Genomic DNA, 70,057 nt, shown 5'->3' on the forward strand with positions numbered 1-70,057 from the left:
CAGCGAGGATGCGCGCAGAGTTTTGTGGGAGGACCTGCCGCAGGTCAGCCCGGAGGGCGCCGAAGGATTGGAGGCTCCGCTCACGTTGGCGGAGCTGACTGGCGCCCTCCACCAGCTCTCGAGGGGCAAATCCCCAGGGCTGGATGGGTTGACCGTGGAGTTCCTCAGGGCGTTCTGGGACGTCCTGGGGGACGATTACGCGCGGGTCCTGGGGGAAAGCCTGGCGACCGGGGAGATGCCCCTCTCGTGGCGCAGGGCGGTCATCGTCCTGCTGCCGAAGAGGGGCGATCTCCGCCTGCTTAAAAACTGGCGTCCGGTCTCCCTCCTCAGCACGGATTATAAGATCTTTGCCCGGGCTATGTCTACCCGCCTGGGCTCCGTGCTGGCCCACATGATCCACCCCGACCAGTCCTACACGGTCCCGGGCCGGTCCATCCAGGACAACATCCACCTGGTCCGAGACCTGATCCATCTTTCCCAGAGGACTGGTCAGTCGGTCGCCTTTCTCTCCCTCGATCAGGAGAAGGCGTTCGACAGGGTGGATCACGATTACCTTTTCGGGACTCTGCGCGCTTTCGGACTCGGGCCGCATTTCGTGGCCCGGGTCCGACTTTTATACGCCGCCGCAGAGTGTCTAGTCAAAGTTAACGGGTCCTTGACGGCGCCCCTTCGATTTGGGAGAGGAGTGCGTCAGGGGTGCCCCATGTCCGGCCAATTGTATACCATCTGCGTGGAGCCCTTCCTGTGCCTGCTTCGCAGGAGGTTGACGGGATTGGCTCTGCGCGAGCCGGCCATGCGGGTCGTCCTCTCGGCTTACGCCGACGACGTGCTCCTCGCAATCACAGATCCCGTTGACTTGCGGAGGATGCGCGACTGCCAGCAGACCTTTTCTGCCGCGTCCTCCGCGAGGATCAATTGGGAGAAATGTTCCGGACTACTGGTTGGTCAGTGGCGGGTGGACTCCCTGCCGGAGGAGATGACACCTTTTGCGTGGAGCACCACGCACCTCCTCTATCTGGGAGTCCACCTTAGCCCCGCTGAGGAAGCCTGGCCGGCAAACTGGCAGGAGTTGGAGGCGAAAGTCACCGCTCGGCTGGGGCGCTGGACAGGACTGCTCCGAGTGCTTTCCTACAGGGGCCGAGCGTTGGTCATAAACCAACTGGTGGCCTCCATGCTGTGGTACCGGTTGGTCACTTTGGCCCCGCCCCCTGTATTTGCCACCAAGATCCAGAAGAAACTCGTCGATTTCTTCTGGGGCAAGAGGAAACACTGGGTCTCTGCCGCGGTCCTGAGTCTCCCGATCGAGGAGGGCGGTCAGTCGCTGGTGTGCGTCCGCACCCAGGCTGCGACTCTCCGCCTTCGGACCCTGCAGAGATACCTGTACGTCGAGCGTCCTCCCAGATGGTGTGCGCTGGCGACGTATTTTTTCCGCCAGTGTCACTGCCTTCAAGACGACACGCAGCTCCCGGTGGAGTCCGTTAGCCGCGCCTCTCTGAGGGAGTTGCCTGTCTTTTACCGGGATCTTTTCCGAGTCTGGAACATGGTCGCCTCCAGTCAGGGCGCTCCCCCGCCGGCGGAGGAGAGCGCCTCGGCTGTCCGGGCGGCCGACTCCGGGGACGGTCCGGCGGGCGGAGGAGTAGCCGAAACCCCCGGGACGCCCCTCACTGCGGGTGGCGAGGGGGCTCGGGAGTGCGGAGCGATCCCGGCCGAGCTGACCCCCGCTGGGCCGGAACTGCTCATCGGACCCAGGCCCCGAAACCCTCCTCGGGAGCCGGTCCCGCACAACCCGAGCCGCCTCTCGGGAATGCCCTCCGTGCCATTCCAATCGGCGCGGAGGGGTTTCCTGTACGGGCTCCTCCTGCACACTCTCCACTTCCTCGCCCTCGTCAGCCGGCCGGACACGCCCTGGCGGTCCGCGTTGCCATCTGGCGGCGAGGGGAAACCCCGATGGAGGTCTCTCTACGCGGGAGTCTTCCCCCTTTACATCGGGGACCTGGGGTGGAGGGTGCTGCACAGAGCAGTCCCGTGCAATAGGCTTTTAAGTAGGTTCACGGACTCCCAGGCCAGCTGTACTTTCTGCGGCCTGGACGAGTCCGTGTTCCACATTTATACGGAGTGTGCGAGGTTGCAGCCCCTATTTGAGTATCTGAAGGGGCTGCTCCTCAAATTCTGGCTGCACTTCAGTCCCACGCTCCTGATCTTTGGGCACCCGGTGCGGAGGGGCTTGGGCCGGGAGGAGGATCTCCTCGTCGGTCTGCTCCTGGGCCTGGCCAAGGTGGCAATTCACAGGTCCAGGTTGCGGGCCGTCGGGGGTTCCGTCCTCCCCGATTGCCTGCCCCTCTTCCGCGGTTACGTTCGCGCCCGGGTGTCCCTGGAAAAGGAGCATGCGGTGTCAGCCGGTACGCTTGAGGCCTTCCGCGACCGGTGGGCACCGCAGGGACTGGAGTGCATCGTCGACGCCGAGAATGGCATTTTAATTTGAGTTTTTTGTTTATTTATCTGTTTTAATAAAGTTATTTTAAAACTGTAAATATGTACATAAAGGGGGCCTGAGGGATAAAGGCCCCCTCGATGTGAAAAATATAAAAGGGGCCTGGGGTATAAAGGCAAAAAAAAAAAAAAAAAAAAAAAAACGGGGATTAGATACAGAGTAAAGCTCCCTCGACACTGTCCCCCATCAAACACTCCCAGGACAGGTACAGCACAGGGGTTAAAAAAAAAAAAAACAAGGTTAGATATAGAGTAAAGCTCCTTAAAGTGGGGCCATTACACCCGTTTGTTGATGCACACTCGAAAAAGAAAATGGGATTAGATACATCATTGATGCCGAAAATTGAATTTAATTTAAGTTTTTTATTTATTCGTTTTTAATGAAGTTATTTTGAAAATGTATATAAAGGGGGCCTGAGGAATAAAGGTCCCCTTGACATAACATACATTAAAGGGACCTGGGGCATAAAGGCTACCTTTGTAAAAAGAAAAAAATGGGATTAGAAAACAAAAAGGGATTAGATACAGAGTAAAGCTTCCTTTATGAAAAATACGAACAAAATGGGGTTAGATACAGAGTAAAGCTCCCTCTACACTGTAAAAAAAAATGGGGTTTGCTTGATTGGAGGTGTTGACTGCTGACTGCAGCAACAAGCCTCAGCCGACAGTGCTGGTGGTAGTTGGAGGTTGCAGAGGTGGAGAGAGGAGCGACTTTGAGCAGAGGGTGAGCAGTTCCAAACAAGCAGCGGGAAAGCTTGAACAACAATCACCTTTATAGTGAAGAGACTTTTGTTGGAAAGAAGGCTTTGTTTAGAGGTGGGTGCTGAACAACAGACGTTTGCTTTGCTGTGGACTGTTGGGGGAGTAACAAGTGGCCGGAACAATAAGGGGTGGGGCTGCCAATTCAGTAGGAATCTGTGCTGCTTCTGGGCGGCCTACCGTGTCTTCTGGACCTCGGATGGGGCGCGGTGCCACGCCTGCAAGGGGATGGGGCATGTTCGGCGGCCCAGTGTGGCATCGCCGCACCTCCTCCCATACCTTGATCAGACACCGCTCAGGCAGTTCCAGAGGCTGTGGTCTTCATGGCCTCTGGTGGGGAGGTGGAGACCCGTCTGTGTAGAAGGAAGGCACGGCGCAAAACCAAACACCTGAAGGTGCGGACCCTGATCCAGGGGAGCCCACCTGCCCCGTGGATGAGCTCGGGCCCAAGAATCCTGGGCAAGTGGGCGCGGAAGGAGAAGCAGAGGCGTCTGCTGGGATGGAGGTCTCTGAGCCTCTGCGCCCCTCCCGCAATAAGAGGAGGAGATGACCATCCTCTGAAGAGGGCAGTGAGTTTCAGGGCCCATCTCCTGGCGTGGGTCCTCAGGCTCCCCCTGTCACCAGCACCTTGAGGGCCTCAAGACCTGGGTGGGTACCTGTTGTCCCTCAGAACGGAAGTTGTTGGGGGTGGGGGGGGGGTGGGAAGATGCCCCTGTGATCTCGGCAACTGCTCAGATGGGGGCCCACTTCATGGTGGGGGAGCCTGTGGACCCTCCAGGTGAAAATATTCCATCTGCCATTGGGTCGGGTGTCCTGGGTGGGGGCAAGCCCTGTGAGGGTCAACCCTCTCGGCAGCCTAAAGCTGCTGCCCAGGATTTGCCCGACCCAGAAGGCAGTTTGTGTAATTCCCCATCTGCGGGGTCTGTGGGCATTGGCGGGGCAGGAGACGGCCTCCTCTCTTTGCCTCCGGTCCCGGCTCCGACTGGATTTCTGGAGTTGGGAACTACCATCTCCTCTGGGCCTCTCATTGGCCTGGGGACAGAGGTGGAGGAGGGTCCTGAACTGCTGGCGCCCATAGGCTCCAGTTCCATTCAAGAACCCAGAGAGGACTCCTCAGCCATCGATCCTGGTAGTGGGATAGTGATGGAGGCGGGACCAGCTGCCACAGCCGGGACCCCTGCCCCACAGTGTGTGGTGGGTGTGTCGGCCGCTGGTGGTGACGACCCGGAGGAGGATGGGGACTCAATGTGAGGCACAGAGCATGATCTTGATTCCATTGCCAGTGAGGCGGTGGACTTCCTTGTGCCTCCCACTGAGTCTCCTCTCATCCCCACGGCGGAACTCTGGACTTCCTCGCAGCATGCAGGGGTTGCCGCAATAAAGTTCAGCTGACCCTCAGCCGATGTTCGTATCTGGCGCTAGTTATCCAGTCTGTCCGTGCTGCCCTCAAGAAGACGGGGAAGGGTGTGGGTATGAAACTGGTTGAGAGGCGCCGGTTTGAAGCGTTCCTCAATGGGTTGCTGGGGGAGTGGAAGGCCAGGTGCACCTCCACTCCCTCCTCATAGTGAGGTGTTGGCGATGGGTTTCTGAGTACTTTTGACATGAAGAGAATCATAGCCAGCCTCAACATCAACGGCAGCAGGGGGTCTCACCGCAGATTTCACAATCTCTCAGTCCTCAGTTAAGGGAGATACGCGGTGAGCTTTCTGCAGGAAACCCACACTGTTCCGGGAGACGAAGCCACCTTGCTCCTGGAGTGGCAGGGTAGGGTCTACATGAGTCACCTCACCCCTATTTCTCATTGGCTGGTTATCTTGTTGGCCCCAAATTTTGAGCCGCAGATCTTGGGGGTCAAGGAGCTTGTGCCAGGCTGCTTGCTCCACCTCGCCGTTTGCCTGGGTAGTGTGCTGCTTTGTCTTGTGAACGTGTATGTGCCCAGGAACGGAGCGTTGCAAACGTGCTTCTTTGAAAAACTGTCCGTTCTCTTGAGCTGTATTGATGGCAGCCAGTGCATCATCCTCCGGGGGGGGGGGGGTGGGGGATTTTAATTGTACCCTCGAGGTGGGGGATCACTCCGGTCCTCAGCACAGCCAGGCGTCGGTGGAGAAGTTGAGGGGACTGATCAGCTCCCTCAACTTGGTGGACGTCTGGCGGAATCTCCATCCTGACTCCAGCGCCTTCACGTGGAGGTCTGGAGGAGGAGGGTCCCAAATCGACCGCCTCTACTTTTCGCAGGCATACGTCTCCCACGTCTCGGTGGCCTCCATGTGGCTGGTGCTGTGCTCGGACCACCACCTGGTGCAGGCGGAGTTCATTCTGCTCTGCACGCGGGCAGGGTCCGCATACTGGCATTTTAACAACTGGCTGCTGGAGGACGAACGATTCTGGGACTCGTTCCGTCAATTCTGGGCCGACTGGGAAAGGAAGCAGGGGGCTTCCCCTCCTTGAGGCGATGGTGGGATGTGGGCAAGACTCACAACCATGTCTTTTGCCGGGAGTAAACGAAGGGTTCAACCAAGAGGCGGGAAGCCGAGATCGGGAGCCTAGAGAGGGAGGTGCTCAACTTGGAGTCCCGCCTCGGTCATGCCGTCGCGGACCCAGCCCTGTGGCAGGCGTACAAAGAGAAGAAGGGCGCGCTGAGGGACCTGCAGCTCATAGGGTCCCGAGGCGCATACGTGAGTTCGCGGATCCAGATCCTGGAAGATTAGGACCACGCCTCACCTTTCTTCTACTCGCTGGAAAAATGGCGGGGGTTCCGTAAGCAGCTCGTCGAGCTGCTGGCCGATGACGGATCCTCCATCACAGATCTGGAGGGAATGGGCCTCCTGGTCCGTACTTATTACAGTGCGTTGTTCTCTCCGGATCTGTCTAGCGAGGACATGCGCAGAGTTTTATGGAGGGACCTGCCGCAGGTCAGCACGAAGGGCACTGAAGGATTGAAGGTTCCGCTCACGTTGGCGGAGCTGACCGGCGCCCTCCACCAGCTCTCGAGGGGCAAATCCCCGGGGATGGATGGGCTGACCGTGGCATTCCTCAGGGCGTTCTGGGACGTCCTGGGGGACTATTATGCACGGGTCCTGGGGGAAAGCCTGGCGACTGGGGAGATGCCCCTCTCTTGGCACAGGGCGTTCATCATCCTGCTTCCGAAGAGGGGCGTTCTCCGCCTGCTTAAGAACTGGTGTCCAGTCTCTCTCCTCATCGTGCATTATAAGATCTTTGCCCGGGCTATGTCTATCCGCCTGGGCTCCATGCTGGCCCATATGATCCACCCCGACCAGTCCGACACGGTCCCGGGCCAGTCCATCCAGGACAACATCCACCTGGTCCGGGACCTGATCTATCTTTCCCAGAGGACTGGTCTGTCCATCACCTTTCTCTCCCTCAATCAGGAGATGGTGTTCGACAGGGTGGATCACTAATATCTTTTTGGGATTCTGTGCACATTCGGACTCGGGCTGGATTTCGTGGCCCAGGTCCAACTACTTTACACTGCCGCAGAGTGTCTGGTTAAAGTTAACGGGTCCTTGACGACGTCCCTTCGCTTTGGGAGAGGAGTGTGTCAGGGATGTCCCATGTCCGGCCAATTATATACCAGCTGCTTACGCCGATGACATGCTCCTTACCGTCACAGATCCCGTTTACTTGCGGAGGATACGCGACTGCTAGCAAACCTTTTCTGCTGCGTCCTCCGCAAGGATCAATTGGGAGAAATGTTCCGGTCTCCTGGTGGGTCAGTGGCGGGTGGACTCCATGCCGGAGGAGTTGACACCTTTCGCGTGGAACACCATGCACCTCCTCTATCTGGGAGTCCACCTTAGCCCCGCTGAGGAAGACTGGCCGGCAAACTGGCAGGAGTTGGAGGCGAAAGTCACCACTCGGCTGGGGCGCTGGACAGGACGGCTCCGAGTGCTTTCCTACAGGGGCCGAGCGCTGGTCATAAACCAACTGGTGGCCTCCATGCTGTGGTACCGGTTGGTCACTTTGGCCCCGCCCCCTGCATTCGCCACCAAGATCCAGAAGAAGCTTATTGATTTCTTCTGGGGCAAGAGGAAACACTGGGTCTCTGCCGCGGTCCTGAGTCTCCCGATTGAGGAGGGCGGCCAGTCGCTGGTGTGCGTCCGCACCCAGGCTGCGACTCTCCGCTTTCGGACCCTGCAGAGATACCTGTACGTCGAGCGTCCTCCCAGATGGTGTGCACTGGCGGCGTATTTTTTCCACCAGGGGCACGGCCTGCAAGACGACACGTAGTTCTTGGCAGAGAAGATTAGCTGCGTCTCTCTGAGGGAGTTGCCTGATTTTACCAGGATCTTTTTAGAGTCTGGATTGTGGTTGACACCAATCAGGTCGCTCCCCCACCGGCGGAGGAGAGCGCCTCAGCTGCATGGGTCGCTGGCTCTGGGGTTCAACCAATGGGTGGAGGAGTAGCCGAAGCCCCGGGAACGCCCCTCACTGCTGGTGATGAGGGAGCACGGGAGTGCGGAGCATTCCCGGCCGAGCTGACCCCCGCTTGGCTGGAACTGCTCATTGGACCCAGGCCCCGAAACCCTCCTCGGGAGCCGGTCCTGCACAACCGGAGCTGCCTCTCGGAAATGCCCTCCATACCCTTCCACATGGCACGGAGGGGTTTCCTGTATGGGCTGCTCCTGCACACTCTCTACTTCCTCGCCTTCAGCTGCTGCCCGGACACGCTGTAGCGGTCCGTGTTGATATCTGGTGGCGAGGGGAATCCCTGGTGGAGGTCTCTCTATGTGGGAGTCCTCCCCCTTTCCATCGGGGACCTGGGGTGGAGGGTGCTGCACAGGGCAGTCCCGTGCAATCAACATTTAAGTAGGTTCCCGGCTCCCAGGCCGCCTGTACTTTCTGCGGCCTGAACGAGTCTGTGCTCCATGTATATTTGGAGTGTGCGAGGTTGCAGCCCCTCTTTGAGTATTTGAAGGGGCTGCTCCTCAAGCTTTGACTGCACTTTAGCCCCATGCTCCTGACCTTTGGGCACCCAGTGCGGAGGGGCGTGGGCCAGGAGGAGGATCTCCTCGATGGTCTGCTCCTTGGATGGCCAAGGTGGCAATTTTGAGGTCCAGGCTGCGGGCCGTCGGGGGGGGGTCCGTCCTCCCTGATTGCCTGGGCCCTGTATACAACATTTGGACTGCACTTCAGCAGAAATATAAAGCAGAGTGATTTTATTTGAATGAGGCTGTTTATTTGAGGCTGTGTACAGAGCTTCACACTGGTAGTATACAGTACAGTCAAGGATAAATATTAACATTTAATAAACATTTTTAATTGGAGATAAGTTGTATACTTTAAAGAGGAGTTTTAGTCTGATCCCTGATGTCGATAGTACGATGGTGCAGCAGAGCTGGGAAAGAATGTGTTTGCCCATTTCCTATTATTGTCTGCTCCAAAGTGCCAAGGTGCTGAGAGTGGGAGCAGCAGGTTGTGAGGTGAAGTGAGGGAGGGAAGCTCCTTCGAAAACTATTAACTTAGTCGAAACCTTTGAATAATCTGGGTGATCCCATGGATCAGGGATACCAGTCTAGTGACCAGGCTTGTGCAGGTCTATCACTGTAAGATTAACTTGACCATCATGGTATTCACTGCATTTGTGTTTGCAGTGTCAATGAATAAGCTGAAAACAGAACTGGTCATCCAGGAAGAGCAGTCTAGGGGTTAATTCTTCTCAATTTTGCTCCTACAACAAAAAGTTGTATTTATAAAGCATCTTTAACATAGTGAAACATCATAAGGTGCTTCAGAGCAGTGTTTTCAAAGCAAATCTGACATTGAGCCACATCAGGAGATGTTACAGCAGGTAACCAAAAGCTCGGGCAAAGAGCTGGATGTTAGAGGTGGATGTTGTAGGTGGATGTTAGAGGTGGATGTTGTAGGTGGATGTTGTAGGTGGATGTTAGAGGTGGATGTTGTAGGTGGATGTTGTAGGTGGATGTTAGAGGTGGATGTTGTAGGTGGATGTTAGAGGTGGATGTTGTAGGTGGATGTTGTAGGTGGATGTTGTAGGTGGATGTTGTAGGTGGATGTTAGAGGTGGATGTTGTAGGTGGATGTTGTAGGTGGATGTTGTAGGTGGATGTTGTAGGTGGATGTTGTAGGTGGATGTTGTAGGTGGATGTTAGAGGTGGATGTTAGAGGTGGATGTTAGAGGTGGATGTTAGAGGTGGATGTTAGAGGTGGATGTTAGAGGTGGATGTTAGAGGTGGATGTTAGAGGTGGATGTTGTAGGTCGATGTTAGAGGTGGATGTTGTAGGTGGATGTTGTAGGTGGATGTTGTAGGTGGATGTTGTAGGTGGATGTTATAGGTGGATGTTAGAGGTGGATGATACAGGTGGATGATACAGGTGGATGTTGTAGGTGGATGTTGTAGGTGGATGTTGTAGGTGGATGTTGTAGGTCGATGTTGTAGGTGGATGTTATAGGTGGATGTTAGAGGTGGATGATACAGGTGGATGTTGTAGGTGGATGTTGTAGGTGGATGTTGTAGGTGGATGTTGTAGGTGGATGTTGCAGGTGGATGTTAGAGGTGGATGTTGTAGGTGGATGTTGTAGGTGGATGTTGTAGGTGGATGTTATAGGTGGATGTTAGAGGTGGATGTTAGAGGTGGATGATACAGGTGGATGTTGTAGGTGGATGTTGTAGGTGGATGTTGTAGGTGGATGTTGTAGGTGGATGTTAGAGGTGGATGTTGTAGGTGGATGTTGTAGGTGGATGTTGTGGGTGGATGTTGTAGGTGGATGTTGCAGGTGGATGTTAGAGGTGGATGTTGTAGGTGGATGTTGTAGGTGGATGTTGTAGGTGGATGTTATAGGTGGATGTTATAGGTGGATGTTAGAGGTGGATGTTGTAGGTGGATGTTGTAGGTGGATGTTGTAGGTGGATGTTGTAGGTGGATGTTGTAGGTGGATGTTAGAGGTGGATGTTGTGGGTGGATGTTGTAGGTGGATGTTGTAGGTGGATGTTGTAGGTGGATGTTGTAGGTGGATGTTGTAGGTGGATGTTGTAGGTGGATGTTGGAGGTGGATGTTGTAGGTGGATGTTGTAGGTGGATGTTGCAGGTGGATGTTGCAGGTGGATGTTGTAGGTCGATGTTGTAGGTGGATGTTGTAGTTGGATGTTGTAGTTGGATGTTGTAGGTGGATGTTATAGGTGGATGTTCTAGGTGGATGTTGGAGGTGGATGTTAGAGGTGGATGTTAGAGGTGGATGTTAGAGGTGGATGTTGTAGGTGGATGTTGTAGGTGGATGTTAGAGGTGGATGTTGTAGGTGGATGTTGTAGGTGGTTGTTGCAGGTGGATGTTGCAGGTGGATGTTGCAGGTGGATGTTGCAGGTGGATGTTGTAGGTGGATGTTGTAGGTGGATGTTGTAGTTGGATGTTGTAGGTGGATGTTATAGGTGGATGTTCTAGGTGGATGTTGGAGGTGGATGTTGGAGGTGGATGTTGTAGGTGGATGTTGGAGGTGGATGTTGTAGGTGGATGTTGTAGGTGGATGTTAGAGGTGGATGTTGTAGGTGGATGTTGTAGGTGGATGTTGTAGGTGGATGTTGTAGGTGGATGTTGTAGGTGGATGTTGGAGGTGGATGTTAGAGGTGGATGTTGTAGGTGGATGTTGTAGGTGGATGTTAGAGGTGGATGTTGTAGGTGGATGTTGTAGGTGGATGTTGTAGGTGGATGTTGTAGGTGGATGTTGTAGGTGGATGTTATAGGTGGATGTTGTAGGTGGATGTTGTAGGTGGATGTTGTAGGTGGATGTTGGAGGTGGATGTTGTAGGTGGATGTTAGAGGTGGATGTTAGAGGTAGATGTTAGAGGTGGATGTTAGAGGTGGATGTTAGAGGTGGATGTTAGAGGTGGATGTTAGAGGTGGATGTTGTAGGTGGATGTTAGAGGTGGATGTTAGAGGTGGATGTTAGAGGTGGATGTTAGAGGTGGATGTTAGAGGTGGATGTTAGAGGTGGATGTTGTAGGTGGATGTTGTAGGTGGATGTTGTAGGTGGATGTTGCAGGTGGATGTTATAGGTGGATGTTATAGGTGGATGTTAGAGGTGGATGTTAGAGGTGGATGTTGTAGGTGGATGTTGTAGGTGGATGTTGTAGGTGGATGTTGCAGGTGGATGTTATAGGTGGATGTTACAGGTGGATGTTAGAGGTGGATGTTAGAGGTGGATGTTGTCGGTGGATGTTAGAGGTGGATGTTGTAGGTGGTTGTTAGAGGTGGATGTTAGAGGTGGATGTTATAGTTGGATGTTGTAGGTGGATGTTAGAGGTGGATGTTAGAGGTGGATGTTAGAGGTGGATGTTAGAGGTGGATGTTATAGTTGGATGTTAGAGGTGGATGTTAGAGGTGGATGTTAGAGGTGGATGTTAGAGGTGGATGTTAGAGGTGGATGTTATAGTTGGATGTTATAGTTGGATGTTAGAGGTGGATGTTAGAGGTGGATGTTAGAGGTGGATGCTGTCGGTGGATGTTGTAGTTGGAAATAGGATGTCTTCGCGAGGAGAGGATATGGGTTGGAAGATTAGCTCAGAGCCAAATAACAGTTCCAGGGAGAGGGATGGAGTCAGTAACTTGGGAATGGAGTTTGGAGTGGGGACCAAAGATAATGACTTCAGTTTTCCCAACATTTAATCAGAGGAAATTTCTGCTCATACTGTACTGAACATCAGATAAACTGTCTGATACTTTCGAGACTGTGACAGGGTTGAGAGAGGTGGTGGTGAGGCAGAGCTGGGTGTCATGCGTATATGCGGAAACTGATGCTTTGGATGGTGTTATTTGATGATATTTTGTAATATCGGGGAAGTGAGGGCTATGAGGAGCTGGTGTGAAAGAGGAGTTGAGGTCTGGGGCACATCAGCCTTGATCTTTTTGATTGGTGGGGCTGAATGGTCTACTCCAGCTCCTATTTCTTATGTTCTTATGTCACCGAGGGGCAGCATGTAGATGAGAAATAGGAGGGCTCCAGAGGTAACAGTGTGGGTGCAAGAAGACCAGCCTTCCCAGGAGGTTCTTTGGCTAGATAAGAGCGGAACCAGGTAAGAGCAGTCCCAGCCAGCTGGCCAACAGAGGAGAAGCAATGTTTCTACACATATAACTGAGCTTGTGTTTCAGTTACTTGCAGAGAAAGCTGGTTTAAAAGGATAAGTTCAGCATAAGTTCAGCTATGTGTCAAATGCAATGTTACTGTTCAGTGACGGAGTTGTCTGGTTCACTTGAGCTAATTTCAGTCCTTTCAGGTGCTGTGCACAGTGTCTGGGGGAGAATGTGTTGGCGAGCTCTGTATGGTTCTACTGTCTATCAGGACAATCAGTTGGTTAAAACACATGATGTCTCAACTCAGAACAAAACTGTCAGTGACACAGGCAGTGTGTGATCTCCAACAGAGGCTGTCTACAGAAAAGCAATTCTAATCATTACAGGGATTATTAAAAGCATAATGATATAATGGGAGTCTCCACCTGGGCCATACTTGTGTTCTCCGTTTAGGCGTGCTGGACTTTCTCTTGCAGATCCCTCACTCGCTCCTGGACCCATTGATGCTTCGGGTCGGCACATACCAGACGATCCTTTACAGTCTTAAATCTGTGAAATGGAAAGGTCAGATGTTTGTGGTGGGTCATTGTGGATCTGAGGAAGGTTTATAATCGAGAAAGAGTAGATTTATCCAGCAACCAATCACAGTGTCAGAACAGCAGTCAGCATTACACAGAGAAGTAGTTTGAGAGAGCAGAGAGTGTTTGGTAAACAATACTCACATCACAGCAGCTCGGGAACAATAAAAAGTGCTGTGAACTATTATGTAGCCCACGAGGCGAGTTAGTGGCAATGGTCCTCTGATGTAGCGCTCACAGCATAGAGTGCCCACAGGAATAGTGGGAGCTGAAATGAAGAGATGGACCAATTAGTGGGTATTAAAGGCTGCCCCTCACAAACTGTCACAGCATCGATATACAATGTGTCAGTTCCAGAATCACACTTGCACTGCACAAAACACTTGGAAAACACAGAGTGAATGAAAGAGTGAGAAAGTGAATGAATGAATGAAGGAGTGACGAACTGACCTGCAGAGACTTGCTGAGAGCAGATGCTGATGGTGAGAACGAGAATCAGGATTGCCAGGACCAGCTTCATTGTGGGTGAGTCCGAGAGCAGAGGTCGGGTGTCTGAACCTGACTCACTCGCACCTTTTTACTGCTCCATTTATACAGGAAACTGAGCTCAAACTGCTGATGTCATCAGCACTATTTCTGAGGTTCTCAGAAATGCCAATTTCCACCCCCCCCCCAAAACCCATTGGGGGATTTTTGTGGAGAGACAGACTTTATGACCATATCAGAGCAGTTAGTTCTAATTTAATCTGGAACTGTCAGTGACAGACTGAGACTCAAAGCAAATGATAATGATAGGGGGAAATAATGGGAAAGACTATTGGATTATAAAAGATGTGGGAGACAAAGAGGAAAGGAGAAATAGAAGACCAAGAGTACACATTAACAATAGCTGGTAGTCAACAGAATGAGAAATAGCAAGGGTTTTGTAGGGAAATTGGTTTAACTCTCTAAGCTCTTCAGAGTAATCAGAGGTGAGAGTGACCAAGATGAATTACTTCGCTAATAAAAACAAGAAATGCTGGAACCACTCAGCAGGTCTGGCAGCATCTGTGGAAAGAGAAGCAGAGTTAACGTTTCAAGTCAGTGACCCTTCTCGTAACTGGGTTCCGAAGAAGGATCACTGACCCGAAATGTTAACTGTGCTTCTCTTTCCACAGATGCTGCCAGACCTGCTGAGTAGTTCCAGCATTTCTTGTTTTTATTTCCGATTTCCAGCATCTGCAGTATTTTGCTTTGAATTACCTCGCTATTTAATTGGATTTATTAACATTAAAAGAAAACATGTTTTACAGATGAAGATTCTGACAACTTTTAAGTCAGTAGCACAACATGAAATTCAGACTAGCCAATCCTTCTGCTTCAGGAGACTGAGGTTGTTTCTCCATTGATGTCCTGTGTGGTGTTCTGGACTTGTAGTATAAGGATGTAAAGGGTTAATACTGAAGACAATGAGACAGACCCCTCCCACTGTAAGAGCGATGATGTAACAGTCACATGGTATGGGCTTGAGGAGGAGAAGAGATAGCAGCACAGAGGATGCCAGCTTAGGAGGCTTGGTGAGAGTGTATATAGTAAATGTAAATAATAGAGTTGTTAGTTGACATTACCCAGAGTCTAAGAATTTCTCCAGAACACCCTAACAATGCTACAAATACAACAACACATGGTGGGCAATGGTAAAACAGTAGTAAAACTGTAGTGAACATCAGAGAAATTTAAAGATAAATACTGGCCCGGTACAGTAAAGAAAGTACTTACCTGCTGAAGAGGCTGTGATGAGCTCTGGAGTTGTGATGTGTCACAGCACAGAAATAAAGGCTGCACCACAGAAATGTGGTGGTCTGCAAGTAGAAACTAGCAATCAGGTCAGTCATGATACTGAAGGTCCTGGATTCGGTTAAAAACCCTTTGAAAAGCTTGAAGTAATTATCTAAAGGCATTGTGCCCTGAAAGTGAAAAAAAGGGAAAAAATCCAATTCTTCAGGCTAAACACGAAAGCGAAGAGTAGGAAACTCTCGAAAAGCGCAGGAACTCCTGAAAGGTGCAGGAAACCCCCCAAAACAGCAGGGATACCTCCATTAAAGCAGCTGAGCCTGCAAAAACCAAACTGAATTTCTCAAAGAAAGGGGAATACCCTGAAAAAATCTATCCAAACAGAAGGGAACTCCCAAAAACAGCGGGGACATCTCCATTAAAGCAAGCAAGCCCTGAAAAAACCCCAGAATTTCTTAAAGAAAAGGGAAGACCCTAAAATGTCTATTCAAGAGAGCAATATGGCTCCAAAATTTGGAATGCCTGAAAGCTTCCACGGTCAAGAGGGACCCCATCAGGTACAAAATTGGTCCTTCTGGAGGAAAAGGTTTCTAAGGTTCATGATTGCTTCTCAACTCCATACCAAATCAGAAGTGGAACAAGTGAACACCCTTTTATATTCATGAGTTGTGATTGCAGATAACATAATTGTTTGACAAGGGATCAATGAGAGTTCTGATAAATTTGAAGAGGTACTTCAAGCCTTTGATAAATATTTCAACCTTTGCAGCAATAAAATCTTGGAAAGAGCCAAATGTAACAGGGCGGTGCAGAAGATTGAATCCATAGATTCTTATATTAATGATCTGTATAGATTGACATAAGGATGTTAATATGGTGAATTAAAGGCAGAACGGATTAGTGACTGCATAGTTGTCGGCAGAGCTGATGAATCTTTATCAGACCTTTTGCAATCCAAGGAGGACTTTACACGGGTGAAGGCTATTCAGATTATAAGACAGGCTGAAGTTCACAAACACAATAGGCCATTCTATGAGCTGAAGACAAGCTGTGAATGAGAAGGAGTCCAGTACAGTTTGTGAGGCCAAAGTCAGAGAAACACTTTGTGGAAAGTAAAGCACATGCAGGTGAGATGGTGGATGACACAGGGAAACTATAACAATGTTGTGGAGCCAGGAAGACCCACAGATGGGAGAAATGTCTAGCAAGTAAAGCTGAGTGTTTTTATTGTAAAAAAAAAACTGGGCATTATGGGAAAAGGTGCCAGAGCAAAATATCTTCGCTTAAGAGTACAAAGAAGAAGACCTTCATGTAAAGAGCAGTGAATCAGGTACATCAATATCCAGGAGAGAAAGAACCAGGAGATTTCCTGGGCGAAATTAGTAACCCAGATCAAGATTTCTGGATGGCGGGCATCTACGTGAATGGATACTTCACAAATGTTAAACTTGACACAGGGGCTAGCATCACAGTACTGTCTGACCAAGAGCCATTGGTGTTGAGACATTGCCTAAACCAGTGGACATAGAGTTCCATGGTCCAGGCGGGACACAATTGAGCATAAAAGGCAAACTCCAAGCACTCTTCAGCATAGAGAGAGACAACTGTTGAAACCTTATATGTCTTGCATAATGAAGAATTTTCCTTACTGAGTAGGAATACATGTTTAGAACTGCAGTTGATTAAGAAGATAGACAGAGTCAAACCAACAAAGGTAAATAATCGCTTTCGAACGGAATACCCAAAGCTTTTTACAGGGCTTGGAAGACTCAAGACGGAGTACAGGATCACACTGAAGGAAGGGGCCAGGCCAGTATGTATCTTCACACCAAGAAGAATATCTCATCCATTATTAACCAAAATCCAAGAACAATTGGAAAAGGTGACAAGAATTGGGGTTATCTCTCTGCTAACATAGCCGACGGAGTGGTGTTCAGCCATGGTTCCTGTCCCAAAGCCAAATAGAACTCTATGTATTTGCATGGATTTAATGCAGCTCAACAAAGCAGTAGTACGTAAGATTCACCCAATATCTGCAGGTGATGACAATTTAGTGAAACTCTCTCACAGCACCATGTGTGCAAAACTAGATGCTAATAGTGGGTTTTGGCAGGTCCTCCTAGATGAGGCGTCAGATTATTGACCACATTTATAACACCTCTTGGGCAGTTTTCTTTCAGTAGGTTATCATTTGGAATAACTACCGCACCAGAGATCTTTCAATGGTCTATGTCCAACAACTTAGAAGGGCTCAAGTGATTATTTGTCATATGGATGAGATCTTGATACATGGACAATCAATAGGTGAACACAACCAAAGAGTTTGACAGGTTTCCACAGAGACTTCAAGAAGCAGGATTAACTCCAAATGAGAAGTGCACATTTTCCAAGACGTCGATTCGTTTCTGGGGACACATAGTGAGCAGTGAAGATATAATGGCAGATCCACAGACAATAAGGGCCATTACAGAATTTCGTCCTCCTACTACCATTCAACAGCTTCAAAGGTAATGACCTGGAACTCGCTGCCGACAACGGTTGTGGAAGCGAAGACGATTAATGATTTCAAAAGGAGATTGATAGGCACATGACGGAAATAAACTTACAGGGCTATGGAGATAGAGCATGGTATTGGGACTGTTTGGATTGCTCTACAGAGAGCCAACATGGACTCGATGGACCTAATGGCCTCCTTCTGTGCCGTTTTGACTCTATAAGTACAAAAATAATATTCCTTGGAATGATAAATCGATTAGCAAAGTTTCTACCTCACATAGCACAGATAACAGACCCACTGAGACAACTCCTCAGAAAACAGCAAGCATGGTGTTGGAATTCCCACCAAAAGCAAGCATTCCAGAAAATTAAACACTACAATCCTACACTACCCACGACGATAGTGGCAGACCCCTCCTCAACTGGGTCGGGTACAGTTCTTTTTCAGGAGCAACCTGATGGTCCCCATGGATCAATATTCTACGCATCAAGAGCTTTGTCAGAAACAGAGGCTGTTATAGAAAAAGAAACATTAGCTATCACATTGGCGTGTGAAAACTTTACAGGTGACATCATTGGATTGTGTCATCATCGAAGCTGACCATAAACCTTTGGTATCTTTGTTAGACAAAAAGGAAATTGCAGAAATGCCTCCATGTATACAAAGATTTTGTCTAATAAAAACAAGAAATACTGGAAATACTCAGCAGGTCTGGCAGCATCTGTGGAGAGAGAAGCAGAGTTAACATTTCAGGTCTGTGACCCTTCTGGAAGAGACTAGAAATGCAATAGGTTTTAAGCAAATAAAGCAGGGGTGGGGCAAGAGATAACCAAAGGGAAGGTGTTGATAGGACAAGGTCACTGAGAATAAATGACCAGAAGGACACGGAGCAAAGGCAAAGGGCGTGTTAATGGTGTGGTGAAAGACAAAGCCTTAGTGCAGAGAGGGTTTTAATTGACAGAAATATAGAACAACCTGATCCAAAGCACAAACATGACAAAAAAGGCAATGGATAGGCACATGGTAAAAAATGAATGATGAAATTAAATGAAATAAAATAAACAAATAAAGAAAAACTATCTGAAAATAAAAAGTGGGGGGGAGGGCCCGTCATGCTCTGAAATTATTGAACTGAATGTTCAGTCTTAGATTTTGTCTAAGATTGATGAGGTATATGTATGAGACAGTGTACCTCCAAGGGAAATTCCAATCGTCAGCTGATGCACTGTCAAGAGCGATGGTAGACCATCCCACACAGGAAGACATAAATTTCATCTGTGACATGGAATTATAGTCACAACATACAACACAAAATTGACCAGCAAGCACACAGAAGTTGTGAGAAATACGACAAGCCAAAAAAAGTGATGAAGACTGCATTCACATTGGACAATATTGTACACGAGGGTGGCCATGATAAAGTCCAGGAGGAAGAGCAGTGAAGTTGTTCCGTGAGTGTAGGAAATACTCTACCATAATCAATGACTTCTTAATTTACGACGACGGAATTGTTATTCTTAGCTCAATGAGATCCCCGATATTTTAGATCGTTTACACCAAGGCCATTTGGGTATAACCAAGTGCAGAGTAAGGACACAATCTTCAGTATGGTGGCCTGGGATATCTATGGACATCAAGACCATGATCTGGAACTGTTAGACATGCACGACACAGAGGCCAGAACAACGCAAACCTCTGTTAATTATCCAATTTCCAACTAGACTTTGGCAAAGGTTAGATATGGATTTATTCATGTTCAGTGGGAAGACATATCTAATCATCATTAATTACATTTCAAGGTGGATAGAATTCCAAAGATTACATTTGATCACCACTGAACGAGTTATTAGGATTCTTCAAGCCATCTTTATGACACATGGAATTCCATGTGAAATATTATTGGACAACGGATCACAGTTCACAAATGAATGTTTTACTTGGCTTGCGGTGAAGATGGGCTTTCAGCTCACTGAAGTATCCCCAGTCTAATGGTGAGGGGGAAAGAGGTGTGAGAACCATAAAGTCTATAGTGAAGAAAAATGAAGATCTTTCAATCTCACTCCTCTTCCCTCTTCCCCCACCCCCACTCCTCGCTCCCCCACCCCCCCGCTCCTTGCTCCCCCACTCCTCGCTCCCCCACTCCCACTCCTCGCTCCCCCACTCCTCGCTCCCCCACCCCCTGCTCCTCGCTCCCCCACTCCTCGCTCCCCCACCCCCCACTCCTCGCTCCCCCACCCCCCCGCTCCTCGCTGCCCCACCCCCGCTCCTCGCTGCCCCACCCCCACTCCTCGCTGCCCCACCCCCCTTCCTCTCCTTTCTCCTCGCTGCCCCACCCCCTTCCTCTCCTTTCTCCTCGCTGCCCCACCCCCCCTTCCTCGCCTTTCTCCTCGCTCCCCCCTTCCTCTCCTTTCCCCCCCCTTCCTCTCCTTTCTCCTCTCCTTTCCCCCACCCTTCCTCTCCTTTCTCCTCTCCTTTCCCCCCCACTTCCTCTCCTTTCTCCTCTCCTTTCCCCCACCCCCTTCCTCTCCTTTCTCCTCTCCTTTCCCCCCCCCCCTTCCTCTCCTTTCTCCTCTCCTTTCCCCCACCCCCTTCCTCTCCTTTCTCCTCTCCTTTCCCCCACCCCCTTCCTCTCCTTTCTCCTCTCCTTTCCCCCCCGCCTCTTCCTGCCATTGGTTGGTGTCATAGCTAGCACAAAGGAAGATGGTTGTGGTTCCATTAGGTCAATCATTTCAGCTTCACGATTACTGCAGGAGTTCCTCAGGGTAGTGTCCTTGTCCCAACCATCTTCAACTGCTTCATCACTGACTTTCCTTTAATCATAAGGTCAGAAGTGAGGATAATCGCTAATTGCAGAATGTTCAGCACCATTCGCGCCTTAGATGCTGAAGCAGTCTGTGTGGAAATGCAGCAGGACCTGGACGATATGCACACTTGGACTCATAAGTGGCAAGTAACATTTGTGCCACACAAGTGCCAGGCAATGACTATCTCCAACAACAGAGAATCTAACCATCTCCTCATGGCATTGCCATTCCTGCATCCCCCACTAGCAACATCCAGGGGTTACCTTGAGCAGAAACTGAACTGGAGTAGCCATATAAATACCATGGCTACAAAAGCAGGTTAGAGGCTGGGAATCCTGTGGCAAGTAACCGCCTCCTGACTCCCCAAAGTCTGTCCACCATCTACAAGGCACAAGTCAGGAGTGTGATGGAATACTCTCCCCTTGCCTAGATGGGTGCAGTTCCAACAACAAGCTCGACACCATCCAGGGCAAAGCAGCCCGCTTGATTGGTACCTCAGCCACAAGCATTAATTTCCTCCACCACTGACGCACAGTGGCAGCAGTGTGTACCATCTACAAGATGCACTGCAGCAATGCACCAAGGCTCCTTCGACAGCACCTTCCAAACCTGCGACCTCGACCAACCAGAAGGACGAGGACAGCAGATGCTTGAGAACACCACCACCTGCAAGTCCCAAATTACACACCATCCTGGCTTGGGACTATATTGCTGTTCCTTCATTGTCGCTGGGTCAAAATCCTGGAACTCCCTAACAGCACTGATGGTGTACCTACCCCACATGAACTGTAGCAGTTCAAGAAGGCAGCTCACCACCACCTTTTCACAGGAGCAATTAGGCATAGGCAATAAATGTTGTCCTAGCCAGCGACGCCCATGTCACGTGAACAAATAAAAAAAAGTCTCTTCAGAAAGCAATCTTTGATCTGTTCTCTCTGTTGTCCTAGTAACCTTTTGCAGAGTCAGCTGACCTTCTGGCCTCCGTTATGAACTTTTAAAAATCATTGGCTTTAAGACGTAATCATGTACAACTTAAAGCATTCACAGCAATAGGTACCCGAGGGATTATGGGTATCTGAGGGGAGAGATAGGTTTGCGAGAGTTATGGGTATCAGAGGGGAGAGATGGGTATCTGAGGGTTATGGGTATCTGAGGGGAGAGATAGGTACCCGAGGGTTATGGGTATCAGAGGGGCCGATGGTATCCGAGGGGTTATGGGTATCTGAGGGGAGAGATGGATATCCGAGGGTTATGGGTATGTGAGAGGGGGAGATGGGTATCCGAGGGGTTATGGGTATCTGAGGGGCCAATGGGTGTCAGAGCAGCCGATAGGTATCCGGAGGGTTATGGGTATCTGAGGGGTTATGGGTATGTGAGAGGGGGAGGTGGGTATCCGAGGGGTTATGGGTATCTGAGGGGAGAGATGGGTATCCGAGGGTTATGGGTATCCAAGGATTATGGGTATGTGAGAGGGGGAGATGGGTATCCGAGGGGTTATGGGTATCTGAGGGGAGAGATGGATATCCGAGGGTTATGGGTATGTGAGAGGGGGAGATGGGTATCCGAGGGGTTATGGGTATCTGAGGGGCCAATGGGTGTCAGAGCAGCCGATAGGTATCCGGAGGGTTATGGGTATCTGAGGGGTTATGGGTATGTGAGAGGGGGAGGTGGGTATCCGAGGGGTTATGGGTATCTGAGGGGAGAGATGGGTATCCGAGGGTTATGGGTATGTGAGAGGGGGAGATGGGTATCCGAGGGGTTATGGGTATCTGAGGGGAGAGATAGGTATCCGAGGGTTATGGGTATCAGAGGGGCCGATGGTATCCGAGGGGTTATGGGTATCTGAGGGGAGAGATGGGTATCTGAGGGTTATAGGTATGTGAGAGGGGAGATGGGTATCCGAGGGGTTATGGGTATCTGAGGGGCCAATGGGTGTCAGAGGGGCCGATAGGTATCCGGAGGGTTATGGGTATCTGAGGGGTTATGGGTATGTGAGAGGGGGAGGTGGGTATCCGAGGGGCCGATGGGTACCCGAGGGGTTATAGGTATCTGAGGGGTTATAGGTATCTGAGGGGGAGATGGGTATCCGAGGAGGGAGATGAGCACCTGATCGAGGAGGTGGGTACCCGAGGGGCCGATGGGTATTCGAGTGGCGAGATGGTATCCAGGAGGGGAGATGTGTATCCGAGGGGTGATGGGTATCATTGATCCATTGAGATCCAGGATGCTCATCCTCTGTAACTTCTTGTATACATAAATATCCAGGATTAGAATATCTCACAGTTGGCAGAGTGTTGCACTGTTTCATCTTTCTGTATATGATTGAAATCCGTTTCAGTGGGCGGTTTTAAATAATCTGACTGCAGATTAAATCACCAGACATGAGATCTGTGAGAGTGATCTCTCTCTGTAGCTATTGGGAGTGCAGAATATCAGCTAACTTCTCTCAGTAACACTGAGCTCACGACAGCAACAGTGGGCTAGGGTGGGGGCAGTGACGACAGAAATATGGTGTCAATGAAATGGAAGTGCTCAAACTGGATGTTGAGAAAGAGCTCACCAGACAGAGATTGAACTGGACCCAAGCTACAATACAATTGGCTCCATTATGAAGCATGGTTAAAGGAGTCAGCAGCATCTTCAATATGGCTGAACACTGACTGTCCGGCACTGCCCCATCAAATATTCCCAGGGAGAGGTACAGCACGGGTTAGGTACAGAGTAAAGCTCCCTCTACATTGTCCCCATCAAACACTCCCAGGACAGGTACAGCACAAGGTTAGATATAGAGTAAAGCTCCTTAAAGTGGGGCCATTACACTCGATGCACACTCGAAAAAGAAAATGGGGTTAGATACATCACTGATGCCGAAAATTTAATTTAATTTAAGTTTTTTATTTATTCGTTTTTAATGAAGTTATTTTGAAAATGTATATAAAGGGGGCCTGAGGAATAAAGGTCCCCTTGACATAACATACATTAAAGGGACCTGGGGCATAAAGGCTACCTTTGGAAAAAAAAAAAATGGGATTAGAAAACAAAAAGGGATTAGATACAGAGTAAAGCTTCCTTTATGAAAAATACGAACAAAATGGGGTTAGATACAGAGTAAAGCTCCCTCCACACTGTAAAAAAAAAAGGGGTTTGCTTGATTGGAGGTGCTGACTGCTGACTGCAGCAACAAGCCTCAGCTGACAGTGCTGGTGGTAGTTGGAGGTTGCAGAGGTGGAGAGAGGAGCTACTTTGAGCAGAGGGTGAGCAGTTACAAACAAGCAGCGGGAAAGCTTGAACAACAATCACCTTTATAGTGAAGAGACTTTTGTTGGAAAGAAGGCTTTGTTTAGAGGTGGGTGCTGAACAACAGACGTTTGCTTTGCTGTGGACTGTTGGGGGAGTAACAAGTGGCCGGAACAATAAGGGGTGGGGCTGCCAATTCAGTAGGAATCTGTGCTGCTTCAACAAGCACACAGGGAAGCTCCCTCCCCACCCCAATTGCCCAGCCTGGGACAGCTGAAGCTGCCCAACTAAAGAGATAGAAGGGGATAGATAGTTCCTCGAAGAAGTACGGGAATGCTGTGTTCTTACCGAAGACCGAGCGGGCAGTGTCCCTGGCTCTGAGTAAGGGGCTCAATGTGAGGTGAATCTTCCTGCTGGTGGGCCCTCTGGAAGTCACTGTACAGCAGATCACGTTATCAAACGTCCCGCCCTTCATTCCCAGTGAGCTCCTCCTCCCCCACCTGCACCATCTGGGGGAGGTGAGGTCGGGGATCACCCCAGTCCTGCTTGGTCTTCGGGAGAAGAGCCTCCGGAGTGTGTACTCCTTCAGCCGCCAGCTCATTGTGCAGCTGGCGCGGGAGGAGGTCTTGGAGGACCACTTCAATGTGGAGTTCCAGGGGGCGGCCTACCGTGTCTTCTGGACCTCGGATAGAGCGCGGTGCCACGCCTGCAAGGGGATGGGGCATGTTCGGCGGCCCAGTGTGGCGTCGCCGCACCTCCTCCCATACCTTGATCAGACACCGCTCAGGCAGTTCCAGAGGCTGTGGTCTTCATGGCATCTGGTGAGGAGGTGGAGACCCGTCTGTGTAGAAGGAAGGCACGGCGCAAAACCAAACACCTGAAGGTGCGGACCCTGATCCAGGGGAGCCCACCTGCTCCGTGGATGAGCTCGGGCCCAAGAATCCTGGGCAAGTGGGCGCGGAAGGAGAAGCAGAGGCGTCTGCTGGGATGGAGGTCTCTGAGCCTCTGCGCCCCTCCCGCAATAAGAGGAGGAGATGACCATCCTCTGAAGAGGGCAGTGAGTTTCAGGGCCCATCTCCTGGCGTGGGTCCTCAGGCTCCCCCTGTCACCAGCACCTTGAGGGCCTCAAGACCTGGGTGGGTACCTGTTGTCCCTCAGAACGGAAGTGGGGGGTGGGGGAGATGCCCCTGTGATCTCGGCAACTGCTCAGATGGGGGCCCACTTCATGGTGGGGGAGCCTGTGGACCCTCCAGGTGAAAATATTCCATCTGCCATTGGGTCGGGTGTCCTGGGTGGGGGCGAGCCCTGTGAGGGTCAACCCTCTCGGCAGCCTAAAGCTGCTGCCCAGGATTTGCCCGACCCAGAAGGCAGTTTGTGTAATTCCCCATCTGCGGGGTCTGTGGGCATTGGCGGGGCAGGAGACGGCCTCCTCTCTCTGCCTCTGGTCCCAGCTCCGACTGGATTTCTGGAGTTGGGAACTACCATCTCCTCTGGGCCTCTCATTGGCCTGGGGACAGAGGTGGAGGAGGGTCCTGAACTGCTGGCGCCCATAGGCTCCAGTTCCATTCAAGAACCCAGAGAGGACTCCTCAGCCATCGATCCTGGTAGTGGGATAGTGATGGAGGCGGGACCAGCTGCCACAGCCGGGACCCCTGCCCCACAGTGTGTGGTGGGTGTGTCGGCCGCTGGTGGTGACGACCCGGAGGAGGATGGGGACTCAATGTGAGGCACAGAGCATGATCTTGATTCCATTGCCAGTGAGGCGGTGGACTTCCTTGTGCCTCCCACTGAGTCTCCTCTCATCCCCACGGCGGAACTCTGGACTTCCTCGCAGCATGCAGGGGTTGCCGCAATAAAGTTCAGCTGACCCTCAGCCGATGTTCGAATCTGGCGCTAGTTATCCAGTCTGTCCGTGCTGCCCTCAAGAAGACGGGGAAGGGTGTGGGTATGAAACTGGTTGAAGCGTTCCTCAATGGGTTGCTGGGGGAGTGGAAGGCCAGGTGCACCTCCACTCCCTCCTCATAGTGAGGTGTTGGCGATGGGTTTCTGAGTACTTTTGACATGAAGAGAATCATAGCCAGCCTCAACATCAACGGCAGCAGGGGGTCTCACCGCAGATTTCACAATCTCTCAGTCCTCAGTTAAGGGAGATACGCGGTGAGCTTTCTGCAGGAAACCCACACTGTTCCGGGAGACGAAGCCACCTGGCTCCTGGAGTGGCAGGGTAGGGTCTACATGAGTCACCTCACCCCTATTTCTCGTTGGCTGGTTATCTTGTTGGCCCCAAATTTTGAGCCGCAGATCTTGGGGGTCAAGGAGCTTGTGCCAGGCTGCTTGCTCCACCTCGCCGTTTGCCTGGGTAGTGTGCTGCTTTGTCTTGTGAACGTGTATGTGCCCAGGAACGGAGCGTTGCAAACGTGCTTCTTTGAAAAACTGTCCGTTCTCTTGAGCTGTATTGATGGCAGCCAGTGCATCATCCTCCGGGGGGGGTGGGGGATTTTAATTGTACCCTCGAGGTGGGGGATCACTCTGGTCCTCAGCACAGCCAGGCATCGGTGGAGAAGTTGAGGGGACTGATCAGCTCCCTCAACTTGGTGGACGTCTGGCGGAATCTCCATCCTGACTCCAGCGCCTTCACGTGGAGGTCTGGAGGAGGAGGGTCCCAAATCGACCGCCTCTACTTTTCGCAGGCATACGTCTCCCGCGTCTCGGTGGCCTCCATGTGGCTGGTGCTGTGCCCGGACCACCACCTGGTGCAGGCGGAGTTCACTCCGCTCTGCACGCGGGCAGGGTCCGCATACTGGCATTTTAACAACTGGCTGCTGGAGGACGAACGATTCTGGGACTCGTTCCGTCAATTCTGGGCCGACTGGGAAAGGAAGCAGGGGGCTTCCCCTCCTTGAGGCTATGGTGGGATGTGGGAAAGACTCACAACCATGTCTTTTGCCGGGAGTAAACGAAGGGTTCAACCAAGAGGCGGGAAGCCGAGATCGGGAGCCTAGAGAGGGAGGTGCTCAACTTGGAGTCCCGCCTCGGTCATGCCGTCGCGGACCCAGCCCTGTGGCAGGCGTACAAAGAGAAGAAGGGCGCGCTGAGGGACCTGCAGCTCATAGGGTCCCGAGGCGCATACGTGAGTTCGGGGATCCAGATCCTGGAAGATTAGGACCACGCCTCACCTTTCTTCTACTCGCTGGAAAAATGGCGGGGGTTCCGTAAGCAGCTCATCGAGCTGCTGGCCGATGACGGATCCTCCATCACCGATTTGGAGGGAATGAGCCTCCTGGTCCGTACTTATTACAGTGCGTTGTTCTCTCCGGATCTGTCCAGCGAGGACACGCGCAGAGTTTTATGGGAGGACCTGCCGCAGGTCAGCACGAAGGGCACTGAAGGATTGAAGGTTCCGCTCACGTTGGCGGAGCTGACCGGCGCCCTCCACCAGCTCTCGAGGGGCAAATCCCCGGGGATGGACGGGCTGACCGTGGCGTTCCTCAGGGCGTTCTGGGACGTCCTGGGGGACTATTATGCACGGGTCCTGGGGGAAAGCCTGGCGACCGGGGAGATGCCCCTCTCTTGGCACAGGGCGTTCATCATCCTGCTTCCGAAGAGGGGCGTTCTCCGCCTGCTTAAGAACTGGTGTCCAGTCTCTCTCCTCATCGTGCATTATAAGATCTTTGCCCGGGCTATGTCTGTCCGCCTGGGCTCCATGCTGGCCCATATGATCCACCCCGACCAGTCCGACACGGTCCCGGGCCAGTCCATCCAGGACAACATCCACCTGGTCCGGGACCTGATCTATCTTTCCCAGAGGACTGGTCTGTCCATCACCTTTCTCTCCCTCAATCAGGAGATGGTGTTCGACAGGGTGGATCACTAATATCTTTTTGGGATTCTGTGCACATTCGGACTCGGGCTGGATTTCGTGGCCCAGGTCCAACTACTTTACACTGCCGCAGAGTGTCTGGTTAAAGTTAACGGGTCCTTGACGGCGTCCCTTCGCTTTGGGAGAGGAGTGTGTCAGGGATGTCCCATGTCCGGCCAATTATATACCAGCTGCTTACGCCGATGACGTGCTCCTTACCGTCACAGATCCCGTTTACTTGCGGAGGATACGCGACTGCTAGCAAACCTTTTCTGCTGCGTCCTCCGCAAGGATCAATTGGGAGAAATGTTCCGGTCTCCTGGTGGGTCAGTGGCGGGTGGACTCCATGCCGGAGGAGTTGACACCTTTCGCGTGGAACACCATGCACCTCCTCTATCTGGGAGTCCACCTTAGCCCCGCTGAGGAAGACTGGCCGGCAAACTGGCAGGAGTTGGAGGCGAAAGTCACCACTCGGCTGGGGCGCTGGACAGGACTGCTCCGAGTGCTTTCCTACAGGGGCCGAGCGCTGGTCATAAACCAACTGGTGGCCTCCATGCTGTGGTACCGGTTGGTCACTTTGGCCCCGCCCCCTGCATTCGCCACCAAGATCCAGAAGAAGCTTATTGATTTCTTCTGGGGCAAGAGGAAACACTGGGTCTCTACCGCGGTCCTGAGTCTCCCGATTGAGGAGGGCGGCCAGTCGCTGGTGTGCGTCCGCACCCAGGCTGCCACTCTCCGCTTTCGGACCCTGCAGAGATACCTGTACGTCGAGCGTCCTCCCAGATGGTGTGCACTGGCGGCGTATTTTTTCCACCAGGGGCACGGCCTGCAAGACGACACGTAGTTCTTGGCAGAGAAGATTAGCTGCGTCTCTCTGAGGGAGTTGCCTGATTTTTACCAGGATCTTTTCAGAGTCTGGATTGTGGTTGACACCAGTCAGGTCGCTCCCCCACCGGCGGAGGAGAGCGCCTCGGCTGCATGGGTCGCTGGCTCTGGGGTTCAACCAATGGGTGGAGGAGTAGCCGAAGCCCCGGGAACGCCCCTCACTGCTGGTGATGAGGGAGCACGGGAGTGCGGAGCATTCCCGGCCGAGCTGACCCCCGCTTGGCTGGAACTGCTCATTGGACCCAGGCCCCGAAACCCTCCTCGGGAGCCGGTCCTGCACAACCGGAGCTGCCTCTCGGAAATGCCCTCCATACCCTTCCACATGGCACGGAGGGGTTTCCTGTATGGGCTGCTCCTGCACACTCTCTACTTCCTCGCCTTCAGCTGCTGCCCGGACACGCTGTGGCGGTCCGTGTTGATATCTGGTGGCGAGGGGAATCCCTGGTGGAGGTCTCTCTATGTGGGAGTCCTCCCCCTTTCCATCGGGGACCTGGGGTGGAGGGTGCTGCACAGGGCAGTCCCGTGCAATCAACATTTAAGTAGGTTCCCGGCTCCCAGGCCGCCTGTACTTTCTGCGGCCTGAACGAGTCCGTGCTCCATGTATATTTGGAGTGTGCGAGGTTGCAGCCCCTCTTTGAGTATTTGAAGGGGCTGCTCCTCAAGCTTTGACTGCACTTTAGCCCCATGCTCCTGATCTTTGGGCACCCGGCGCGGAGGGGCGTGGGCCAGGAGGAGGATCTCCTCGATGGTCTGCTCCTTGGATGGCCAAGGTGGCAATTTTGAGGTCCAGGCTGCGGGCCGTCGGCGGGGTCCGTCCTCCCTGATTGCCTGAGCCCTGTATACAACATTTGGACTGCACTTCAGCAGAAATATAAAGCAGAGTGATTTTATTTGAATGAGGCTGTTTATTTGAGGCTGTGTACAGAGCTTCACACTGGTAGTATACAGTAGTCAAGGATAAATATTAACATTTAATAAACATTTTTAATTGGAGATAAGTTGTATACTTTAAAGAGGAGTTTTAGTCTGATCCCTGATGTCGATAGTACGATGGTGCAGCAGAGCTGGGAAAGAATGTGTTTGCCCATTTCCTATTATTGTCTGCTCCAAAGTGCCAAGGTGCTGAGAGTGGGAGCAGCAGGTTGTGAGGTGAAGTGAGGGAGGGGAGCTCCTTCGAAAACTATTAACTTAGTCGAAACCTTTGAATAATCTGGGTGATCCCATGGATCAGGGATACCAGTCTAGTGACCAGGCTTGTGCAGGTCTATCACTGGAAGATTAACTTGACCATCATGGTATTCACTGCATTTGTGTTTGCAGTGTCAATGAATAAGCTGAAAACAGAACTGGTCATCCAGGAAGAGCAGTCTAGGGGTTAATTCTTCTCAATTTTGCTCCTACAACAAAAAGTTGTATTTATAAAGCATCTTTAACATAGTGAAACATCATAAGGTGCTTCAGAGCAGTGTTTTCAAAGCAAATCTGACATTGAGCCACATTAGGAGATGTTACAGCAGGTAACCAAAAGCTCGGGCAAAGAGCTGGGTTTTTAGCAGCAGTTGAGCTGAGGCAGGGGCAGAGTTGGGCGATGTTAGAGGTGGATGTTAGAGGTGGATGTTGTAGGTGGATGTTAGAGGTGGATGTTGTAGGTGGATGTTATAGGTGGATGTTAGAGGTGGATGTTATAGGTGGATGTTATAGGTGGATGTTATAGTTGGATGTTAGAGGTGGATGTTAGAGGTGGATGTTAGAGGTGGATGTTGTAGGTGGTTGTTAGAGGTGGATGTTGTCGGTGGATGTTATAGTTGGATGTTAGAGGTGGATGTTAGAGGTGGATGTTATAGTTGGATGTTAGAGGTGGATGTTAGAGGTGGATGTTAGAGGTGGATGCTGTCGGTGGATGTTATAGTTGGAAATAGGATGTCTTAGCGAGGAGAGGATATGGGTTGGAAGATTAGCTCAGAACCAAATAACAGTTCCAGGGAGAGGGATGGAGTCAGTAACTTGGGAATGGAGTTTGGAGTGGGGACCAAAGATAATGACTTCAGTTTTCCCAACATTTAATCAGAGGAAATTTCTGCTCATACTGTACTGAACATCAGATAAACTGTCTGATACTTTCGAGACTGTGACAGGGTTGAGAGAGGTGGTGGTGAGGCAGAGCTGGGTGTCGTGCGTATATGCGGAAACTGATGCTTTGGATGGTGTTATTTGATGATATTTTGTAATATCGGGGAAGTGAGGGCTATGAGGAGCTGGTGTGAAAGAGGAGTTGAGGTCTGGGGCACATCAGCCTTGATCTTATTGATTGGTGGGGCTGAATGGTCTACTCCTGCTCCTATTTCTTATGTTCTTATGTCACCGAGGGGCAGCATGTAGATGAGAAATAGGAGGGCTCCAGAGGTAACAGTGTGGGTGCAAGAAGACCAGCCTTCCCAGGAGGTTCTTTGGCTAGATAAGAGTGGAACCAGGTAAGAGCAGTCCCAGCCAGCTGGCCAACAGAGGAGAAGCAATGTTTCTACACATATAACTGAGCTTGTGTTTCAGTTACTTGCAGAGAAAGCTGGTTTAAAAGGATAAGTTCAGCATAAGTTCAGCTATGTGTCAAATGCAATGTTACTGTTCAGTGACGGAGTTGTCTGGTTCACTTGAGCTAATTTCAGTCCTTTCAGGTGCTGTGCACAGTGTCTGGGGGAGAATGTGTTGGCGAGCTCTGTATGGTTCTACTGTCTATCAGGACAATCAGTTGGTTAAAACACATGATGTCTCAACTCAGAACAAAACTGTCAGTGACACAGGCAGTGTGTGATCTCCAACAGAGGCTGTCTACAGAAAAGCAATTCTAATCATTACAGGGATTATTAAAAGCATAATGATATAATGGGAGTCTCCACCTGGGCCATACTTGTGTTCTCCGTTTAGGCGTGCTGGACTTTCTCTTGCAGATCCCTCACTCGCTCCTGGACCCATTGATGCTTCGGGTCGGCACATACCAGACGATCCTTTACAGTCTTAAATCTGTGAAATGGAAAGGTCAGATGTTTGTGGTGGGTCATTGTGGATCTGAGGAAGGTTTATAATCGAGAAAGAGTAGATTTATCCAGCAACCAATCATAGTGTCAGAACAGCAGTCAGCATTACACAGAGAAGTAGTTTGAGAGAGCAGAGAGTGTTTGGTAAACAATACTCACATCACAGCAGCTCGGGAACAATAAAAAGTGCTGTGAACTATTATGTAGCCCACGAGGCGAGTTAGTGGCAATGGTCCTCTGATGTAGCGCTCACAGCATAGAGTGCCCACAGGAATAGTGGGAGCTGAAATGAAGAGATGGACCAATTAGTGGGTAATAAAGGCTGCCCCTCACAAACTGTCACAGCATCTATATACAATCCAAGTGTGTTATTTCCAGAATCACACTTGCACTGCACAAAACACTTGGAAAACACACAGTGGATGAAAGAGTGAGAAAGTGACTGAATGAATGAAGGAGTGACGAACTGACCTGCAGAGACTTGCTGAGAGCAGATGCTGATGGTGAGAACGAGAATCAGGATTGCCAGGACCAGCTTCATTGTGGGTGAGTCCGAGAGCAGAGGTCGGGTGTCTGAACCTGACTCACTCGCACCTTTTTACTGCTCCATTTATACAGGAAACTGAGCTCAAACTGCTGATGTCATCAGCACTATTTCTGAGGTTCTCAGAAATGCCAATTTCCACCCCCCCCCAAAACCCATTCGGGGGTTTTTGTGGAGAGACAGACTTTATGACCATATCAGAGCAGTTAGTTCTAATTTAATCTGGAACTGTCAGTGACAGACTGAGACTCAAAGCAACTGATAATGATAGGGGGAAATAATGGGAAAGACTATTGGATTATAAAAGATGTGGGAGGCAAAGAGGAAAGGAGAAATAGAAGACCAAGAGTACACATTAACAATAGCTGGTCGTCAACAGAATGAGAAATAGCAAGGGTTTTGTAGGGAAATTGGTTTAACTCTCTAACCTCTTCAGAGTAATCAGAGGTGAGAGTGACCAAGATGAATTACTTCGCTAATAAAAACAAGAAATGCTGGAACCACTCAGCAGGTCTGGCAGCATCTGTGGAAAGAGAAGCAGAGTTAACGTTTCAAGTCAGTGACCCTTCTCGTAACTGGGTTCCGAAGAAGGATCACTGACCCGAAATGTTAACTGTGCTTCTCTTTCCACAGATGCTGCCAGACCTGCTGAGTAGTTCCAGCATTTCTTGTTTTTATTTCCGATTTCCAGCATCTGCAGTATTTTGCTTTGAATTACCTCGCTATTTAATTGGATTTATTAACATTAAAAGAAAACATGTTTTACAGATGAAGATTCTGACAACTTTTAAGTCAGTAGCACAACATGAAATTCAGACTAGCCAATCCTTCTGCTTCAGGAGACTGAGGTTGTTTCTCCATTGATGTCCTGTGTGGTGTTCTGGACTTGTAGTATAAGGATGTAAAGGGTTAATACTGAAGACAATGAGACAGACCCCTCCCACTGTAAGAGCGATGATGTAACAGTCACATGGTATGGGCTTGAGGAGAAGAGATAGCAGCACAGAGGATGCCAGCTTAGGAGGCTTGGTGAGAGTGTATATAGTAAATGTAAATAATAGAGTTGTTAGTTGACATTACCCAGAGTCTAAGAATTTCTCCAGAGCACCCTAACAATGCTACAAATACAACAACACATGGTGGGCAATGGTAAAACAGTAGTAAAACTGTAGTGAACATCAGAGAAATTTAAAGATAAATACTGGCCCGGTACAGTAAAGAAAGTACTTACCTGCTGAAGAGGCTGTGATGAGCTCTGGAGTTGTGATGTGTCACAGCACAGAAATAAAGGCTGCACCACAGAAATGTGGTGGTCTGCAAGTAGAAACTAGCAATCAGGTCAGTCATGATACTGAAGGTCCTGGATTCGGTTAAAAACCCTTTGAAAAGCTTGAAGTAATTATCTAAAGGCATTGTGCCCTGAAAGTGAAAAAAAGGGAAAAAATCCAATTCTTCAGGCTAAACACGAAAGCGAAGAGTAGGAAACTCTCGAAAAGCGCAGGAACTCCTGAAAGGTGCAGGAAACCCCCCAAAACAGCAGGGATACCTCCATTAAAGCATCTGAGCCTGCAAAAACCAAACTGAATTTCTCAAAGAAAGGGGAATACCCTGAAAAAGTCTATCCAAACAGAAGGGAACTCCCAAAAACAGCGGGGACATCTCCATTAAAGCAAGCAAGCCCTGAAAAACCCCCAGAATTTCTTAAAGAAAAGGGAAGACCCTAAAATGTCTATTCAAGAGAGCAATATGGCTCCAAAATTTGGAATGCCTGAAAGCGTCCACGGTCAAGAGGGACCCCATCAGGTACAAAATTGGTCCTTCTGGAGGAAAAGGTTTCTAAGGTTCATGATTGCTTCTCAACTCCATACCAAATCAGAAGTGGAACAAGTGAACACCCTTTTATATTCATGAGTTGTGATTGCAGATAACATAATTGTTTGACAAGGGATCAATGAGAGTTCTGATAAATTTGAAGAGGTACTTCAAGCCTTTGATAAATATTTCAACCTTTGCAGCAATAAAATCTTGGAAAGAGCCAAATGTAACAGGGCGGTGCAGAAGATTGAATCCATAGATTCTTATATTAATGATCTGTATAGATTGACATAAGGATGTTAATATGGTGAATTAAAGGCAGAACGGATTAGTGACTGCATAGTTGTCGGCAGAGCTGATGTATCTTTATCAGACCTTTTGCAATCCAAGGAGGACTTTACACGGGTGAAGGCTATTCAGATTATAAGACAGGCTGAAGTTCACAAACACAATAGGCCATTCTATGAGCTGAAGACAAGCTGTGAATGAGAAGGAGTCCAGTACAGTTTGTGAGGCCAAAGTCAGAGAAACACTTTGTGGAAAGTAAAGCACATGCAGGTGAGATGGTGGATGACACAGGGAAACTATAACAATGTTGTGGAGCCAGGAAGACCCACAGATGGGAGAAATGTCTAGCAAGTAAAGCTGAGTGTTTTTATTGTAAAAAAAAAACTGGGCATTATGGGAAAAGGTGCCAGAGCAAAATATCTTCGCTTAAGAGTACAAAGAAGAAGACCTTCATGTAAAGAGCAGTGAATCAGGTACATCAATATCCAGGAGAGAAAGAACCAGGAGATTTCCTGGGCGAAATTAGTAACCCAGATCAAGATTTCTGGATGGCGGGCATCTACGTGAATGGATACTTCACAGCAGCCTCACAGCTCAAGGGACCCGGGTTCGATTCCAGGTACTGCCTGTGTGGAGTTTGCAAGTTCTCCCTGTGTCTGCGTGGGTTTTCTCCGGGTGCTCCGGTTTCCTCCCACAAGCCAAAAGACTTGCAGGTTGATAGGTAAATTGGCCATTATAAATTGTCACTAGTGTAGGTAGGTGGTAGGGAAATATAGGGACAGGTGGGGATGTTTGGTAGGAATATGGGATTAGCGTAGGATTAGTATAAATGGGTGGTTGATGTTCGGCAACGACTCGGTGGGCCGAAGGGCCTGTTTCAGTGCTGTATCTCTAATCTAAATGTTAAACTTGACACAGGGGCTAGCATCACAGTACTGTCTGACCAAGAGCCATTGGTGTTGAGACATTGGCTAAACCAGTGGACATAGAGTTCCATGGTCCAGGCGGGACACAATTGAGCGTAAAAGGCAAACTCCAAGCACTCTTCAGCATAGAGAGAGACAACTGTTGAAACCTTATATGTCTTGCATAATGAAGAATTTTCCTTACTGAGTAGGAATACATGTTTAGAACTGCAGTTGATTAAGAAGATAGACAGAGTCAAACCAACAAAGGTAAATAATCGCTTTCGAACGGAATACCCAAAGCTTTTTACAGGGCTTGGAAGACTCAAGACGGAGTACAGGATCACACTGAAGGAAGGGGCCAGGCCAGTATGTATCTTCACACCAAGAAGAATATCTCATCCATTATTAACCAAAATCCAAGAACAATTGGAAAAGATGACAAGAATTGGGGTTATCTCTCTGCTAACATAGCCGACGGAGTGGTGTTCAGCCATGGTTCCTGTCCCAAAGCCAAATAGAACTCTATGTATTTGCATGGATTTAATGCAGCTCAACAAAGCAGTAGTACGTAAGATTCACCCAATATCTGCAGGTGATGACAATTTAGTGAAACTCTCTCACAGCACCATGTGTGCAAAACTAGATGCTAATAGTGGGTTTTGGCAGGTCCTCCTAGATGAGGCGTCAGATTATTGACCACATTTATAACACCTCTTGGGCAGTTTTCTTTCAGTAGGTTATCATTTGGAATAACTACCGCACCAGAGATCTTTCAATGGTCTATGTCCAACAACTTAGAAGGGCTCAAGTGATTATTTGTCATATGGATGAGATCTTGATACATGGACAATCAATAGATGAACACAACCAAAGAGTTTGACAGGTTTCCACAGAGACTTCAAGAAGCAGGATTAACTCCAAATGAGAAGTGCACATTTTCCAAGACGTCGATTCGTTTCTGGGGACACATAGTGAGCAGTGAAGATATAATGGCAGATCCACAGACAATAAGGGCCATTACAGAATTTCGTCCTCCTACTACCATTCAACAGCTTCAAAGGTAATGACCTGGAACTCGCTGCCGACAACGGTTGTGGAAGCGAAGACGATTAATGATTTCAAAAGGAGATTGATAGGCACATGACGGAAATAAACTTACAGGGCTATGGAGATAGAGCATGGTATTGGGACTGTTTGGATTGCTCTACAGAGAGCCAACATGGACTCGATGGACCTAATGGCCTCCTTCTGTGCCGTTTTGACTCTATAAGTACAAAAATAATATTCCTTGGAATGATAAATCGATTAGCAAAGTTTCTACCTCACATAGCACAGATAACAGACCCACTGAGACAACTCCTCAGAAAACAGCAAGCATGGTGTTGGAATTCCCACCAAAAGCAAGCATTCCAGAAAATTAAACACTACAATCCTACACTACCCATGACGATAGTGGCAGACCCCTCCTCAACTGGGTCGGGTACAGTTCTTTTTCAGGAGCAACCTGATGGTCCCCATGGATCAATATTCTACGCATCAAGAGCTTTGTCAGAAACAGAGGCTGTTATAGAAAAAGAAACATTAGCTATCACATTGGCGTGTGAAAACTTTACAGGTGACATCATTGGATTGTGTCATCATCGAAGCAGACCATAAACCTTTGGTATCTTTGTTAGACAAAAAGGAAATTGCAGAAATGCCTCCATGTATGCAAAGATTTTGTCTACTAAAAACAAGAAATACTGGAAATACTCAGCAGGTCTGGCAGCATCTGTGGAGAGAGAAGCAGAGTTAACATTTCAGGTCTGTGACCCTTCTGGAAGAGACTAGAAATGCAATAGGTTTTAATCAAATAAAGCAGGGGTGGGGCAAGAGATAACCAAAGGGAAGGTGTTGATAGGACAAGGTCACTGAGAATAAATGACCAGAAGGACACGGAGCAAAGGCAAAGGGTGTGTTAATGGTGTGGTGAAAGACAAAGCCTTAGTGCAGAGAGGGTGTTAATTGACAGAAATATAGAACAACCTGATCCAAAGCACAAACATGACAAAAAAGGCAATGGATAGGCACATGGTAAAAAATGAATGATGAAATTAAATGAAATAAAATAAACAAATAAAGAAAAACTATCTGAAAATAAAAAGTGTGGGGGAGGGCCCGTCATGCTCTGAAATTATTGAACTGAATGTTCAGTCTTAGATTTTGTCTAAGATTGATGAGGTATATGTATGAGACAGTGTACCTCCAAGGGAAATTCCAATCGTCAGCTGATGCACTGTCAAGAGCGATGGTAGACCATCCCACACAGGAAGACATAAATTTCATCTGTGACATGGAATTATAGTCACAACATACAACACAAAATTGACCAGCAAGCACACAGAAGTTGTGAGAAATACGACAAGCCAAAAAAAGTGATGAAGACTGCATTCACATTGGACAATATTGTACACGAGGGTGGCCAGGAAAAAGTCCAGGAGGAAGAGCAGTGAAGTTGTTCCATGAGTGTAGGAAATACTCTACCATAATCAATGACTTCTTAATTTACGACGACGGAATTGTTATTCTTAGCTCAATGAGATCCCCGATATTTTAGATCGTTTACACCAAGGCCATTTGGGTATAACCAAGTGCAGAGTAAGGACACAATCTTCAGTATGGTGGCCTGGGATATCTATGGACATCAAGACCATGATCTGGAACTGTTAGACATGCACGACACAGAGGCCAGAACAACGCGAACCTCTGTTAATTATCCAATTTCCAACTAGACTTTGGCAAAGGTTAGATATGGATTTATTCATGTTTAGTGGGAAGACATATCTAATCATCATTAATTACATTTCAAGGTGGATAGAATTCCAAAGATTACATTTGATCACCACTGAACGAGTTATTAGGATTCTTCAAGCCATCTTTATGACACATGGAATTCCATGTGAAATATTATTAGACAACGGATCACAGTTCACAAATGAATGTTTTACTTGGCTTGCGGTGAAGATGGGCTTTCAGCTCACTGAAGTATCCCCAGTCTAATGGTGAGGGGGAAAGAGGTGTGAGAACCATAAAGTCTATCGTGAAGAAAAATGAAGATCTTTCAATCTCACTCCTCTTCCCTCTTCCCCCACCCCCACTCCTCGCTCCCCCACCCCACCGCTCCTCGCTCCCCCGACTCATTTTTTCTCATCCCTTGCCTTTCTCTCCCTCGCTCTCTCTTTCTTGAGCTGGCCATTTCCCAACTGACTTCCTGGTTCTGCAAACACTAACCCCCAGTGAGCAGTGACCATCTGTGCTGAACTGAGTCTGGCCCATATTGCAGTCGCAGCTCAAAGGTAATTTATTCCTCAGGCATAAAGTAGCATCAGCCAATGAAGGTGAGGGTGGAGCTGCTTTTCATGGAGGCAGGCTGGGGTGTGACTGTTTACAGGACAGATCAGCCCTGTCCCACAGTTCCAGCATGATAGCAGCTAATGGCTGCAGTTTGAAGGAGCAACTCAAATGTTGAATTGGACTCGTCCTTTGGGTCATTTATTGTAAGTTCAAAACATAAGCTTCACTTAATATTTTGTATTCATCACTGCCACTTATTATGTATGTAAAACAAAGATTAAACTCTCCAGTACTGAACATTCCTCTCAATGTGGCCTCAGGTCAGTGATGTGTGTCCATTATTGTGAGAAACAATGTGACATTCCTTACCCTGCACACATAGCACGCAGATATAACTGGATGAGATCGCAACACACTTCCCCATTCCCCCGCTCCTCTTCCCTCTTCCCCCACCCCCACTCCTCGCTCCCCCACCCCCACTCCTCGCTCCCCCACTCCTCGCTCCCCCACCCCCCGCTCCTCGCTCCCCCACCCCCCGCTCCTTGCTCCCCCACTCCTCGCTCCCCCAACCCCCACTCCTCGCTCCCCCACCCCCCCCGCTCCTCGCTGCCCCACCCCCGCTCCTCGCTGCCCCACCCCCACTCCTCGCTGCCCCACCCCCTTCCTCTCCTTTCTCATCGCTGCCCCACCCCCCTTCCTCTCCTTTCTCCTCGCTGCCCCACCCCCCTTCCTCGCCTTTCTCCTCGCTCCCCCCTTCCTCTCCTTTCCCCCCCTTCCTCTCCTTTCTCCTCTCCTTTCCCCCACCCTTCCTCTCCTTTCTCCTCTCCTTCCCCCCCCCTTCCTCTCCTTTCTCCTCTCCTTTCCCCCCCCCCCCCTTCCTCTCCTTTCTCCTCTCCTTTCCCCCCCGCCTCTTCCTGCCATTGGTTGGTGTCATAGCTAGCACAAAGGAAGATGGTTGTGGTTCCATTAGGTCAATCATTTCAGCTTCACGACCATCTTCAACTGCTTCATCACTGACTTTCCTTCAATCATAAGGTCAGAAGTGAGGATAATCGCTAATTGCAGAATGTTCAGCACCATTCGCGCCTTAGATGCTGAAGCAGTCTGTGTGGAAATGCAGCAGGACCTGGACGATATGCACACTTGGACTCATAAGTGGCAAGTAACATTTGTGCCACACAAGTGCCAGGCAATGACTATCTCCAACAACAGAGAATCTAACCATCTCCTCATGGCATTGCCATTCCTGCATCCCCCACTAGCAACATCCAGGGGTTACCTTGAGCAGAAACTGAACTGGAGTAGCCATATAAATACCATGGCTACAAAAGCAGGTTAGAGGCTGGGAATCCTGTGGCAAGTAACCGCCTCCTGACTCCCCAAAGTCTGTCCACCATCTACAAGGCACAAGTCAGGAGTGTGATGGAATACTCTCCCCTTGCCTAGATGGGTGCAGTTCCAACAACAAGCTCGACACCATCCAGGGCAAAGCAGCCCGCTTGATTGGCACCTCAGCCACAAGCATTCATTCCCTCCACCACTGACGCACAGTGGCAGCAGTGTGTACCATCTACAAGATGCACTGCAGCAATGCACCAAGGCTCCTTCGACAGCACCTTCCAAACCTGCGACCTCGACCAACCAGAAGGACGAGGACAGCAGATGCTTGAGAACACCACCACCTGCAAGTCCCAAATTACACACCATCCTGGCTTGGGACTATATTGCTGTTCCTTCATTGTCGCTGGGTCAAAATCCTGGAACTCCCTAACAGCACTGATGGTGTACCTACCCTACATGAACTGTAGCAGTTCAAGAAGGCAGCTCACCACCACCTTTTCACAGGAGCAATTAGGCATAGGCAATAAATGTTGTCCTAGCCAGCGACGCCCACGTCCCGTGAACAAATAAAAAAAAGTCTCTTCAGAAAGCAATCTTTGATCTGTTCTCTCTGTTGTCCTAGTAACCTTTTGCAGAGTCAGCTGACCTTCTGGCCTCCGTTATGAACTTTTAAAAATCATTGGCTTTAAGACGTAATCATGTACAACTTAAAGCATTCACAGCAATAGGTACCCGAGGGATGATGGGTATCTGAGGGGAGAGATAGGTACCCGAGGGATTATGGGTATCAGAGGGGCCGATGGTATCCGAGGGGTTATGGGTATCTGAGGGGAGAGATAGGTATCCGAGGGTTATGGGTATCAGAGGGGCCGATGGTATCCGAGGGGTTATGGGTATCTGAGGGGAGAGATGGGTATCCGAGGATTATGGGTATGTGAGAGGGGGAGATGGGTATCCGAGGGATTATGGGTATCTGAGGGGAGAGATGGGTATCCGAGGGTTATGGGTATGTGAGAGGGGGAGATGGGTATCCGAGGGGTTATGGGTATCTGAGGGGCCAATGGGTGTCAGAGGGGCCGATAGGTATCCGGAGGGTTATGGGTATCTGAGGGGTTATGGGTACGTGAGAGGGGGAGGTGGGTATCCGAGGGGTTATGGGTATCTGAGGGGGGAGATAGGTATCCAAGGGGCCGATGGGTACCCGAGGGGTTATAGGTATCTGAGGGGGAGATGGGTATCCGAGGAGGGAGATGAGCACCTGATGGAGGAGGTGGGTACCCGAGGGGCCGATGGGTATTCGAGTGGCGAGATGGTATCCCGGGGGGGAGATGTGTATCCGAGGGGTGATGGGTATCATTGATCCATTGAGATCCAGGATGCACATCCTCTGTAACTTCTTGTATACATAAATATCCAGGATTAGAATATCTCACAGTTGGCAGAGTGTTGCACTGTTTCATCTTTCTGTATATGATTGAAATCCGTTTCAGTGGGCGGTTTTAAATAATCTGACTGCAGATTAAATCACCAGACATGAGATCTGTGAGAGTGATCTCTCTCTGTAGCTATTGGGAGTGCAGAATATCAGCTAACTTCTCTCAGTAACACTGAGCTCACTACAGCAACAGTGGGCTAGGGTGGGGGCAGTGACGACAGAAATATGGTGTCAATGAAATGGAAGTGCTCAAACTGGATGTTGAGAAAGAGCTCACCAGACAGAGATTGAACTGGACCCAAGCTACAATACAACTGGTTCCATTATGAAGCATGGTTAAAGGAGTCAGCAGCATCTTCAATATGGCTGAACACTGACTGTCCGGCACTGCCCCATCAAATATTCCCAGGGAGAGGTACAGCACGGGTTAGGTACAGAGTAAAGCTCCCTCTACATTGTCCCCATCAAACACTCCCAGGACAGGTACAGCACAAGGTTAGATATAGAGTAAAGCTCCTTAAAGTGGGGCCATTACACTCGATGCACACTCGAAAAAGAAAATGGGGTTAGATACATCACTGATGCCGAAAATTTAATTTAATTTAAGTTTTTTATTTATTCGTTTTTAATGAAGTTATTTTGAAAATGTATATAAAGGGGGCCTGAGGACTAAAGGTCCCCTTGACATAACATACATTAAAGGGTCCTGGGGCATAAAGGCTACCTTTGTAAAAAGAAAAAAATGGGATTAGAAAACAAAAAGGGATTAGATACAGAGTAAAGCTTCCTTTATGAAAAATACGAACAAAATGGGGTTAGATACAGAGTAAAGCTCCCTCCACACTGTAAAAAAAAAATGGGGTTTGCTTGATTGGAGGTGCTGACTGCTGACTGCAGCAACAAGCCTCAGCTGACAGTGCTGGTGGTAGTTGGAGGTTGCAGAGGTGGAGAGAGGAGCTACTTTGAGCAGAGGGTGAGCAGTTCCAAACAAGCAGCGGGAAAGCTTGAACAACAATCACCTTTATAGTGAAGAGACTTTTTGTTGGAAAGAAGGCTTTGTTTAGAGGTGGGTGCTGAACAACAGACGTTTGCTTTGCTGTGGACTGTTGGGGGAGTAACAAGTGGCCGGAACAATAAGGGGTGGGGCTGCCAATTCAGTAGGAATCTGTGCTGCTTCAACAAGCACACAGGGAAGCTCCCTCCCCACCCCAATTGCCCAGCCTGGGACAGCTGAAGCTGCCCAACTAAAGAGATAGAAGGGGATAGATAGTTCCTCGAAGAAGTACGGGAATGCTGTGTTCTTACCGAAGACCGAGCGGGCAGTGTCCCTGGCTCTGAGTAAGGGGCTCAATGTGAGGTGAATCTTCCTGCTGGTGGGCCCTCTGGAAGTCACTGTACAGCAGATCACGTTATCAAACGTCCCGCCCTTCATTCCCAGTGAGCTCCTCCTCCCCCACCTGCACCATCTGGGGGAGGTGAGGTCGGGGATCACCCCAGTCCTGCTTGGTCTTCGGGAGAACAGCCTCCGGAGTGTGTACTCCTTCAGCCGCCAGCTCATTGTGCAGTGGGCGCGGGAGGAGGTCTTGGAGGACCACTTCAATGTGGAGTTCCAGGGGGCGGCCTACCGTGTCTTCTGGACCTCGGATGGGGCGCGGTGCCACGCCTGCAAGGGGATGGGGCATGTTCGGCGGCCCAGTGTGGCGTCGCCGCACCTCCTCCCATACCTTGATCAGACACCGCTCAGGCAGTTCCAGAGGCTGTGGTCTTCATGGCCTCTGGTGAGGAGGTGGAGACCCGTCTGTGTAGAAGGAAGGCACGGCGCAAAACCAAACACCTGAAGGTGCGGACCCTGATCCAGGGGAGCCCACCTGCTCCGTGGATGAGCTCGGGCCCAAGAATCCTGGGCAAGTGGGCGCGGAAGGAGAAGCAGAGGCGTCTGCTGGGATGGAGGTCTCTGAGCCTCTGCGCCCCTCCCGCAATAAGAGGAGGAGATGACCATCCTCTGAAGAGGGCAGTGAGTTTCAGGGCCCATCTCCTGGCGTGCGTCCTCAGGCTCCCCCTGTCACCAGCACCTTGAGGGCCTCAAGACCTGGGTGGGTACCTGTTGTCCCTCAGAACGGAAGTGGTGGGTGGGGGAGATGCCCCTGTGATCTCGGCAACTGCTCAGATGGGGGCCCACTTCATGGTGGGGGAGCCTGTGGACCCTCCAGGTGAAAATATTCCATCTGCCATTGGGTCGGGTGTCCTGGGTGGGGGCGAGCCCTGTGAGGGTCAACCCTCTCAGCAGCCTAAAGCTGCTGCCCAGGATTTGCCCGACCCAGAAGGCAGTTTGTGTAATTCCCCATCTGCGGGGTCTGTGGGCATTGGCAGGGCAGGAGACGGCCTCCTCTCTCTGCCTCTGGTCCCGGCTCCGACTGGATTTCTGGAGTTGGGAACGACAATCTCCTCTGGGCCTCTCATTGGCCTGGGGACAGAGGTGGAGGAGGGTCCTGAACTGCTGGCGCCCATAGGCTCCAGTTCCATTCAAGAACCCAGAGAGGACTCCTCAGCCATCGATCCTGGTAGTGGGATAGTGATGGAGGCGGGACCAGCTGCCACAGCCGGGACCCCTGCCCCACAGTGTGTGGTGGGTGTGTCGGCCGCTGGTGGTGACGACCCGGAGGAGGATGGGGACTCAATGTGAGGCACAGAGCATGATCTTGATTCCATTGCCAGTGAGGCGGTGGACTTCCTTGTGCCTCCCACTGAGTCTCCTCTCATCCCCACGGCGGAACTCTGGACTTCCTCGCAGCATGCAGGGGTTGCCGCAATAAAGTTCAGCTGACCCTCAGCCGATGTTCGAATCTGGCGCTAGTTATCCAGTCTGTCCGTGCTGCCCTCAAGAAGACAGGGAAGGGTGTGGGTATGAAACTGGTTGAGATGCGCCGGTTTGAAGCGTTCCTCAATGGGTTGCTGGGGGAGTGGAAGGCCAGGTGCACCTCCACTCCCTCCTCATAGTGAGGTGTTGGTGATGGGTTTCTGAGTACTTTTGACATGAAGAGAATCATAGCCAGCCTCAACATCAACGGCAGCAGGGGGTCTCACCGCAGATTTCACAATCTCTCAGTCCTCAGTTAAGGGAGATACGCGGTGAGCTTTCTGCAGGAAACCCACACTGTTCCGGGAGACGAAGCCACCTGGCTCCTGGAGTGGCAGGGTAGGGTCTACATGAGTCACCTCACCCCTATTTCTCGTTGGCTGGCTATCTTGTTGGCCCCAAATTTTGAGCCGCAGATCTTGGGGGTCAAGGAGCTTGTGCCAGGCTGCTTGCTCCACCTCGCCGTTTGCCTGGGTAGTGTGCTGCTTTGTCTTGTGAACGTGTATGTGCCCAGGAACGGAGCGTTGCAAACGTGCTTCTTTGAAAAACTGTCCGTTCTCTTGAGCTGTATTGATGGCAGCCAGTGCATCATCCTCCGGGGGGGGTGGGGGATTTTAATTGTACCCTCGAGGTGGGGGATCACTCCGGTCCTCAGCACAGCCAGGCGTCGGTGGAGAAGTTGAGGGGACTGATCAGCTCCCTCAACTTGGTGGACGTCTGGCGGAATCTCCATCCTGACTCCAACGCCTTTAAATGGAGGTCTGGAGGAGGAGGGTCCCGAATTGACCGCCTCTACTTTTCGCAGGCATACGTCTCCCGCGTCTCGGTGGCCTCCATGTGGCTGGTGCTGTGCTCGGACCACCACCTGGTGCAGGCGGAGTTCACTCCGCTCTGCACGCGGGCAGGGTCCGCATACTGGCATTTTAACAACTGGCTGCTGGAGGACGAACGATTCTGGGACTCGTTCCGTCAATTCTGGGCCGACTGGGAAAGGAAGCAGGGGGCTTCCCCTCCTTGAGGCGATGGTGGGATGTGGGCAAGACTCACAACCATGTCTTTTGCCGGGAGTAAACGAAGGGTTCAACCAAGAGGCGGGAAGCCGAGATCGGGAGCCTAGAGAGGGAGGTGCTCAACTTGGAGTCCCGCCTCGGTCATGCCGTCGCGGACCCAGCCCTGTGGCAGGCGTACAAAGAGAAGAAGGGCGCGCTGAGGGACCTGCAGCTCATAGGGTCCCGAGGCGCATACGTGAGTTCGCGGATCCAGATCCTGGAAGATTAGGACCACGCCTCACCTTTCTTCTACTCGCTGGAAAAATGGCGGGGGTTCCGTAAGCAGCTCATCGAGCTGCTGGCCGATGACGGATCCTCCATCACAGATCTGGAGGGAATGGGCCTCCTGGTCCGTACTTATTACAGTGCGTTGTTCTCTCCGGATCTGTCCAGCGAGGACACGCGCAGAGTTTTATGGGAGGACCTGCCGCAGGTCAGCACGAAGGGCACTGAAGGATTGAAGTTTCCGCTCACGTTGGCGGAGCTGACCGGCGCCCTCCACCAGCTCTCGAGGGGCAAATCCCCGGGGATGGACGGGCTGACCGTGGCGTTCCTCAGGGCGTTCTGGGACGTCCTGGGGGACTATTATGCACGGGTCCTGGGGGAAAGCCTGGCGACCGGGGAGATGCCCCTCTCTTGGCACAGGGCGTTCATCATCCTGCTTCCGAAGAGGGGCGTTCTCCGCCTGCTTAAGAACTGGTGTCCAGTCTCTCTCCTCATCGTGCATTATAAGATCTTTGCCCGGGCTATGTCTATCCGCCTGGGCTCCATGCTGGCCCATATGATCCACCCCGACCAGTCCGACACGGTCCCGGGCCAGTCCATCCAGGACAACATCCACCTGGTCCGGGACCTGATCTATCTTTCCCAGAGGACTGGTCTGTCCATCACCTTTCTCTCCCTCAATCAGGAGATGGTGTTCGACAGGGTGGATCACTAATATCTTTTTGGGATTCTGTGCACATTCGGACTCGGGCTGGATTTCGTGGCCCAGGTCCAACTACTTTACACTGCCGCAGAGTGTCTGGTTAAAGTTAACGGGTCCTTGACGGCGTCCCTTCGCTTTGGGAGAGGAGTGTGTCAGGGATGTCCCATGTCCGGCCAATTATATACCAGCTGCTTACGCCGATGACGTGCTCCTTACCGTCACAGATCCCGTTTACTTGCGGAGGATACGCGACTGCTAGCAAACCTTTTCTGCTGCGTCCTCCGCAAGGATCAATTGGGAGAAATGTTCCAGTCTCCTGGTGGGTCAGTGGCGGGTGGACTCCATGCCGGAGGAGTTGACACCTTTCGCGTGGAACACCATGCACCTCCTCTATCTGGGAGTTCACCTTAGCCCCGCTGAGGAAGACTGGCCGGCAAACTGGCAGGAGTTGGAGGCGAAAGTCACCACTCGGCTGGGGCGCTGGACAGGACTGCTCCGAGTGCTTTCCTACAGGGCCGAGCGCTGGTCATAAACCAACTGATGGCCTCCATGCTGTGGTACCGGTTGGTCACTTTGGCCCCGCCCCCTGCATTCGCCACCAAGATCCAGAAGAAGCTTATTGATTTCTTCTGGGGCAAGAGGAAACACTGGGTCTCTGCCGCGGTCCTGAGTCTCCCGATTGAGGAGGGCGGCCAGTCGCTGGTGTGCGTCCGCACCCAGGCTGCGACTCTCCGCTTTCTGATCCTGCAGAGATACCTGTACGTCGAGCGTCCTCCCAGATGGTGTGCACTGGTGGCGTATTTTTTCCACCAGGGGCACGGCCTGCAAGACGACACGTAGTTCTTGGCAGAGAAGATTCGCTGCGTCTCTCTGAGGGAGTTGCCTGATTTTTACCAGGATCTTTTCAGAGTCTGGATTGTGGTTGACACCAATCAGGTCGCTCCCCCACCGGCGGAGGAGAGCGCCTCGGCTGCATGGGTCGCTGGCTCTGGGGTTCAACCAATGGGTGGAGGAGTAGCCGAAGCCCCGAGAACGCCCCTCACTGCTGGTGATGAGGGAGCACGGGAGTGCGGAGCATTCCCGGCCGAGCTGATCCCCGCTTGGCTGGAACTGCTCATTGGACCCAGGCCCCGAAACCCTCCTCGGGAGCCGGTCCTGCACAACCGGAGCTGCCTCTCGGAAATGCCCTCCATACCCTTCCACATGGCACGGAGGGGTTTCCTGTATGGGCTGCTCCTGCACACTCTCTACTTCCTCGCCTTCAGCTGCTGCCCGGACACGCTGTGGCGGTCCGTGTTGATATCTGGTGGCGAGGGGAATCCCTGGTGGAGGTCTCTCTCTGTGGGAGTCCTCCCCCTTTCCATCGGGGACCTGGGGTGGAGGGTGCTGCACAGGGCAGTCCCGTGCAATCAACATTTAAGTAGGTTCCCGGCTCCCAGGCCGCCTGTACTTTCTGCGGCCTGAACGAGTCCGTGCTACATGTATATTTGGAGTGTGTGAGGTTGCAGCCCCTCTTTGAGTATTTGAAGGGGCTGCTCCTCAAGCTTTGACTGCACTTTAGCCCCATGCTCCTGATCTTTGGGCACCCGGCGCGGAGGGGCGTGGGCCAGGAGGAGGATCTCCTCGATGGTCTGCTCCTTGGATGGCCAAGGTGGCAATTTTGAGGTCCAGGCTGCGGGCCGTCGGGGAGGGTCCGTCCTCCCTGATTGCCTGGGCCCTGCATACAACATTTGGACTGCACTTCAGCAGAAATATAAAGCAGAGTGATTTTATTTGAATGAGGCTGTTTATTTGAGGCTGTGTACAGAGCTTCACACTGGTAGTATACAGTACAGTCAAGGATAAATATTAACATTTAATAAACATTTTTAATTGGAGATAAGTTGTATACTTTAAAGAGGAGTTTTAGTCTGATCCCTGATGTCGATAGTACGATGGTGCAGCAGAGCTGGGAAAGAATGTGTTTGCCCATTTCCTATTATTGTCTGCTCCAAAGTGCCAAGGTGCTGAGAGTGGGAGCAGCAGGTTGTGAGGTGAAGTGAGGGAGGGAAGCTCCTTCGAAAAATATTAACTTAGTCGAAACCTTTGAATAATCTGGGTGATCCCATGGATCAGGGATACCAGTCTAGTGACCAGGCTTGTGCAGGTCTATCACTGTAAGATTAACTTGACCATCATGGTATTCACTGCATTTGTGTTTGCAGTGTCAATGAATAAGCTGAAAACAGAACTGGTCATCCAGGAAGAGCAGTCTAGGGGTTAATTCTTCTCAATTTTGCTCCTACAACAAAAAGTTGTATTTATAAAGCATCTTTAACATAGTGAAACATCATAAGGTGCTTCAGAGCAGTGTTTTCAAAGCAAATCTGACATTGAGCCACATCAGGAGATGTTACAGCAGGTAACTAAAAGCTCGGGCAAAGAGCTGGGTTTTTAGCAGCAGTTGAGCTGAGGCAGGGGCAGAGTTGGGCGATGTTAGAGGTGGATGTTAGAGGTGGATGTTGTAGGTGGATGTTATAGGTGGATGTTAGAGGTGGATGTTGTAGGTGGATGTTAGAGGTGGATGTTATAGGTGGATGTTAGAGGTGGATGTTAGAGGTGGATGTTAGAGGTGGATGTTGTAGGTGGATGTTATAGGTGGATGTTAGAGGTGGATGTTGTAGGTGGATGTTAGAGGTGGATGTTATAGGTGGATGTTAGAGGTGGATGTTAGAGGTGGATGTTAGAGGTGGATGTTGTAGGTGGATGTTATAGGTGGATGTTAGAGGTGGATGTTGTAGGTGGATGTTAGAGGTGGATGTTATAGGTGGATGTTAGAGGTGGATGTTAGAGGTGGATGTTAGAGGTGGATGTTGTAGGTGGATGTTATAGGTGGATGTTAGAGGTGGATGTTGTAGGTGGATGTTAGAGGTGGATGTTATAGGTGGATGTTAGAGGTGGATGTTGTAGGTGGATGTTATAGGTGGATGTTAGAGGTGGATGTTGTAGGTGGATGTTAGAGGTGGATGTTATAGGTGGATGTTAGAGGTGGATGTTAGAGGTGGATGTTAGAGGTGGATGTTGTAGGTGGATGTTATAGGTGGATGTTAGAGGTGGATGTTGTAGGTGGATGTTAGAGGTGGATGTTATAGGTGGATGTTAGAGGTGGATGTTAGAGGTGGATGTTAGAGGTGGATGTTGTAGGTGGATGTTATAGGTGGATGTTAGAGGTGGATGTTGTAGGTGGATGTTAGAGGTGGATGTTATAGGTGGATGTTAGAGGTGGATGTTAGAGGTGGATGTTAGAGGTGGATGTTGTAGGTGGATGTTATAGGTGGATGTTAGAGGTGGATGTTGTAGGTGGATGTTAGAGGTGGATGTTATAGGTGGATGTTAGAGGTGGATGTTGTAGGTGGATGTTATAGGTGGATGTTAGAGGTGGATGTTGTAGGTGGATGTTAGAGGTGGATGTTATAGGTGGATGTTAGAGGTGGATGTTGTAGGTGGATGTTATAGGTGGATGTTAGAGGTGGATGTTAGAGGTGGATGTTAGAGGTGGATGTTGTAGGTGGATGTTAGAGGTGGATGTTAGAGGTGGATGTTAGAGGTGGATGTTAGAGGTGGATGTTAGAGGTGGATGTTAGAGGTGGATGTTGTTGGTGGATGTTAGAGGTGGATGTTAGAGGTGGATGTTGTAGGTGGATGTTAGAGGTGGATGTTAGAGGTGGATGTTGTAGGTGGATGTTATAGGTGGATGTTAGAGGTGGATGTTGTAGGTGGATGTTAGAGGTGGATGTTATACGTGGATGTTAGAGGTGGATGTTGTAGGTGGATGTTGTAGGTGGATGTTGTAGGTGGATGTTGTTGGTGGATGTTAGAGGTGGATGTTAGAGATGGATGTTAGAGGTGGATGTTATAGGTGGATGTTAGAGGTGGATGTTGTAGGTGGATGTTGTTGGTGGATGTTAGAGGTGGATGTTAGAGGTGGATGTTAGAGGTGGATGTTATAGGTGGATGTTAGAGGTGGATGTTGTAGGTGGATGTTGTAGGTGGATGTTGTAGGTGGATGTTAGAGGTGGATGTTGTTGGTGGATGTTAGAGGTGGATGTTAGAGGTGGATGTTAGAGGTGGATGTTATAGGTGGATGTTAGAGGTGGATGTTGTAGGTGGATGTTGTAGGTGGATGTTAGAGGTGGATGTTGTAGGTGGATGTTATAGGTGGATGTTAGAGGTGGATGTTGTAGGTGGATGTTGTAGGTGGATGTTAGAGGTGGATGTTGTAGGTGGATGTTATAGGTGGATGTTATAGGTGGATGTTAGAGGTGGATGTTGTAGGTGGATGTTGTAGGTGGATGTTAGAGGTGGATGTTGTAGGTGGATGTTGTAGGTGGATGTTATAGGTGGATGTTAGAGGTGGATGTTGTAGGTGGATGTTGTAGGTGGATGTTAGAGGTGGATGTTGTAGGTGGATGTTAGAGGTGGATGTTGTAGGTGGATGTTAGAGGTGGATGTTAGAGGTGGATGTTAGAGGTGGATGTTAGAGGTGGATGTTAGAGCTGGATGTTAGAGGTGGATGTTGTATGTGGATGTTGTTGGTGGATGTTAGAGGTGGATGTTAGAGGTGGATGTTAGAGGTGGATGTTATAGGTGGATGTTAGAGGTGGATGTTGTAGGTGGATGTTGTTGGTGGATGTTAGAGGTGGATGTTAGAGGTGGATGTTAGAGGTGGATGTTATAGGTGGATGTTAGAGGTGGATGTTGTAGGTGGATGTTGTAGGTGGATGTTGCAGGTGGATGTTGTAGGTGGATGTTAGAGGTGGATGTTAGAGGTGGATGTTAGAGGTGGATGTTAGAGGTGGATGTTGTAGGTGGATGTTGTTGGTGGATGTTAGAGGTGGATGTTAGAGGTGGATGTTAGAGGTGGATGTTAGAGGTGGATGTTGTAGGTGGAAGTTATAGGTGGATGTTAGAGGTGGATGTTGTAAGTTGATGTTAGAGGTGGATGTTAGAGGTGGATGTTAGAGGTGGATGTTGTAGGTGGATGTTGTTGGTGGATGTTAGAGGTGGATGTTAGAGGTGGATGTTAGAGGTGGATGTTATAGGTGGATGTTAGAGGTGGATGTTGTAGGTGGATGTTGCAGGTGGATGTTGTAGGTGGATGTTAGAGGTGGATGTTGTCGGTGGATGTTAGAGGTGGATGTTATAGGTGGATGTTAGAGGTGGATGTTAGAGGTGGATGTTAGAGGTGGATGTTGTAGGTGGATGTTATAGTTGGAAATAGGATGTCTTAGCGAGGAGATGATATGGGTTGGAAGATTAGCTCAGAGCCAAATAACAGTTCCAGGGAGAGGGATGGAGTCAGTAACTTGGGAATGGAGTTTGGAGTGGGGACCAAAGATAATGACTTCAATTTTCCCAACATTTAATCCGAGCAAATTTCTGCTCATACTGTACTGAACATCAGATAAACTGTCTGATACTTTCGAGACTGTGACAGGGTTGAGAGAGGTGGTGGTGAGGCAGAGCTGGGTGTCATGTGTATCTGCGCAAACTGATGCTTTGGATGGTGTTATTTGATGATATTTTGTAATATCGGGGAAGTGAGGGCTATGAGGAGCTGGTGTGAAAGAGGAGTTGAGGTCTGGGGCACATCAGCCTTGATCTTATTGATTGGTGGGGCTGAATGGTCTACTCCTGCTCCTATTTCTTATGTTCTTATGTCACCGAGGGGCAGCATGTAGATGAGAAATAGGAGGGCTCCAGAGGTAACAGTGTGGGTGCAAGAAGACCAGCCTTCCCAGGAGGTTCTTTGGCTAGATAAGAGCGGAACCAGGTAAGAGCAGTCCCAGCCAGCTGGCCAACAGAGGAGAAGCAATGTTTCTACACATATAACTGAGCTTGTGTTTCAGTTACTTGCAGAGAAAGCTGGTTTAAAAGGATAAGTTCAGCATAAGTTCAGCTATGTGTCAAATGCAATGTTACTGTTCAGTGACGGAGTTGTCTGGTTCACTTGAGCTAATTTCAGTCCTTTCAGGTGCTGTGCACAGTGTCTGGGGGAGAATGTGTTGGCGAGCTCTGTATGGTTCTACTGTCTATCAGGACAATCAGTTGGTTAAAACACATGATGTCTCAACTCAGAACAAAACTGTCAGTGACACAGGCAGTGTGTGATCTCCAACAGAGGCTGTCTACAGAAAAGCAATTCTAATCATTACAGGGATTATTAAAAGCATAATGATATAATGGGAGTCTCCACCTGGGCCATACTTGTGTTCTCCGTTTAGGCGTGCTGGACTTTCTCTTGCAGATCCCTCACTCGCTCCTGGACCCATTGATGCTTCGGGTCGGCACATACCAGACGATCCTTTACAGTCTTAAATCTGTGAAATGGAAAGGTCAGATTTTTGTGGTGGGTCATTGTGGATCTGAGGAAGGTTTATAATCGAGAAAGAGTGGATTTATCCAGCAACCAATCACAGTGTCAGAACAGCAGTCAGCATTACACAGAGAAGTAGTTTGAGAGAGCAGAGAGTGTTTGGTAAACAATACTCACATCACAGCAGCTCGGGAACAATAAAAAGTGCTGTGAACTATTATGTAGCCCACGAGGCGAGTTAGTGGCAATGGTCCTCTGATGTAGCGCTCACAGCATAGAGTGCCCACAGGAATAGTGGGAGCTGAAATGAAGAGATGGACCAATTAGTGGGTATTAAAGGCTGCCCCTCACAAACTGTCACAGCATCTATATACAATGTGTCAGTTCCAGAATCACACTTGCACTGCACAAAACACTTGGAAAACACAGAGTGGATGAAAGAGTGAGAAAGTGAATGAATGAATGAAGGAGTGACGAACTGACCTGCAGAGACTTGCTGAGAGCAGATGCTGATGGCGAGAACGAGAATCAGGATTGCCAGGACCAGCTTCATTGTGGGTGAGTCCGAGAGCAGAGGTTGGGTGTCTGAACCTGACTCACTCGCACCTTTTTACTGCTCCATTTATACAGGAAACTGAGCTCAAACTGCTGATGTCATCAGCACTATTTCTGAGGTTCTCAGAAATGCCAATTTCCACCCCCCCCCCAAAACCCATTGGGGGATTTTTGTGGAGAGACAGACTTTATGACCATATCAGAGCAGTTAGTTCTAATTTAATCTGGAACTGTCAGTGACAGACTGAGACTCAAAGCAAATGATAATGATAGGGGGAAATAATGGGAAAGACTATTGGATTATAAAAGATGTGGGAGACAAAGGAAAGGAGAAATAGAAGACCAAGAGTACACATTAACAATAGCTGGTCGTCAACAGAATGAGAAATAGCAAGGGTTTTGCAGGGAAATTGGTTTAACTCTCTAACCTCTTCAGAGTAATCAGAGGTGAGAGTGACCAAGATGAATTACTTCGCTAATAAAAACAAGAAATGCTGGAACCACTCAGCAGGTCTGGCAGCATCTGTGGAAAGAGAAGCAAAGTTAACGTTTCAAGTCAGTGACCCTTCTCGTAACTGGGTTCCGAAGAAGGATCACTGACCCGAAATGTTAACTGTGCTTCTCTTTCCACAGATGCTGCCAGACCTGCTGAGTAGTTCCAGCATTTCTTGTTTTTATTTCCGATTTCCAGCATCTGCAGTATTTTGCTTTGAATTACCTCGCTATTTAATTGGATTTATTAACGTTAAAAGAAAACATGTTTTACAGATGAAGATTCTGACAACTTTTAAGTCAGTAGCACAACATGAAATTCAGACTAGCCAATCCTTCTGCTTCAGGAGACTGAGGTTGTTTCTCCATTGATGTCCTGTGTGGTGTTCTGGACTTGTAGTATAAGGATGTAAAGGGTTAATACTGAAGACAATGAGACAGACCCCTCCCACTGTAAGTGCGATGATGTAACAGTCACATGGTATGGGCTTGAGGAGGAGAAGAGATAGCAGCACAGAGGATGCCAGCTTAGGAGGCTTGGTGAGAGTGTATATAGTAAATGTAAATAATAGAGTTGTTAGTTGACATTACCCAGAGTCTAAGAATTTCTCCAGAACACCCTAACAATGCTACAAATACAACAACACATGGTGGGCAATGGTAAAACAGTAGTAAAACTGTAGTGAACATCAGAGAAATTTAAAGATAAATACTGGCCCGGTACAGTAAAGAAAGTACTTACCTGCTGAAGAGGCTGTGATGAGCTCTGGAGTTGTGATGTGTCACAGCACAGAAATAAAGGCTGCACCACAGAAATGTGGTGGTCTGCAAGTAGAAACTAGCAATCAGGTCAGTCATGATACTGAAGGTCCTGGATTCGGTTAAAAACCCTTTGAAAAGCTTGAAGTAATTATCTAAAGGCATTGTGCCCTGAAAGTGAAAAAAAGGGAAAAAATCCAATTCTTCAGGCTAAACACGAAAGCGAAGAGTAGGAAACTCTCGAAAAGCGCAGGAACTCCTGAAAGGTGCAGGAAACCCCCCAAAACAGCAGGGATACCTCCATTAAAGCATCTGAGCCTGCAAAAACCAAACTGAATTTCTCAAAGAAAGGGGAACACCCTAAAAAAGTCTATCCAAACAGAAGGGAACTCCCAAAAACAGCGGGGACATCTCCATTAAAGCAAGCAAGCCCTGAAAAAAAAACAGAATTTCTTAAAGAAAAGGTAAGACCCTAAAATGTCTATTCAAGAGAGCAATATGGCTCCAAAATTTGGAATGCCTGAAAGCTTCCACGGTCAAGAGGGACCCCATCAGGTACAAAATTGGTCCTTATGGAGGGAAAGGTTTCTAAAGTTCATGATTGCTTCTCAACTCCACACCAAATCAGAAGTGGAACAAGTGAACACCCTTTTATATTCATGAGTTGTGATTGCAGATAACATAATTGTTTGACAAGGGATCAATGAGAGTTCTGATAAATTTGAAGAGGTACTTCAAGCCTTTGATAAATATTTCAACCTTTGCAGCAATAAAATCTTGGAAAGAGCCAAATGTAACAGGGCGGTGCAGAAGATTGAATCCATAGATTCTTATATTAATGATCTGTATAGATTGACATAAGGATGTTAATATGGTGAATTAAAGGCAGAACGGATTAGTGACTGCATAGTTGTCGGCAGAGCTGATGAATCTTTATCAGACCTTTTGCAATCCAAGGAGGACTTTACACGGGTGAAGGCTATTCAGATTATAAGACAGGCTGAAGTTCACAAACACAATAGGCCATTCTATGAGCTGAAGACAAGCTGTGAATGAGAAGGAGTCCAGTACAGTTTGTGAGGCCAAAGTCAGAGAAACACTTTGTGGAAAGTAAAGCACATGCAGGTGAGATGGTGGATGACACAGGGAAACTATGACAATGTTGTGGAGCCAGGAAGACCCACAGATGGGAGAAATGTCTAGCAAGTAATGCTGAGTGTTTTTATTGTAAAAAAAAAACTGGGCATTATGGGAAAAGGTGCCAGAGCAAAATATCTTCGCTTAAGAGTACAAAGAAGAAGACCTTCATGTAAAGAGCAGTGAATCAGGTACATCAATATCCAGGAGAGAAAGAACCAGGAGATTTCCTGGGCGAAATTAGTAACCCAGATCAAGATTTCTGGATGGCGATCATCTACATGAATGGATACTTCACAAATGTTAAACTTGACACAGGGGCTAGCATCACAGTACTGTCTGACCAAGAGCCATTGGTGTTGAGACATTGCCTAAACCAGTGGACATCGAGTTCCATGGTCCAGGCGGGACACAATTGAGCGTAAAAGGCAAACTCCAAGCACTCTTCAGCATAGAGAGAGACAACTGTTGAAACCTTATATGTCTTGCATAATGAAGAATTTTCCTTACTGAGTAGGAATACATGTTTAGAACTGCAGTTGATTAAGAAGATAGACAGAGTCAAACCAACAAAGGTAAATAATCGCTTTCAAACGGAATACCCAAAGCTTTTTACAGGGCTTGGAAGACTCAAGACGGAGTACAGGATCACACTGAAGGAAGGGGCCAGGCCAGTATGTATCTTCACACCAAGAAGAATATCTCATCCATTATTAACCAAAATCCAAGAACAATTGGAAAAGATGACAAGAATTGGGGTTATCTCTCTGCTAACATAGCCGACGGAATGGTGTTCAGCCATGGTTCCTGTCCCAAAGCCAAATAGAACTCTATGTATTTGCATGGATTTAATGCAGCTCAACAAAGCAGTAGTACGTAAGATTCACCCAATATCTGCAGGTGATGACAATTTAGTGAAACTCTCTCACAGCACCATGTGTGCAAAACTAGATGCTAATAGTGGGTTTTGGCAGGTCCTCCTAGATGAGGCGTCAGATTATTGACCACATTTATAACACCTCTTGGGCAGTTTTCTTTCAGTAGGTTATCATTTGGAATAACTACCGCACCAGAGATCTTTCAATGGTCTATGTCCAACATCTTAGAAGGGCTCAAGTGATTATTTGTCATATGGATGATATCTTGATACATGGACAATCAATAGATGAACACAACCAAAGAGTTTGACAGGTTTCCACAGAGACTTCAAGAAGCAGGATTAACTCCAAATGAGAAGTGCACATTTTCCAAGACGTCAATTCGTTTCTGGGGACACATAGTGAGCAGTGAAGATATAATGGCAGATCCACAGACAATAAGGGCCATTACAGAATTTCGTCCTCCTACTACCATTCAACAGCTTCAAAGGTAATGACCTGGAACTCGCTGCCGACAACGGTTGTGGAAGCGAAGACGATTAATGATTTCAAAAGGAGATTGATAGGCACATGACGGAAATAAACTTACAGGGCTATGGAGATAGAGCATGGTATTGGGACTGTTTGGATTGCTCTACAGAGAGCCAACATGGACTCGATGGACCTAATGGCCTCCTTCTGTGCCGTTTTGACTCTATAAGTACAAAAATAATATTCCTTGGAATGATAAATCGATTAGCAAAGTTTCTACCTCACATAGCACAGATAACAGACCCACTGAGACAACTCCTCAGAAAACAGCAAGCATGGTGTTGGAATTCCCACCAAAAGCAAGCATTCCAGAAAATTAAACACTACAATCCTACACTACCCACGACGATAGTGGCAGACCCCTCCTCAACTGGGTCGGGTACAGTTCTTTTTCAGGAGCAACATGATGGTCCCCATGGATCAATATTCTACGCATCAAGAGCTTTGTCAGAAACAGAGGCTGTTATAGAAAAAGAAACATTAGCTATCACATTGGCGTGTGAAAACTTTACAGGTGACATCATTGGATTGTGTCATCATCGAAGCAGACCATAAACCTTTGGTATCTTTGTTAGACAAAAAGGAAATTGCAGAAATGCCTCCATGTATACAAAGATTTTGTCTAATAAAAACAAGAAATACTGGAAATACTCAGCAGGTCTGGCAGCATCTGTGGAGAGAGAAGCAGAGTTAACATTTCAGGTCTGTGACCCTTCTGGAAGAGACCAGAAATGCAATAGGTTTTAAGCAAATAAAGCAGGGGTGGGGCAAGAGATAACCAAAGGGAAGGTGTTGATAGGTCACTGAGAATAAATGACCAGAAGGACACGGAGCAAAGGCAAAGGGTGTGTTAATGGTGTGGTGAAAGACAAAGCCTTAGTGCAGAGAGGGTGTTAATTGACAGAAATATAGAACAACCTGATCCAAAGCACAAACATGACAAAAAAGGCAATGGATAGGCACATGGTAAAAAATGAATGATGAAATTAAATGAAATAAAATAAACAAATAAAGAAAAACTATCTGAAAATAAAAAGTGGGGGGGAGGGCCCGTCATGCTCTGAAATTATTGAACTGAATGTTCAGTCTTAGATTTTGTCTAAGATTGATGAGGTATATGTATGAGACAGTGTACCTCCAAGGGAAATTCCAATCGTCAGCTGATGCACTGTCAAGAGCGATGGTAGACCATCCCACACAGGAAGACATAAATTTCATCTGTGACATGGAATTATAGTCACAACATACAACACAAAATTGACCAGCAAGCACACAGAAGTTGTGAGAAATACGACTAGCCAAAAAAAGTGATGAAGACTGCATTCACATTGGACAATATTGTACACGAGGGTGGCCATGAAAAAGTCCAGGAGGAAGAGCAGTGAAGTTGTTCCGTGAGTGTAGGAAATACTCTACCATAATCAATGACTTCTTAATTTACGACGATGGAATTGTTATTCTTAGCTCAATGAGATCCCCGATATTTTAGATCGTTTACACCAAGGCCATTTGGGTATAACCAAGTGCAGAGTAAGGACACAATCTTCAGTATATGGTGGCCTGGGATATCTATGGACATCAAGACCATGATCTGGAACTGTTAGACATGCACGACACAGAGGCCAGAACAACGCGAACCTCTGTTAATTATCCAATTTCCAACTAGACTTTGGCAAAGGTTAGATATGGATTTATTCATGTTCAGTGGGAAGACATATCTAATCATCATTAATTACATTTCAAGGTGGATAGAATTCCAAAGATTACATTTGATCACCACTGAACGAGTTATTAGGATTCTTCAAGCCATCTTTATGACACATGGAATTCCATGTGAAATATTATTAGACAACGGATCACAGTTCACAAATGAATGTTTTACTTGGCTTGCGGTGAAGATGGGCTTTCAGCTCACTGAAGTATCCCCAGTCTAATGGTGAGGGGGAAAGAGGTGTGAGAACCATAAAGTCTTTAGTGAAGAAAAATGAAGATCTTTCAATCTGACTCCTCTTCCCTCTTCCCCCACCCCCACTCCTCGCTCCCCCACCCCCCTGCTCCTCGCTCCTCCGACTCATTTTTTCTCATCCCTTGCCTTTCTCTCCCTCGCTCTCTCTTTCTTGAGCTGGCCATTTCCCAACTGACTTCCTGGTTCTGCAAACACTAACCCCCAGTGAGCAGTGACCATCTGTGCTGAACTGAGTCTGGCCCATATTGCAGTCGCAGCTCAATGGTAATTTATTCCTCAGGCATAAAGTAGCATCAGCCAATGAAGGTGAGGGTGGAGCTGCTTTTCATGGAGGCAGGCTGGGGTGTGACTGTTTACAGGACAGATCAGCCCTGTCCCACAGTTCCAGCATGATAGCAGCTAATGGCTGCAGTTTGAAGGAGCAACTCAAATGTTGAATTGGACTCGTCCTTTGGGTCATTTATTGGAAGTTCAAAACATAAGCTTCACTTAATATTTTGTATTCATCACTGCCACTTATTATGTATGTAAAACAAAGATTAAACTCTCCAGTACTGAACATTCCTCTCAATGTGGCCTCAGGTCAGTGATGTGTGTCCATTATTGTGAGAAACAATGTGACATTCCTTACCCTGCACACATAGCACGCAGATATAACTGGATGAGATCGCAACACACTTCCCCATTCCCCCGCTCCTCTTCCCTCTTCCCCCACCCCCACTCCTCGCTCCCCCACCCCCACTCCTCGCTCCCCCACTCCTCGCTCCCCCACCCCCCGCTCCTCGCTCCCCCACCCCCCGCTCCTTGCTCCCCCACTCCTCGCTCCCCCACCCCCCACTCCTCGCTCCCCCACCCCCCCCGCTCCTCGCTGCCCCACCCCCGCTCCTCGCTGCCCCACCCCCACTCCTCGCTGCCCCACCCCCTTCCTCTCCTTTCTCATCGCTGCCCCACCCCCCTTCCTCTCCTTTCTCCTCGCTGCCCCACCCCCCTTCCTCGCCTTTCTCCTCGCTCCCCCCTTCCTCTCCTTTCCCCCCCTTCCTCTCCTTTCTCCTCTCCTTTCCCCCACCCTTCCTCTCCTTTCTCCTCTCCTTTCCCCCCCCCCTCCTCTCCTTTCTCCTCTCCTTTCCCCCCCCCCCCTTCCTCTCCTTTCTCCTCTCCTTTCCCCCCCGCCTCTTCCTGCCATTGGTTGGTGTCATAGCTAGCACAAAGGAAGATGGTTGTGGTTCCATTAGGTCAATCATTTCAGCTTCACGACCATCTTCAACTGCTTCATCACTGACTTTCCTTCAATCATAAGGTCAGAAGTGAGGATAATCGCTAATTGCAGAATGTTCAGCACCATTCGCGCCTTAGATGCTGAAGCAGTCTGTGTGGAAATGCAGCAGGACCTGGACGATATGCACACTTGGACTCATAAGTGGCAAGTAACATTTGTGCCACACAAGTGCCAGGCAATGACTATCTCCAACAACAGAGAATCTAACCATCTCCTCATGGCATTGCCATTCCTGCATCCCCCACTAGCAACATCCAGGGGTTACCTTGAGCAGAAACTGAACTGGAGTAGCCATATAAATACCATGGCTACAAAAGCAGGTTAGAGGCTGGGAATCCTGTGGCAAGTAACCGCCTCCTGACTCCCCAAAGTCTGTCCACCATCTACAAGGCACAAGTCAGGAGTGTGATGGAATACTCTCCCCTTGCCTAGATGGGTGCAGTTCCAACAACAAGCTCGACACCATCCAGGGCAAAGCAGCCCGCTTGATTGGCACCTCAGCCACAAGCATTCATTCCCTCCACCACTGACGCACAGTGGCAGCAGTGTGTACCATCTACAAGATGCACTGCAGCAATGCACCAAGGCTCCTTCGACAGCACCTTCCAAACCTGCGACCTCGACCAACCAGAAGGACGAGGACAGCAGATGCTTGAGAACACCACCACCTGCAAGTCCCAAATTACACACCATCCTGGCTTGGGACTATATTGCTGTTCCTTCATTGTCGCTGGGTCAAAATCCTGGAACTCCCTAACAGCACTGATGGTGTACCTACCCTACATGAACTGTAGCAGTTCAAGAAGGCAGCTCACCACCACCTTTTCACAGGAGCAATTAGGCATAGGCAATAAATGTTGTCCTAGCCAGCGACGCCCACGTCCCGTGAACAAATAAAAAAAAGTCTCTTCAGAAAGCAATCTTTGATCTGTTCTCTCTGTTGTCCTAGTAACCTTTTGCAGAGTCAGCTGACCTTCTGGCCTCCGTTATGAACTTTTAAAAATCATTGGCTTTAAGACGTAATCATGTACAACTTAAAGCATTCACAGCAATAGGTACCCGAGGGATGATGGGTATCTGAGGGGAGAGATAGGTATCCGAGGGTTATGGGTATCTGAGGGGAGAGATAGGTATCCGAGGGTTATGGGTATCTGAGGGGAGAGATGGGTATCCGAGGGGTTATGGGTATCTGAGGGGAGAGATGGGTATCCGAGGGTTATGGGTATCTGAGGGGAGAGATGGGTATCCGAGGGTTATGGGTATGTGAGAGGGGGAGATGGGTATCCGAGGATTATGGGTATGTGAGAGGGGGAGATGGGTATCCGAGGGGTTATGGGTATCTGAGGGGAGAGATGGGTATCCGAGGGGTTATGGGTATCTGAGGGGAGAGATGGGTATCCGAGGGTTATGGGTATGTGAGAGGGGGAGATGGGTATCCGAGGGATTATGGGTATCTGAGGGGAGAGATGGGTATCCGAGGGTTATGGGTATGTGAGAGGGGGAGATGGGTATCCGAGGATTATGGGTATGTGAGAGGGGGAGATGGGTATCCGAGGGATTATGGGTATCTGAGGGGAGAGATGGGTATCCGAGGGATTATGGGTATCTGAGGGAAGAGATGGGTATCCGAGGGATTATGGGTATCTGAGGGGAGAGATGGGTATCCGAGGGTTATGGGTATGTGAGAGGGGGAGATGGGTATCCGAGGGATTATGGGTATCTGAGGGGAGAGATGGGTATCCGAGGGTTATGGGTATGTGAGAGAGGGGAGATGGGTATCCGAGGATTATGGGTATGTGAGAGGGGGAGATGGGTATCCGAGGGATTATGGGTATCTGAGGGGAGAGATGGGTATCCGAGGGATTACGGGTATCTGAGGGGAGAGATGGGTATCCGAGGGATTATGGGTATCTGAGGGGAGAGATGGGTATCCGAGGGTTATGGGTATGTGAGAGGGGGAGATGGGTATCCGAGGGGTTATGGGTATCTGAGGGGCCAATGGGTGTCATAGGGGCCGATAGGTATCCGGAGGGTTATGGGTATCTGAGGGGTTATGGGTATGTGAGAGGGGGAGGTGGGTATCCGAGGGGTTATGGGTATCTGAGGGGGGAGATAGGTATCCAAGGGGCCGATGGGTACCCGAGGGGTTATAGGTATCTGAGGGGGAGATGGGTATCCGAGGAGGGAGATGAGCACCTGATGGAGGAGGTGGGTACCCGAGGGGCCGATGGGTATTCGAGTGGCGAGATGGTATCCGGGGGGGGGGAGATGTGTATCCGAGGGGTGATGGGTATCATTGATCCATTGAGATCCAGGATGCACATCCTCTGTAACTTCTTGTATACATAAATATCCAGGATTAGAATATCTCACAGTTGGCAGAGTGTTGCACTGTTTCATCTTTCTGTATATGATTGAAATCCGTTTCAGTGGGCGGTTTTAAATAATCTGACTGCAGATTAAATCACCAGACATGAGATCTGTGAGAGTGATCTCTCTCTGTAGCTATTGGGAGTGCAGAATATCAGCTAACTTCTCTCAGTAACACTGAGCTCACTACAGCAACAGTGGGCGAGGGTGGGGGCAGTGACGACAGAAATATGGTGTCAATGAAATGGAAGTGCTCAAACTGGATGTTGAGAAAGAGCTCACCAGACAGAGATTGAACTGGACCCAAGCTACAATACAACTGGTTCCATTATGAAGCATGGTTAAAGGAGTCAGCAGCATCTTCAATATGGCTGAACACTGACTGTCCGGCACTGCCCCATCAAATATTCCCAGGGAGAGGTACAGCACGGGTTAGGTACAGAGTAAAGCTCCCTCTACATTGTCCCCATCAAACACTCCCAGGACAGGTACAGCACAAGGTTAGATATAGAGTAAAGCTCCTTAAAGTGGGGCCATTACACTCGATGCACACTCGAAAAAGAAAATGGGGTTAGATACATCATTGATGCCGAAAATTTAATTTAATTTAAGTTTTTTATTTATTCGTTTTTAATGAAGTTATTTTGAAAATGTATATAAAGGGGGCCTGAGGAATAAAGGTCCCCTTGACATAACATACATTAAAGGGACCTGGGGCATAAAGGCTACCTTTGTAAAAAGAAAAAAATGGGATTAGAAAACAAAAAGGGATTAGATACAGAGTAAAGCTTCCTTTATGAAAAATACGAACAAAATGGGGTTAGATACAGAGTAAAGCTCCCTCTACACTGTAAAAAAAAATGGGGTTTGCTTGATTGGAGGTGCTGACTGCTGACTGCAGCAACAAGCCTCAGCTGACAGTGCTGGTGGTAGTTGGAGGTTGCAGAGGTGGAGAGAGGAGCTACTTTGAGCAGAGGGTGAGCAGTTCCAAACAAGCAGCGGGAAAGCTTGAACAACAATCACCTTTATAGTGAAGAGACTTTTGTTGGAAAGAAGGCTTTGTTTAGAGGTGGGTGCTGAACAACAGACGTTTGCTTTGCTGTGGACTGTTGGGGGAGTAACTGGTGGGAAGCGATAAAGGAGAACATCAAGAGGTTCTTCATCCACAAAGGTGTTCAGAAGGCGAGAGAGAGACAGAGGGAACTGTCCCGACTCCAGAAAATTATGCAAAATCTACTCCGGTTGCAGTCAATGGGGTTCGAGGTCAAGGAGGACCTCCAAGAGGTGAAGAGCCAGCAGGCCTCACTCTTTGCCAAGGAGGCCTCCAAGATCATCTTCCGGTCCAGGGTCCGCTCCATTGAGCAGGATGAGACGTGCTCGCGTTACATCTTGCAAAAGGTACACAGAGAGAGCTCTGTTATCAGCAGCCTGAAGGAAGAAGATGGCTCGGTAACGTCTTCGCAGTCCGACATACTAAGGATCAGCAAATCCTTTTATGCTGGGCTGTATGACGCGAAGCCCACAGACAGCAGAGCCTCCCAGTCCTTCCTGTCATCTATCACAGAGGTCTTAGATGACAGCAGGAGGGAGAGACTGGACAAGCCGCTAATTCTGGACGAGCTGACAAAGGCCGTCGAGTCTTTCGAGACGAGTAAAACTCCCGGGAGCGACGGCTTACCGGTCGAGTTGTACTCGGCCCTGTGGGACTGGGTCGGCCCGGACCTGCTGGAAGTATACGAGAGTATGCTCCTGGCCGGCAGCATGTCAGAATCCATGAGAAAAGGCATCATCACCCTCATTTACAAGCAGAAGGGGGAGAGGGCAGAAATCAGAAATTGGCGGCCCATCTCACTGCTTAATGTTGATTACAAGATTCTGTCCAAAGTCATAGCCAGTCGAGTCAAGTCTGCTCTGGAATTGGTGATTCACCCCGATCAGACCTGTACTGTACCCGGCAGGAAGATCTCTGATAGTCTCGCGCTACTCAGGGATACGATCGCCTACGTACGGGACAGGAGGGTGGACACCTGCCTCATCAGCCTGGACCAGGAGAAGGCTTTTGACAGGATATCGCACACCTACATGATGGACGTGCTTTCCAAAATGGGGTTTGGGGAGGGAATCTGCAATTGGATCCAACTGCTCTACACAAACATCAGTAGCGCAGTCTCAATCAACGGGTGGGAATCGGAAAGTTTCCCGATCAAATCTGGAGTCAGACAGGGCTGTCCTCTGTCCCCGGTCTTGTTTGTTTGCTGTATTGAACCCTTTGCTGAGTCTATTAGGAAGGATGCGAGCATAAGAGGGGTGACAATCCCAGGCAGCGGAGGCACTCAGGTCAAGACCTCCCTGTACATGGATGACGTCGCCGTCTTCTGCTCGGATCCGCTGTCCGTGCGCAGACTGATGAGAATCTGCGACCAGTTCGAACTGGCCTCGGGAGCCAAAGTTAACCACGGCAAGAGCGAGGCCATGTTCTTTGGGAACTGGGCTGACCGATCCTTTGTCCCCTTCACCGTCAGGTCAGATTACCTGAAGGTGCTGGGGATATGGTTCGGAAGGGCCGGGGCGTGCACCAAAACATGGGAGGAGCGAGTAGCCAAGGTACGACAAAAGTTGGGCATGTGGGGGCAGCGATCTCTCTCCATTGTGGGTAAGAACCTGGTCATCAGGTGAGAGGCGCTCACGTTGTTGCTCTACGTGGCGCAGGTCTGGCCCATACCCCACTCCTGCGCCGTGGCAGTCACCCGAGCCATTTTCCGCTTCGTCTGAGGATCTAAAATGGACCGGGTCCGGAGGGACACGATGTTCAAATCTCTGGACAAGGGCGGGAAAAATGTACCCAACGCGGCCCTCATCCTGATGACCATCTTCGTGTGCGGCTGCATCAAGCTGTGTGTAGATCCCCAGTACGCAAACTCCAAGTGTCACTACGTGCTGAGGTTCTATCTGTCCCCGGTGTTGCGAAGGATGGGCCTGGTCACATTGCCGCGGAACGCTCCGTGCAGTTGGGCGGTGCCGTACCACCTATCCTTCGTGGAGCAGTTTCTGCGGGAAAACACCTTTGACCACCGGTCCATCAGGCAGTGGTCTGCACGGAATGTCCTCAAGGCCCTACGGGAAAAGTAAACGGTGGATCCTGTCGGATGGTTCCCCGAGCAGACCGTCAAAGTCATTTGGCGGAATGCCTCATCACCAGAACTTTCAAACAAGCACCAAGACGTAGCTTGGCTGGTGGTGAGAAGGGCATTCCCCGTCAGATCCTTCATGTACACCCGAAGTCTCGCCCCCTCTGCACAGTGCCCCCGTGTTGGCTGTGGTGGGGAAGAGACGGTCGCCCACCTCCTCCTGGAATGTGCCTTTGCAAAGCAGGTGTGGAAAGAGATGCAGTGGTTTTTGTCAAGGTTCATCCCAAGCAGCTCTGTAACACAGGAGTCTGTGCTCTACGGGCTGTTCCCAGGGACGCACACCGAGACAAACATCAACTGCTGCTGGAGGACTATCAATTCGGTGAAAGACGCCCTTTGGTCTGCCCGAAACTTGCTGGTCTTCCAGCGCAAAGAGTTGTCCACCACCGAATGTTGCAGACTGGCACATTCCAAGGTCCAGGACTACGTGCTGAGGGACGCACTAAAGCTTGGGGCAGCCGCAGCAAAGGCTCAATGGGGAAAGACCACAGTGTAAGGTTCCCCCACCAAGCTGGACTGAGGGGCTGGATCCATGGGAAACCCCTCGAACTGTATCGTTAATATTCTGAATTGCTGTAAATGTAAAACTGTAATTGACATGACAATTGTGAAAAGGAAGGGTTGGGAAGAAACTCATGACAGTATTGAAGGAAACTGATCTCCCTTGCAATGTTTGTACTTTTTGGTGCTGTTTGGAAACTGTCTGGCAATGTAATTTTTACAGATGTTTATGAATAAAGTATATTTTGGAAATAAAAAAAAAACAAGTGGCCGAAACAATAAGGGGTGGGGCTGCCAATTCAGTAGGAATCTGTGCTGCTTCAACAAGCACACAGGGAAGCTCCCTCCCCACCCCAATTGCCCAGCCTGGGACAGCTGAAGCTGCCCAACTAAAGAGATAGAAGGGGATAGATAGTTCCTCGAAGAAGTACGGGAATGCTGTGTTCTTACCGAAGACCGAGCGGGCAGTGTCCCTGGCTCTGAGTAAGGGGCTCAATGTGAGGTGAATCTTCCTGCTGGTGGGCCCTCTGGAAGTCACTGCACAGCAGATCACGTTATCAAACGTCCCGCCCTTCATTCCCAGTGAGCTCCTCCTCCCCCACCTGCACCATCTGGGGGAGGTGAGGTCGGGGATCACCCCAGTCTTGCTTGGTCTTCGGGAGAAGAGCCTCCGGAGTGTGTACTCCTTCAGCCGCCAGCTCATTGTGCAGCTGGCGCGGGAGGAGGTCTTGGAGGACCACTTCAATGTGGAGTTCCAGGGGGCGGCCTACCGTGTCTTCTGGACCTCGGATGGGGCGCGGTGCCACGCCTGCAAGGGGATGGGGCATGTTCGGTGGCCCAGTGTGGCGTCGCCGCACCTCCTCCCATATCTTGATCAGACACCGCTCAGGCAGTTCCAGAGGCTGTGGTCTTCATGGCCTCTGGTGGGGAGGTGGAGACCCGTCTGTGTAGAAGGAAGGCACGGCGCAAAACCAAACACCTGAAGGTGCGGACCCTGATCCAGGGGAGCCCACCTGCCCCGTGGATGAGCTCGGGCCCAAGAATCCTGGGCAAGTGGGCGCGGAAGGAGAAGCAGAGGCGTCTGCTGGGATGGAGGTCTCTGAGCCTCTGCGCCCCTCCCGCAATAAGAGGAGGAGATGACCATCCTCTGAAGAGGGCAGTGAGTTTCAGGGCCCATCTCCTGGCGTGGGTCCTCAGGCTCCCCCTGTCACCAGCACCTTGAGGGCTTCAAGACCTGGGTGGGGACCTGTTGTCGCTCAGAACGGAAGTGGGGGGGGTGTGGGAGATGCCCCTGTGATCTCGGCAACTGCTCAGATGGGGGCCCACTTCATGGTGGGGGAGCCTGTGGACCCTCCAGGTGAAAATATTCCTTCTGCCATTGGGTCGGGTGTCCTGGGTGGGGGCGAGCCCTGTGAGGGTCAACCCTCTCGGCAGCCTAAAGCTGCTGCCCAGGATTTGCCCGACCCAGAAGGCAGTTTGTGTAATTCCCCATCTGCGGGGTCTGTGGGCATTGGCGGGGCAGGAGACGGCCTCCTCTCTCTGCCTCCGGTCCCGGCTCCGACTGGATTTCTGGAGTTGGGAACTACCATCTCCTCTGGGCCTCTCATTGGCCTGGGGACAGAGGTGGAGGAGGGTCCTGAACTGCTGGCGCCCATAGGCTCCAGTTCCATTCAAGAACCCAGAGAGGACTCCTCAGCCATCGATCCTGGTAGTGGGATAGTGATGGAGGCGGGACCAGCTGCCACAGCCGGGACCCCTGCCCCACAGTGTGTGGTGGGTGTGTCGGCCGCTGGTGGTGACGACCCGGAGGAGGATGGGGACTCAATGTGAGGCACAGAGCATGATCTTGATTCCATTGCCAGTGAGGCGGTGGACTTCCTTGTGCCTCCCACTGAGTCTCCTCTCATCCCCACGGCGGAACTCTGGACTTCCTCGCAGCATGCAGGGGTTGCCGCAATAAAGTTCAGCTGACCCTCAGCCGATGTTCGAATCTGGCGCTAGTTATCCAGTCTGTCCGTGCTGCCCTCAAGAAGACGGGGAAGGGTGTGGGTATGAAACTGGTTGAGAGGCGCCGGTTTGAAGCGTTCCTCAATGGGTTGCTGGGGGAGTGGAAGGCCAGGTGCACCTCCACTCCCTCCTCATAGTGAGGTGTTGGCGATGGGTTTCTGAGTACTTTTGACATGAAGAGAATCATAGCCAGCCTCAACATCAAAGGCAGCAGGGGGTCTCACCGCAGATTTCACAATCTCTCAGTCCTCAGTTAAGGGAGATACGCGGTGAGCTTTCTGCAGGAAACCCACACTGTTCCGGGAGACGAAGCCACCTGGCTCCTGGAGTGGCAGGGTAGGGTCTACATGAGTCACCTCACCCCTATTTCTCGTTGGCTGGTTATCTTGTTGGCCCCAAATTTTGAGCCGCAGATCTTGGGGGTCAAGGAGCTTGTGCCAGGCTGCTTGCTCCACCTCGCCGTTTGCCTGGGTAGTGTGCTGCTTTGTCTTGTGAACGTGTATGTGCCCAGGAACGGAGCGTTGCAAACGTGCTTCTTTGAAAAACTGTCCGTTCTCTTGAGCTGTATTGATGGCAGCCAGTGCATCATCCTCCGGTGGGGGGGGTGGGGGATTTTAATTGTACCCTCGAGGTGGGGGATCACTCTGGTCCTCAGCACAGCCAGGCATCGGTGGAGAAGTTGAGGGGACTGATCAGCTCCCTCAACTTGGTGGACGTCTGGCGGAATCTCCATCCTGACTCCAGCGCCTTCACGTGGAGGTCTGGAGGAGGAGGGTCCCAAATCGACCGCCTCTACTTTTCGCAGGCATACGTCTCCCGCGTCTCGGTGGCCTCCATGTGGCTGGTGCTGTGCCCGGACCACCACCTGGTGCAGGCGGAGTTCACTCCGCTCTGCACGCGGGCAGGGTCCGCATACTGGCATTTTAACAACTGGCTGCTGGAGGACGAACGATTCTGGGACTCGTTCCGTCAATTCTGGGCCGACTGGGAAAGGAAGCAGGGGGCTTCCCCTCCTTGAGGCGATGGTGGGATGTGGGCAAGACTCACAACCATGTCTTTTGCCGGGAGTAAACGAAGGGTTCAACCAAGAGGCGGGAAGCCGAGATCGGGAGCCTAGAGAGGGAGGTGCTCAACTTGGAGTCCCGCCTCGGTCATGTCGTCGCGGACCCAGCCCTGTGGCAGGCGTACAAAGAGAAGAAGGGCGCGCTGAGGGACCTGCAGCTCATAGGGTCCCGAGGCGCATACGTGAGTTCGGGGATCCAGATCCTGGAAGATTAGGACCACGCCTCACCTTTCTTCTACTCGCTGGAAAAATGGCGGGGGTTCCGTAAGCAGCTCATCGAGCTGCTGGCCGATGACGGATCCTCCATCACCGATTTGGAGGGAATGAGCCTCCTGGTCCGTACTTATTACAGTGCGTTGTTCTCTCCGGATCTGTCCAGCGAGGACACGCGCAGAGTTTTATGGGAGGACCTGCCGCAGGTCAGCACGAAGGGCACTGAAGGATTGAAGGTTCCGCTCATGTTGGCGGAGCTGACCGGCGCCCTCCACCAGCTCTCGAGGGGCAAATCCCCGGGGATGGACGGGCTGACCGTGGCGTTCCTCAGGGCGTTCTGGGACGTCCTGGGGGACTATTATGCACGGGTCCTGGGGGAAAGCCTGGCGACCGGGGAGATGCCCCTCTCTTGGCACAGGGCGTTCATCATCCTGCTTCCGAAGAGGGGCGTTCTCCGCCTGCTTAAGAACTGGTGTCCAGTCTCTCTCCTCATCGTGCATTATAAGATCTTTGCCCGGGCTATGTCTATCCGCCTGGGCTCCATGCTGGCCCATATGATCCACCCCGACCAGTCCGACACGGTCCCGGGCCAGTCCATCCAGGACAACATCCACCTGGTCCGGGACCTGATCTATCTTTCCCAGAGGACTGGTCTGTCCATCACCTTTCTCTCCCTCAATCAGGAGATGGTGTTCGACAGGGTGGATCACTAATATCTTTTTGGGATTCTGTGCACATTCGGACTCGGGCTGGATTTCGTGGCCCAGGTCCAACTACTTTACACTGCCGCAGAGTGTCTGGTTAAAGTTAACGGGTCCTTGACGGCGTCCCTTCGCTTTGGGAGAGGAGTGTGTCAGGGATGTCCCATGTCCGGCCAATTATATACCAGCTGCTTACGCCGATGACGTGCTCCTTACCGTCACAGATCCCGTTTACTTGCGGAGGATACGCGACTGCTAGCAAACCTTTTCTGCTGCGTCCTCCGCAAGGATCAATTGGGAGAAATGTTCCGGTCTCCTGGTGGGTCAGTGGCGGGTGGACTCCATGCCGGAGGAGTTGACACCTTTCGCGTGGAACACCATGCACCTCCTCTATCTGGGAGTCCACCTTAGCCCCGCTGAGGAAGACTGGCCGGCAAACTGGCAGGAGTTGGAGGCGAAAGTCACCACTCGGCTGGGGCGCTGGACAGGACTGCTCCGAGTGCTTTCCTACAGGGGCCGAGCGCTGGTCATAAACCAACTGGTGGCCTCCATGCTGTGGTACCGGTTGGTCACTTTGGCCCCGCCCCCTGCATTCGCCACCAAGATCC

The 70,057-nt window shown here is 50.0% G+C and overlaps 2 protein-coding genes and 1 long non-coding RNA gene across 6 annotated transcripts; all 3 read right to left on the reverse strand.

Annotated features, from left to right (window-relative positions):
* Nucleotides 1-8,445: 8,445 nt before the first annotated feature.
* LOC137379274 (C-C motif chemokine 7-like) lies at nt 8,446-13,420 on the reverse strand. Of its 2 annotated transcripts, XM_068050000.1 has the most exons (4): nt 13,323-13,420; nt 13,017-13,140; nt 12,720-12,843; nt 8,446-8,938 (listed from the first exon to the last, which is right to left on the reverse strand). In XM_068050000.1, the coding sequence occupies exons 1-3, from the start codon at nt 13,390-13,392 to the stop codon at nt 12,744-12,746; spliced, it is 294 nt and encodes a 97-aa protein (XP_067906101.1). In that variant the 5' UTR covers nt 13,393-13,420; the 3' UTR covers nt 8,446-8,938; nt 12,720-12,743. The 2 variants fall into 2 exon arrangements, with proteins under 2 accessions (XP_067906101.1, XP_067906100.1); XM_068049999.1 differs by lacking the exon at nt 8,446-8,938 and having other exon boundaries at nt 11,381-12,843.
* A 15,415-nt stretch (nt 13,421-28,835) lies between these two features.
* Nucleotides 28,836-31,528, reverse strand: LOC137379275 (C-C motif chemokine 7-like). Of its 2 annotated transcripts, XM_068050002.1 has the most exons (4): nt 31,431-31,528; nt 31,119-31,242; nt 30,822-30,945; nt 28,836-29,324 (listed from the first exon to the last, which is right to left on the reverse strand). In XM_068050002.1, the coding sequence occupies exons 1-3, from the start codon at nt 31,498-31,500 to the stop codon at nt 30,846-30,848; spliced, it is 294 nt and encodes a 97-aa protein (XP_067906103.1). In that variant the 5' UTR covers nt 31,501-31,528; the 3' UTR covers nt 28,836-29,324; nt 30,822-30,845. The 2 variants fall into 2 exon arrangements, with proteins under 2 accessions (XP_067906103.1, XP_067906102.1); XM_068050001.1 differs by having other exon boundaries at nt 28,836-30,945.
* A 15,716-nt stretch (nt 31,529-47,244) lies between these two features.
* LOC137379277 (uncharacterized) lies at nt 47,245-52,327 on the reverse strand. Of its 2 annotated transcripts, XR_010976786.1 has the most exons (4): nt 52,296-52,327; nt 51,990-52,113; nt 51,693-51,816; nt 47,245-47,738 (listed from the first exon to the last, which is right to left on the reverse strand). It is a non-coding gene; the product is annotated as an uncharacterized lncRNA (long non-coding RNA). The 2 variants fall into 2 exon arrangements; XR_010976785.1 differs by lacking the exon at nt 47,245-47,738 and having other exon boundaries at nt 50,768-51,816.
* Between the last annotated feature and the right edge of the window lie 17,730 nt (nt 52,328-70,057).

The sequence above is a fragment of the Heterodontus francisci genome, chromosome 17 (genome assembly GCF_036365525.1).
Source record: "Heterodontus francisci isolate sHetFra1 chromosome 17, sHetFra1.hap1, whole genome shotgun sequence".
In the NCBI taxonomy this organism is placed as follows: Eukaryota; Metazoa; Chordata; class Chondrichthyes; order Heterodontiformes; family Heterodontidae; genus Heterodontus; species Heterodontus francisci.

Bases quoted from the DNA above. Each gene is read 5' to 3' on its own strand.
- LOC137379274 (XM_068050000.1), bottom strand. From the start codon at position 13,392: ATGAAGCTGGTCCTGGCAATCCTGATTCTCGTTCTCACCATCAGCATC. The intron at 13,141-13,322 runs GTCAGTTCGTCA...TCTTCATTTCAG, and splicing joins CTCTCAGCAAGTCTCTGCAG to CTCCCACTATTCCTGTGGGC. The intron at 12,844-13,016 runs GTGAGTATTGTT...TCCATTTCACAG, and splicing joins TGTTCCCGAGCTGCTGTGAT to ATTTAAGACTGTAAAGGATC.
- LOC137379275 (XM_068050002.1), bottom strand. From the start codon at position 31,500: ATGAAGCTGGTCCTGGCAATCCTGATTCTCGTTCTCACCATCAGCATC. The intron at 31,243-31,430 runs GTCAGTTCGTCA...TCTTCATTTCAG, and splicing joins CTCTCAGCAAGTCTCTGCAG to CTCCCACTATTCCTGTGGGC. The intron at 30,946-31,118 runs GTGAGTATTGTT...TCCATTTCACAG, and splicing joins TGTTCCCGAGCTGCTGTGAT to ATTTAAGACTGTAAAGGATC.